Consider the following 72,089-nt stretch of genomic DNA (forward strand, 5'->3'; position numbering starts at 1 on the left):
CGAGAATATGGCAAGGAACTGCGTTGCGCCGCAAAAGTCGATACTGGACACCATAGACAATGTAGACGAGGAAATCAAAAAGGATGAGGAGTTAGTAGCTTCACAAGCCTTTATTTAACCCGAAGTATTTCTGGGTGAACTCTTATATATGACTTTAAAACGAGTTCCATACTATTGGTAATGGTAATAATATTGTCTATAGCTACGCCAACCACCCTTGCTAGATACTTGCCTTTCACGCCAAAGGTTGTGGGTTCGGTTCCCACTCAGGACAGACAATTGTGTGCATTAACATGTCTGTTTTTCCTGAGTCTGTGTGTAATTGTCTATACAATAGTATATCAGTTGTCTGGTTGCCATAGTACAAGCTCTGCTTAGTTTCGGTTCAGATATATATATATAGTTGAACGCAAATCACAGTAGTGTCGGCCGACAGGGTGGCCGTTTTCCCGGTGAGCTGCGTGCGCGGCGCCGGCCTCAACGCGCTGCACGCCTGCCTGCTGGCGCTGGCGCCGCGCCGCGACCTGCAGCGCCCCGAGGACGTGAGTGAACCATATGTTGCGCAGTTGACTAATATCCTTTTTATTAAATTATAAATGTTATAATATATGTCACTTTACAGGAGGCGTGCGAGTTTCAAATAGACGAAATTTTCCACGTAAGGGACTCGACGGGGCCCGTCGTGGGGGGACTGCTCGCGCGAGGGCGACTCTACGAGGGCGACGAACTTATCATAGGTGCGTTGCGTTCTGTTAGTTGTGAGATGAATAGAGCGACGTATATTTAACATCCCCCCCAGGACCTCTGGAGTCTGGCGAGTTCGCGGAGATATCCGTGCGCACGATATACCGCAACCGCGTCACGTGCGGCAGCGTGCGCGCGGGACAGTCGGCGTCGCTGGGCCTGGGTCGCTTCCCGCCGGGACTGCGGCAGGGCATGGTGCTGCTAGCGCGGCCGGGGGGCTACGCCGCGGGACTATCAGAACTAGTCCACTTGTCGCAAGCTTCGGAGAAGAATCGAAAGAACGCGAGGAGACAGATCAAGAATATCCTCCAGGACATCGCCAACGTGAAGAACAGCCTCACGAAGACATCGGACACGAAGTGCACGAACGTGTACGTGTCGGACGACGGGAGCAAGTACAGCGACGCGCACGTGTTGAGCGACACGCAGGACAAGTGCGTGTGTGACGACCTGGTGTTCCTCGAAGACCCAAACGACCCTAGACGCTGTATATACTTTCAGGTGAGCAGAAAACTCTACTCGTTTTTAAAAGATTAGCAAACCTTAGATATGCGATTCCACGCGATTCGCTACCAGCTCTGCTGTATTGTACACCACAAACACTTCTCGATCAATATATCTCTATATATAACACGACACTGTTACACTTAACTACTTATATACACTTTAGTTTTACTTACAAAGTTCCGATAACAACTTCACAGATAACCAAAACGGTAAATTTTTCGCGAATCCATAGTCAATACCACAGAATATTAAGATTTCGACCAAATTTCAAGGTCAAAGTTGCTTATATACTCTACTTGCTATTGGAATCGACTATAGACTTGTATATGTTTGCACAGCACATTGTGTGTGTGTGTTTTTTTATCCGTAACAGCACGTGAATGTCCTACTGCTGGGCTAAAGGCCTCCTCTCCCTTTTTTGAGGAGAAGGTTTGGAGCTTATTCCACCACGCTGCTCCAGTGCGGTTTGGTAAATACACATGTGGCAGAATTTCAGTGAAATTAGACACATGCAGGTTTCCTCACGATGTTTTCCTTCATCGTAAAGTACGAGATGAATTATAATCACAAATTAAGTACATGAAAATTCAGTGGTGCCTGAACCATCTTGGCTGTTTTTTTTATATGCTAGCAATATTTATTTATTTTTATTTATTTATTTTAAGGACCACTAGTAGCTACTACATGTTTTAATGACAAATGTAAAACAATTTAGTGAAAATAGCTAACATGTGAAGCTTTTTAAAGTAGCCACAACAATTACAATATTTGTTTTAAAAATACATTAACACATAATTATAGCAACATGAGTAGAAAGATTAAAAAAAAAAAAAAAAGCAGTCCAAATTGGTACAAATTAAAGATCATAAAAAAATAAACATGCACTTAATAAAATTAAAATTAATAACACAAATAGTTTGAAATTGATATAGGTACAAATTAAAATTAAATAATTCATTAAATTCATGCAAAGTTTCCGTTACAAAAAAATTACTAAAAATATACTAATTAATACAAAATAAAATTAAGATAACATTATTTATTATTTATTTATTTATTTATTATTTATTTGCATCTCTCAACAATTCTAGCGCCCGTTTACGATAAATCATGGCAGAGTCATTAAAAATATTTAGATCTTGACAAAAACCATTGTACAACCGTGATGATCTAGGCATTGGTGCATTACATCCTAATTTCGTTTTTGATATTCTGACATCAAAAGTGCCCAGAAAACTACGAACATTGCGCCTTGGAATACGATAGTATATCTTTTCAAGTAAGTAAGTACAGTCGATCTCGTTACGAATTATCTTAAATAGGAAAGAGAGATCTAATAATTGTCTGCGTACAGAGAGACTATCCATATTAAAGTCTTTCAAGAGATTGCTGTAATTTTTATTAGATTTATTGTATGAGGTTTTTTTGTTTCTGGATAGATGATATACAAATCGCTTCTGTATTCTCTCTATACGCGGACGATGTACATTGTAACAAGGATTCCACACAACACTACCGTACTCCAGTACACTACGCACGTAAGCGTTATAGATTATTTTTTTCGTGTTATTCGTGAAGTGTTTACCATTTCTAATTAAAAATCCTAACGTTTTGGAACTTTTCGTAATTATTTTATTGAAGTGCGGGACAAAAGTAAGCTTGTCATCAAAAATGACACCCAAATCACTTATTTCAAAAACTTCCTCCAACTTGATGTTATCAATGCTATATATTGTTTTGATTATATTGAGCTTTCGCGTAAATTTTATATGCTTGCACTTACTGACGTTTAATTCCATTTTATTATTTTTACACCAATTATATATAGCATTAATATCCGCCTGTAAGAGCTCTGAGTCAGCTAAGTTGTTTATTACTTTTGTTAATTTTAAATCGTCCGCAAATAAAAATACTCTACTATAATGTACCGTATCACAAATATCATTAATGAAGATATTAAAGAGCCAAGGTCCTAAGTGTGACCCTTGAGGAACCCCGGAGCAGGCTTTATATAGACTCGAGCTAAAACCTTTTAAGACAACAAATTGTTGTCTATTGTATAAATATGATTTGAACCACTCAAGCATATTACCATTGAATCCGTACTTGCTTAGTTTTAAGAGTAAAATATCGTGCGAAACTTTGTCGAAAGCCTTGGTTAAATCGGTATAAATTGCGTCAAATTGCTTGTGGTAATCAATAGCTGGCACAATGAATTCACTGTACGAAACAAGATTTGATGTTGTAGATCGACCCTTTATAAAGCCGTGCTGGTTATTATTAATCATTTGCTTAACATGACATTCTAGATATGGGTAAACTATTGCTTCAAATACTTTGGCAAAAGTGGAAAGTATGGAAATCGGTCTATAATTCTCAATGCACTCACTACCCTTGGACTTATATACCGGTACGATCCTAGCTATTTTCCACTTATCGGGAAAAACACCTGAGCGAAGTGATTCGTTGTATAATAAATATAAAGGGAAACTTAGTACCCATGCACATTTAGAAATAAATATAGGAGGGATATTATCATAACCTGTTCCTTTAGTTGTATCAAGTCTTTTTGAGTATTGATAAATCTGTCTTCGCGATATTACAAAATTAGTGAACGCTCCAAAGTCATGTTTACATTGATTATTATAAGATGGTAATGTATATGAACTTTGAGATTGTGTGTAAACAGAAGCGAAATACGAGGCAAATTCGTTACAAATTTCTGATCCCGATTTCATTACTTTTTGTTTGTAAGTCATTATGCCTGGGAGTGCGGTACTATTATCTTGTTTGCCCTTAAGGTATGACCAAAAATATTTAGGATTTCTACTAATATTTTCTTCAACAATCTTAATGTAATTATTGTAGCAAATTTTCGATAAATCTGCACAACGTTTGCTCAAAAGACGTAATGAAATTTCATCAAGTGGGTTTTTATATATTTTGTATTTATTTAAAAAAACTTGCTTCTCATTATATAAATTTATCATTTCCTTAGTGAACCATGGAGGATATTGTTTACCTTTTTGTTTCTTCTTTGGTACATATTTTTCGATCAATTTGTTCCAAATTTTATAAAATTTATCGATCATTAAGTTTATTGACTTACAATTACAAAATTCGCTTAACCAATTGATATTATCTAATTCTGAAATTATACTTACATAGTCAGCTTTAAAATAGTTCTTCTTTTCACCAATAACATTACTTTTTAAAGAAGTTCTTGATGAATAAGAAACTAATATATCTAAGGGAGGATGGTGGTGATCTGAAGGCACTATTGGCAAAATAGACTTACTAATTTTTATGTTATTATGATTACTGAATATTAAGTCTTATATTTTATTATTGTTATTACAAATGTTATTATGTTGAACTAAATTATTGAGAGATGCAAAATCAACTAGCAAATTTCCTAAGGAACTATTAGAAATAACATTATCATCAGTAGCGAACCAATTGATATTACTTAAATTAAAATCACCCACGAGCATAACATTTTGTCTATTCTCTGCAATTCTACTATTAAAATTTTTGATAAAATTAGATAGCATATTACGGCTAACGGGAGGAGGCAAATAAACTGCACATAATGCAATTGAGTTACACTCATCGTGACAATTTTCTCGTTCAATATTTATCCAAAGATCTTCACACTGACTTTCACAAAAACTGAGTCGCATTGATTTCAGTTTATTTGAGACCGCCACTAAAACTCCACCACCATCTTTTTTACAATGTAAAAGTGAACTATCACGATCTCTTCTGTATACTGTATAACGGTTGTCGAATACTTCATGGTTCTCTATTTTATTATTATTAATAATAATAATAATAATAATACTTTATTTCAGATTAAACAATCCATATTAAATTAAAATTAACATTAAATTCAAATAAAATTAAAAAAATAATAACAAATAAATTAAAATAAATAATTAAAATTAAAATTAAATAGATTAGTAACGAATGCTTAAACTATGTTAGTACTTAATCCTAGAATTAGACCCGCTTCACATGTACACCATTCCAGTGTTCCCAGAAGTGACTGTCCAATTTACAAGCCAATGTGCTGAGGAGGGTGTTGGTACTTTTCGAAGTTCTGCTCATAATGGAGGCGACACGCTTGCGTATTATAGAGAAAAAATCGTCCACGCGAGCATCAGCGAACATTGCCGACGCACTACAGTGTCGAGGTTTCCTCAACACCGCCCTCAACACATTGTTGTATTGGACGCGTAGGGCACTGTAGGCCCTCAGCGTATAGTTCGTCCACAGACTGCACGTGTAAAATGATTGGCAATATGCTCGAAACAGGGCCAGCTTTACAGGTGTCGTACACCGTGCAAATCTGCGAGCCAACATATTACCTCGGACCGACAGAGCCCTACGCTCACGTTCAATGTCACTGTTATCACTGAGGTTTTCATTAACTATGTGACCAAGGTATCTGAAATCAGTTACCTATTTCAGGGGTGTGCCATATAGTCTTATGTCAGGATTACAATTTATCGGCTTGTTCCTACCCCTGAAAATTATAAATTCACTTTTCTTCACATTGTAACTGAGTCCATTCACCCTGGCATAGTCCTCACAGATCTTTAGCAATTTTTTGAGACCACTGACTGAAGGGCTCAGCAGAACCACGTCGTCCGCGTAGCTGAAATTGTTCATAGCCACGCCATCGATGGAACATCCAACTCCGGCTCCACTCAGCCTCCGAATCAGTTGGTTCACATACAAATTGAAAAGCCTGGGCGATGTGAGGCCACCCTGTCTTACTCCGCACTTCAATTTGTATGAATCGCTTAGTGACTGTCCCCATCTCACCACGTTTGTTTGGTTTTCATACCAGTACTTAGGCAATGAGATTTGATTGGATCTTAAGCTAGTTTCGGTTTTGAGCTTTTGCCAAAGAATTTTATATGACACTCGATCAAAAGCTTTAGACAGGTCCAAAAAACAAGCGTATACCGGCGATTTCCTGTCAGTGTAGTACCTCACAGTCTGCTTGAGGCACAGTATTGCGGTCTCAGTTGATAATTCAGGCTTAAAGCCAAACTGCGCGTCGTGAATTTTGACTGAATTATTTAACTGTGCATCAAGAAGACTGTCCAGGACCTTTGCTGTGATTGTCGCCAGTGATATCGGCCTGTAATTTGACCCGTCTGCCATATCCCCTGTTCTGTTTTTAACTATGGGCACCACAACAGTCATCATCATTGCATCTGGTAGATAAACATGGCTACAACAAAGATTATAGAGTAACCTGAGAACTCTGGAAAGGTGAATACCGGCATACTTTAAATGATCGATGCTCGTCGAGGCCGTCGTGACCCGGCGATTTCCCACGTTTCATGCTGTTTAACGCTTTCATTATGTCATTTCTTGTGAAACAGACCGGACCCTCACCAGCGACACTAACACCCCCAGCATCGCTCTCATCCCCACAGTCACAAATTTCACATGGGTCCACGCTAAACTGGGCTTTAAACATATTAGCAATATTTTTAGAGCCACTCCTACCTCAGCCGGAAGGCTCGCCTTTGCATTCAGCCTGTTAGTTTGTTCCCAAAATTTACTGAAATGTTTAGCCTCATACGACGAGGCGAGGATATCCATTTTTATTGTTTCGGCATTGTCTTGGCACCACTTTAATTTGCTCTTAAAAACCTTACGTGATTCTCGCATCTCGTCGTATGTCCTCCACATGTCGGCCTTCCAGCTAATATCCACGACTGAAAGCAATTACGAGTTTTCAAATGAGCCATCCTAACGTGCTTATTCCATCCCATAACATATTCTTTCTTACTACGCTTTACAGTTTTGTGGCTGGATAATATTGCAGCCTCCTGCAATATACCTATAATATCACTATACAGTTTATCTATAATTACTTTATGCTCGGACTTATTACATACGTTATTGCAACAATCGATCATTTCTATTGGAAAATTAACTAAACTTAACCTATTGTTACATAATTCAGTATATAGTTTAATCTGGTCACTATCCCTATGACCCCATATTATTTTGTTAGTAGAGAGCGGGGTCGATTCTAGTTTTTTATGATTGGCTTGTGCATTATAGTTAAAACTACAATGGACTTCCAGAGGATAGTGATCAGACCATGACACATTATTTATAACATTGATACTTTGTATATGCCTTCTAGCTAGTTCCGTTACAATGCAGTGATCTAACCACCGCGAGGACCCATGACTGTCACTAACATATGTGTAAACATTGTTCTTATCAGCAAGCATTTCATAGTCAGCACATACATAAGACTGATCAGTACAAAATTGCATCATTTCATTAAAAAATAACTCTTTAGGATGCGCATTAAAGTCTCCTAATACAAAAACTATACTAATTCCACAATCCTCAACAATTGCATTAATTTCACTCAGGCACTCTGTGTATTCTATTAAATTATCTGCACAGTCTGTAGGCATGTAAACAGAAAAATATAGTATATTATACTCACGAAGTTTACATTTGATCGCGCACAGCCTCACGTTATTACATTTAACCACTGACACAGAAGAAAAAACACCCTTTCGCCATAAGAGCGCGACGCCACCATAGGGTCTGCCTAGCAGAATGCTGGCACTGGTGTCCACAGCCGACGTACCAGTAGATTCAAACTCGTCGTGAACAGTGCCGAGGTAGGTAAGGTCATGAGGTAGTAACCAAGTCTCCTGTAGTGCCACTACGTCGGCACTCAAGCAAAGTCTTCTCACACTGTCTATTGAACGCTTAAGAAATTTACAATTAAAGCTCACCACCTTTATTTTATGACTTTTTAAGTTATTCTTATCCATTTTGTTTGTTTAAATTTACTGAAGCCTTTTTTCCATGTCTAAAATATATATACTTTCTGAAATAAATATCTTCCGGCCATAAATTAGCGTTAGTAAATACGGCCAATTTACTTCGTGGTATATAAAATTTGAAAGATAGATAATTTCTTGAACCTTTCGTATGTACTTTCTCTGGCAATATTTTTATCTGTGTCTTTTCATATATATAATCCGCTATATCTTGCTCCGTGTTTTCTTTTGAAATATTGTAAATATATAACGGAATTTGAATGTCTGCCGCTTTTAATTTTGTAGTTGAACTCGAGACGGCAGTACCTCGCATCCCTTTAAAACGCAACGATTTACGCTTTGTAACTCGAATCCATTCGCCTTCACCGCCACTGTGAGTGTCCGCCACTCCGTCTTGCTCGCACATTATTACATCGTGTGACGTCACTAAACCATCTGCCGCTATCGGCACCGGTAACGGTGCCTCACGCACGTCGTTCCGTCGATGCGAATTATTGCCGCGGTGAGCCTCCACGTGTTGCATCAGCGGGGTGACAGAGATAGCTGTATCATTTACTATTGCCGGAGTGCATGCGTGCGTCGGCGATGGATGATCCGGAACCTGTTTTTGCACAGTCATTCTCTTTGTTGCAATATTCTCTAGTTCGTTCGTTGACCCCATCGATTCGCTAGCGTAATCGGGACTATCCCGCATGCAGAAACCACCTCTCTTTGTATTTACATACTGACCATTGTCCCTTGATACAACTTCTGATGCTTGTTTCTTTTCTTTTTCACTAAAATATTTTTCAAATACACTTTTTGTGATATATTCTTCCTTTTGATTTTCTATGGCCTGGACTTGACTTTGAAGCTTAACAATATCCTTTAGTAGTCGCGTTACATCTATATGATCAAACGTAACAGGCGGTAACTTTTGCAAGTCTTTTGCCACAAATATGGGGATATTTTCGGGATCTATACTCCTTAACACCCCAATTATATCATCAATATTTTTCTGTCTTCGGTCTTCACCTTTCCTTTTAACTAGCCGTTGCGGAATCGATTGAAACAATAAACACTTGGCTTTAAGAATTTCCTGTTCATCAAAGGATTGGCGGCATATAAGGGCCAAGCTTACATTGTTCATAACATCTAATTTGTTTTGAATGAAACTAAGCACCTCGTTTATCACAATGTTACAATTATTACACTTTAACGTATCCATACCGACGGAGGTCACTGACCCGTGACCGACCGCACGCGACCGCACTATAAATTTTTTTTTTTTTTTTTTATAGAATAGGAAGGAGGACGAGCATATGGGTCACCTGATGGTAAGTGGTCACCAAACGCCCTTAGACATTGGCATTGTGAGAAATGTCATCCATCGCTTATAGCCAATGCGCCACCAACTTGGGAACTAAGATTTTATGTCCCTTGTGCCTGTAATTACACTGGCTCACTCACCCTTCAAACCGGAACACAACAATATCAAGTATTGCTGTTTTGCGGTAGAATATCTGATGAGTGGGTGGTACCTACCCAGACGAGCTTGCACAAAGCCCTACCACCAGTCTTAAGCCACGTTTCTGTTAATATAATAACATCATAATTTGTACACGATAAATTGCAGATGAAGTCATGTGTTTTAGTACGGAGACCTCGGACGTTCTGGTAGTATATATTAAGACCGTTGAATTTTATAACATGAAACACTAAAATGATCTATGAGTTTAGAGAGCAAAGCAATTTACTGGATATTATTCAAAACAGTATGATTTTTTACATAAATACATTCTGAATGTTCTGTCTTTCTCATAAATACCTTGCCCTGTCTAACCCACACAAATCTGTATTTTTTTTCTTTAGATTTTATTCGAGCTGCTGCATGTAAAGACTTAATAGCCGGTGACAAGTGTTCCATAACATATATTGGCTGCTTATCTGCTGCAATACCTATGTGACTTGTGTTCAGTTTATCGTCAGGATGCGATTTATTGTAATTGATGACACATGCTAGCATCGTGTCTCTCATTCGTGGTGTGGATAGCTTTACAATCACAGATCTGGGTCTTTTGTCGCTGTTGTTCAATTTTGCAACTCTAGTACAGTGATGTATATCAGACTCCTTTAGATCACATGATATTGCTTTACTCAGTTGCATTACTGCACTAATTAAATTTTCATTTTTATGCTCAGGAATCATTTGTATTTCAATGTTATTTGATCGATTATACTGCTCCATAGTATGTATTCGTTTTTGCAAATCAGATGTTACATTTTTTAGTGCATTTTTCTCTCTTTCCATTTCCGCAAATTTATCGTCGTAACTTGCAATTATTTTTTTAGTAGATTCGTATTCTTCGCTCAAAAAAGTCATCGAGTTTTCAATAGTAGATATTTGCTCTTTTATAGGTTTAAGATTTTCTTGAATCATTTTGTTTAACATGTTAGTGATATCTTCCAATAGTAAATTTTTTTAAAGGCCTGAAACTAATTACGAATGATTTGTTCAACGTCTTGTTTAGTAAGTTGTTCTGATGCAGGCGACCACTTTTCAGACTGTTTGCTTTTTTGCCGATTTGTCACATTGTAAGATTCTGGAGAAGTATTATTTCTTGTTGTTATTATTTTTTTCTGTGGAATCATTCTTACTTAGTAACGACTATAACAGCAACTTCTTAAGAGAAAAATAAATAAATTGAAATAGGTCACTGTATATTTTTTAAAGTATTTCTTTGTTTTAAAATAAATTACTAGAACTTTAAGTGTTTCTTAAAATCGTTTTATAAAGCATTTATTTTTATTAATACACTACTTTCTTAACTTATTTTGCTCGTAAAATAAGTCACTGCCCTCAGTAAAAGTACCTATATTATATAATTATCGTTTCACCCTTTTGCGTATTAAACTTATTCAAACAATAATGTTTTTATATAGATCACACACTGTCTTTGTTATTTACACATATCTACGTTTTATGATTTCAAAACACAGTCCTTATATTTTTAAAACAATTTTTTTTTACGGAGCTATATAGTTCTGTGCGCTTACGCCGCCTTTTTGGGTCTGGCACAGAAGTCTTCTCTCCAAGCTACTGGCATATGGTCTACCTGCTCAGCTATGCACCTGGATTGCCAGCTTCCTACACAAGCGTAGCCTTCGTGTTTTAGTAGATGGTTGCGCTTCACAATTCTATGTAGTGAATGCTGGGGTCCCCCAGGGATCTGTGCTATCTCCCACACTCTTTCTTTTGCATATCAATGATATGCTCTCCCTTGGGAACATACATTGCTATGCAGATGATAGTACAGTGCATGGTGGATACCACGGACGCGCAGTGGCTGGGCGGGCGGAAACTGAGGAGAGGCGGGAGAATCTTGTCATTGAACTCGATAGGACGTTAGAGCTCATTGCCAAATGGGGTTCTGATAATCTTGTTGAATTTAATGCCAAGAAAACACAGGTATGCGCTCTCACAGTGAAAAAGTCACCATTTTACCCTCATCCCTCACTCTGTGGCATACCGCTGATGATACAAAGCAAAATCGCCATGCTGGGGATGGACGTTCGCTGCGACCTTAGTCCAAGGGCATATAATTACATCGAGGCTATGATAAAAAAAGCTTCACGAAAACTCGGAGTTCTGAACAAGGTGCGGCGTTTTTTCACGCCAAAACAACTGTGCCTGTTATACAAAACACAGGTACGATCTTCCGTTGAATATTGCTCGCACCTTTGGGATGGCTCCGCTAAGTACCTACTGGAGGCCTTGGACCGGTTGCAGTGACATGCAGTACGCATTATTGGCGACGTAAAGGTAACAAACACCCTTGAACCTTTACAATTGTGTCGCGAGATAGCAGCACTGAGCGCTTTCTATCGACTGTATCACGGCGAGTGCTCTGAGGAATTATTCTCTCTAATTCCTGCTTCCCCCTTCCTTCTTAAGTCCACGCGAGCTGGTTCTCGATGTCACCGCCTAACTGTGACATCAATTCCTAACTGTGACATCAATTCCTAACTGTGACAATCAATGTATTTACATAAGAAAAGTAGTATATGTAGTATATCAGTTGTCTTGTTTCCATAGCACGAGTTTTGTACAAGCTTAATTTGGGATCAGATGGCCGTGTGTGAAAAATGTCCCAGGATGTTTTTATTATTAGTTTCAAAGATTTAGAATTAGGATTACGTTGTTAATGTACCAGGAGAACATAAACAGTGAGTCGGTCTCACCGAACGATTAGATTAAAAGAGTCAATTAGTTTCAGTTAGGATTACAGTATTAATGTACCAGGAGATCATAAACAGTGAGTCGGTCTCACCGAGCGATTAGATTAAAAGAGTCAATTAGTTTCAGTTAGGATTACAGTGTTAATGTACCAGGAGATCATAAACAGTGAGTCGGTCTCACCGAACGATTAGATTAAAAGAGTCAATTAGTTCCAGTTAGGATTACAGTGTTAATGTACAAGGAGATCATAAACAGTGAGTCGGTCTCACCGAACGATTAGATTAAAAGAGTCAATTAGTTTCAGTTAGGATTACAGTGTTAATGTACCAGGAGATCATAAACAGTGAGTCGGTCTCACCGAACGATTAGATTAAAAGAGTCAATTAGTTCCAGTTAGGATTACAGTGTTAATGTACAAGGAGATCATAAGCAGTGAGTCGGTCTCACCGAACGATTAGATTAAAAGAGTCAATTAGTTTCAGTTAGGATTACAGTGTTAATGTACCAGGAGATCATAAACAGTGCGTCGGTCTTACCGAACGATTAGATTAAAAGAGTCAATTAGTTTCAGTTAGGATTACAGTGTTTGCATTTGTTTGCATGAACATGTCTGTTTGTCCTGAGTCTGGGTGTAATTTTCTGTATAAATATGTATTTACATAAGAAAAGTAGTATATGTAGTATATCAGTTGTCTGGTTTCCATAGCACGAGTTTTGTACAAGCTAATTTGGGATCAGATGGCCGTGTGTGAAAAATGTCCCAGGATGTTTTTATTATTAGTTTCAAGGATTTATTTATTTATTTATTTATTTAGTGTACAGGAAACAAACAGTGAAATAATTACAATAAAATAAAAAATATAAAACAATTCATAAACCAAAACAGTTTCCATTTATAAATTAATCATAAGTAATTACAAAACAAGACATTTTTTATATTTAATAGGTGCATGAAATTATATAATTCATTTATATAATTTAATTTAATATAAATTTAATTTTTAAATCAAGAAAACATAATTTAATAATAAATAATCAATTTATAATTAATTAATTAAAAATGCATGAGTAAATTAAGGCTCTTGAGAGTATAATATTTCTTTTACTTGCAGTTTGAATTTTTTAAGGGAGAGATGAAATATATCACATTCAATAAATGTTTTATTGTACTGTTTAGACGATCTATTAATAAATGCATTTGCTGCATATTTAGTCTTTGTCAATGGAAAATCAAAAATAGATTTATTGCGACTACCAGGGCGAGGACACTTGATATTTATTTTAGAAAGGAGATAAGGGGAATCAAATATGTTGTGGATCAATTTATATAAAAACACCATATCACGTTCAAGTCGTCTCTGTTCAGTTGTCGGTATCTTTTCTATTTGATTCAAATTATTTATAGACGAAAATTTTAAATATTTTAAAAACTTTTCCTGAATATTTTCGATGAATTCTATATATTTACTATACCGTGGATTCCAGACAGTGCAAGCGTATTCTAGAATAGGTCTCACAAATGATTTATATAAAAGAGCAAAAGTTGAAACACGCTTAAACTCTCTGGAAATCCTCAGCACAAATCCTAGCATACGAAACGCTTTAGAAGTTATGGAATTTATGTGTTCATCGAAAAGAAGTTTAGAATCGAGTGTTATTCCAAGATCTTTGACCACTGATACACGTTTTATATCATCTTCCTTAAATCGGTAGTTGTAAATGATCACTTTTCTTTTTCTGGTATATGTTATACAATTACATTTCTTTATATTCAAAAACAACGAATTGGTAGTACAATAATCGCTAAGTAAGTTCAAATCTTTTTGCAGACTAATACAATCATCAACACTCTTAATAATTTTATAAGTTTTTGTATCATCAGCATATAATAGAAATTTAGAAGATGCAAATACCGAAACAACATCATTTATATATATATTAAAAAACAGTGGTCCAAGATGTGAGCCTTGAGGGACTCCAGATGGAACGGGTAGAAAAGATGAGCAATATCCTTTCACAGTAACGGCTTGACTTCTATTCCATAAATATGACTTGATCCATCTAAGGAGGTCACCATGTACACCGATGAACTCCATTTTTGCTATTAAGATAGAATGAGAGATTTTGTCAAACGCTTTGGAGTAATCGGTGTACACAACGTCCACCTGATATCCTTTGTCCATTGCAGTCAAAACATAGTCAGTGAATTCACACAAATTAGTTTCAGTTGATTTCTTGTTAATAAATCCATGCTGCTGGTCAATAATTATGGGACGTATGCTTGGAAAGATTTTGTCATAAATTATACGTTCAAAAAGTTTTGGAATTGAACTTAATTTCGAAATAGGACGATAATTTTTGATATCATGTCTATCTCCATTTTTAAAAATAAACACAACATAAGACTGTTTCCAAATTGAAGGCATAGTACATGTATGAAGGGAAATACAAAACAATAAATGTAAAGGAATAGATATAGTCATATAGCATTTACTTAGAAAAAGAGGTGGTATACCGTCGGGTCCGCTACCTTTTTTAATATTTAAGGTTTTCAAATACTTACGAACATCAGCAAGTGAAATATCAACAGATGACAAATTAATTGTATTAGCATATCCACTATTATTTTGACTGTTACAGGAAAAATTGTTAAGATGTGTACTATGTTCAAAGGATGTATAGAAATATTCATTAAATAGATTGCTTATTTGCTGACCGTCACTTGTTGAGATATCGTTATAATATAGCCGCTCAGGTATGTCATTTGTATTCTGTTTGGTCTTGACAAATGTCCAAAAACACTTAGAGTTTCTCAAAATATTATTTTCCGCAAAATCAAGATAGTTATCGTAGCATGTCTTTTCAACCCTTTTTTGTCTATCACGAAGTAATTTAAAAGTACTGTAATCACTGTAATTATCATACATTTTCCATTTTTTGTGATATTTTAGTTTTTCTTTAATAATTTTAATAAGTGCAGGAGAATACCACGCTGGATACTTACTAAGATCAACAACCACTTTAGAAGGAATATTCTTTGTAATTATATCATTGATTATGTAATAGAATTTCTCAAAGGATGTGTCAATATCATAGTAATCAGAAATAACCGACCAATCAATGTTAGCCAATAATTCATTAATTATTTTATAGTCAGCTTTATGAAAAAGTTTAACAATACGAGGAGGGCTACTAATGTTAATATCTATTAACATAATATCCAACGTGGGATGGTGTAAATCTTCCTTTACTAAAGGTGTTTCACAGCGCATAACCCTACAATTTGAGTTACTGAAGACAAGGTCTAATTGGCGATTATTGATGTTTGAGACTAAGTTATATTGGGAAAAGTTATTTAAGGACATGAAGGAAGACATTGCATTGACCATTGAGTTTCCAATATTCTCACAGAGCTCAGCGGATGTGGACGAAGGAGACCAAATAGCACTGGGAACATTAAAATCACCAACTATTAAAAATATATCTTTCGGATTCAATATCATTAATTCAGAGATACGTTCATAAAAGTTCAACTGATCTTGAAATTGTGAACCCGACTGAGGAAAATAACAACAAAAAAATCTACAATTAACGGGCTTACCTTTTGTCCTTAAAGCTACGCATAATGAAAAAACGTCACAGGAAACAATATCGTTTGACGGCAAAAAGACAGGGTCTTTAACAACGAGTCCGTTACGCACCGCAATCAGGACACCGCCTCCCATTTTATCGTTACGTTCATTGTAGTTACGATCACATCTATAGACCGAGTAGCGACTATCAAAAATTTCTGAATCAAAAATTCCAGGTAATAACCACGTTTCAGTAAGACAAATTATGTCATGTTCACAATTTAATATATTCGAAAAAAACTCAGAAGTTTTTGTTCTAAGACCTCGCACGTTTTGGTACAAAATCGCTATTTTGGATACCATTGCGAAATAAGTAATTTATAAATCATATAAGACTTAAGAATTATACTAAATACATTTAAACTGACCATTTCATCTAAATTAATTATAATAATTCTCCTTTCTAAAATTATACAAATAGAATAAACCTTAAACAGATTTAGCAGTTTCATCTCTCTCTCAAAGCCTAATAAAATTACAATCAAATAGAAAAGCCAACATAATTTTAGTAAATTTATAAAGAAGCCACCAAACGTACTTATATATAATATGTTGGATAAATTAATTGCGCGTATTACAATTTTTTTAAATCACATTCGTTAAGTATATGAATAACTGGGCTAGTGTCAGTTTTTCTAGCCATAATAGAACAGTTTTTTACCCAAATATACGTATATTTTTTATCGCGAGCTATTTCTTTTGTTTTACGAAGAAGCGCCTTATTAGCACTTGTTAGATGATCGTTAAAGTAAACACGATTAGTATTTCCCACGTAGCCAAGGTCGCAAGCCCTGATATTCTTCTTTGCTCGTAATCTAGCAAGGAAATCATCCTTCTTCCATCTAGACAAAAATCGAATAATTACGGGTCTTGGTTTTTTAGAATCATTGTTTTTAGGGGCCACGCGGGTTATAAAATCGATGTCCGAATGACTGTAAGCTGAGTGATCCACCAGTTCCGATAACTTATTCATTGTTGTCATTAAATTTTCGTTTTTGGATTCGGGAAGGCCAATAATCTCAACATTAGAACGCCTGGACCATTGTTCCTTATTATTAATTTCATTTTGGAGGTTTATCATAGATAATTGGCAGTTTTTTACATCGGAATATAATGCACCACACTTTTTTATCCCATTCTCGGCTGTTTCTAGTCTCTTAAGAATCGCATCATGAGTATCACTTAAAAATTTCACAGAGTTTTGGAGTGACAAAATTTCCTTTTTAACATCCTCAAGGATATTTTGAAATCCAGAAAAAGCCTCTTTAAACTCAGATTTAATAATATTTCGAATTTCATCTCTTGATATTTGTAGCGCAGTGAGATTTACCTTATGTGTATTTTTTTCAGAAGACGTACTCTTCTCAGTTTTTTGCTTGGACCGCTTTGTGACATTGCGAATTGGGTAGAAATAGAATTATTTGAGGTACACGATGAACACCGCCAGGAGAGTCTAAGATCATCGTCCGGTTTTAGTTCTTGATCTTTTAGCTGTAGCATACAAGCTACATGGAATTCCCTATCGCAAGATGTACATACAATAGGATCTTCAGCATCTTTTATTGATTTGCTACAGCAGGCGAACTCCATATTATTACTTCGTAACCAAAAAAAAAAAAAAAGTAACGATGCGCACAAGTGAGATTTGAACCTGTATCGACTGCGTATGCGGTGCGTTCGAAACCTCTGTTCCAACAACTGTTTAAGTTGACCGGGCAAAAATAGTTATCAGTTTTGTACGTTGTTTATGTGTGGTCAATGACCTATCGGTTGCGGTATGTTTTTTCAATATGAAGCTCATTAACGTCTTGACGCACGAAGTAGATCACGATGCACTTGTCCAACGTTAAACATATGTATAATATATATAATATATTATACATATATATATAACACTTTTATATTTGCAAAGTTATTGTTGAAAACTATTATATTTTGGCACTGAAATTGTTATAAGTTTACTTATTCTTTTAAACGAAGATATACTACGTATTTATATCTTAATTTTCGAGAAAACTGTTAGCAAAATCACTGATTTTTACAACAATATTAAAGCACCAATAGTCAATACGTCTTGTCGCTATGTAACAAACAGTGCAAATTTAGAATTAGGATTACGTTGTTAATGTACCAGGAGAACATAAACAGTGAGTCGGTCTCACCGAACGATTAGATTAAAAGAGTCAATTAGTTCCAGTTAGGATTACAGTGTTAATGTACCAGGAGATCATAAACAGTGAGTCGGTCTCACCGAATGATTAGATTAAAAGAGTCAATTAGTTTCAGTTAGGATTAGAGTGTTAATGTACCAGGAGATCATAAACAGTGTGTCGGTCTCACCGAACGATTAGATTAAAAGAGTCAATTAGTTCCAGTTAGGATTACAGTGTTAATGTACCAGGAGATCATAAACAGTGAGTCGGTCTCACCGAACGATTAGATTAAAAGAGTCAATTAGTTCCAGTTAGGATTACAGTGTTAATGTACCAGGAGATCATAAACAGTGAGTCGGTCTCACCGAATGATTAGATTAAAAGAGTCAATTAGTTTCAGTTAGGATTAGAGTGTTAATGTACCAGGAGATCATAAACAGTGTGTCGGTCTCACCGAACGATTAGATTAAAAGAGTCAATTAGTTTCAGTTAGGATTAGAGTGTTAATGTACCAGGAGATCATAAACAGTGTGTCGGTCTCACCGAACGATTAGATTAAAAGAGTCAATTAGTTCCAGTTAGGATTACAGTGTTAATGTACCAGGAGATCATAAACAGTGAGTCGGTCTCACCGAACGATTAGATTAAAAGAATCAATTAGTTTCAGTTAGGATTACAGTGTTAATGTACCACGAGATCATAAACAGTGAGTCGGTCTCACCGAACGATTAGATTAAAAGAGTCAATTAGTTTCAGTTAGGATTACAGTGTTAATGTACCAGGAGATCATAAACAGTGAGTCGGTCTCACCGAACGCGGATGGCATTAATCGAAATAAAATCAATGTTAAATATATTCGATTTGGCCCTCAGAACATCCGACGCCGACTATTCCGGCGACGAGTGCTACGGGAGTCTACCCCTGCAGCCTCGTTTCGGGAACGTCGAGTACAAACTGCAGCTGGTCTCGCCGTGCGAGCAACGCTTCCAGCACCTGGTGACGCAAGTGAATAATAAATAATATTAAATATATAACATTATATATAACTTAGGTAGCTAACTGGGTAGGTATCATCCACTCATCAGATATTCTACCGCAAAACAGCAGTACTTGGTATTGTTGTGTTCCGGTTTGAAGGGTGAGTGAGACAGTATAATTACAGGCACAAGGGACATAACGTCTCAGTTCCCAAGGTTGGTGGCGCATTTGCGATGTAAGCGATGGTTAACATTTCTTACAATGCCTATGTCTATGGGCGTTAGTGACCACTCACCATCAGGTGGCCCATATGCTCGTCCGCCTTCCTATTCTATAAAAAAATATATTTATAAGGCTTCGTATCCAGAAGTTTTTGATTCGATTATCATGTAGAGATCCTATACGTGTGTACTCGTAATAAGGAGATGACGCCTTATCCCAGCTGTGGGTAAAAATGCTGTTTCATTTTTAAACAAATTAAATGATACCTACTCAGTCGCGACAAAAACCGACTTTGTTAATATTATATTGTAATATCATTTATTTTATCCTCAGATAAATATTTTATGGTCAAGAAACTTAGTTGTAATTACAATGGCAGTATAAAATTTGATCTTGAAATTGTAATGACTTCATTGGTTGATGGTATGTTAGCTGTTTGTAGTGCGCAATACAATAATTTTTCTTTTCTACAGTTGAACTCGATAACGGTAGAGGGTTCGCTCGCCTGAACATGTTCAGGCATTTGCACGAAGTGAAAAGTGGTAGGACGTCCTTGCTCAGCCACGAGATACTCGGCTTCGATGCTCAGGTGCGCTAATGATTATTTTGACATTTATTTAAATTAAGAACAATCCCCCACCCACTTGCAAAGCCCGGGCAAACACCACTGCACTTTGATGTGCTTAATTAATGGGCACATTGTCAGGAGATCTGCTTTTATGGGATGAAGTATTGCTATGTATATCCATCAACCCGCATTGAAGCAGCAAGCTAGAGCTCCAAATCACAAGTGGAGGGGAGGCCTTAGCCCAGCAGAGGCGTTATTTTTTTTATAATAAGTAAATAGAAAAGAAAAGTAAAAGTAAGTTGTACACTAGAAGTGAGATTTGGAAGCATGTAAAGACATTGTTTGCGCCTGAACTCTCTCTAATTTTCACCCTGGGATTATGTAAATGTCTAAGTCCCACTGCTGGGCTAATCCCTCTTCTCCCTTTGATGAGGAGCTTATTCCAATACGCTGTTCCAATTTAGAGGTGCTAATCTGGGTTTTAACACGCTATCATTGGTAACGATTTACACATTCTATTCACTACCATCTCGGTTCTCAATAGGATTAAGAGTGTGTGGGAATAGAAACTGTCTGTGCTTGCACGCACACACAAGTACCATTATTAGTCCCGTGCAGTTGTCTAAACCGTTCGTATCCGTAACAGCCTGTGAATGTCCCACTGCTGGGCTAAAGCCTCCTCTCCCTTTTTTTAAGAAGGTTTGGAGCTTATTCCAGCACGCTGCACCAATGCGGGTTGGTGGAATACACCTACTACTTGTGTATTCCTAAAACCTGTATGTGTCTAATTTCAGTGAAATTAGACACATGCAGGTTTCCTCACGATGTTTTCCTTCACCGTCAAGCAGAGATGAATTATAATCACAAATTAAGCACATGAAAATTCAGTGGTGCTTGCCCGGGTTTGAACTCACGATCATTGGTTAAGATTCAGGCGTTCTTACCACTGGGCCATTTCGGCTACAAGTTGTTTAAACATCTTTATCTAGTTTTCATACTCATTTTTCAATTATATTAATCTTTGTAAAAGCTTCCGTTATTCTATTATCCAGTTGTATGGTGGCGTATGTTACACCCCGTTAACGATAGATGGCGCTCATTCGAATTGTCACATTCCTGAATCGCGCTGTCTAGATATTCGCTACGGAGTATATATAGTGTAGAAGTGATTGTTTTTGTAATCTAATAAATTGTAGTTTCATTTACCTAATCCCAGGTATCAGTGTTGCAGAACTATCGATAGTTTGACCTCTAAAACTATTATCGACAGTACTTCCGAAAGTATCGTCTTGTGTCAATATTGTCGATATTATCGATAGTTACTATAGCTCTCTGTTCACAATACTATTGGTAACTCATTTGCCTGCCTCGTTAGTCTAGTGGCTTCATATAAGACCGCAGACCCCGGAGGTCCTGAGTTCAATTCCCAGATCGGGACAATAAAAATTTATTGGTTTTTCTGTTAGAAAATTCTCAGTAGCAGCCCGGAGTCTGGAAGTTGGAAGTGTGTACACTCCCGTGCCTCGGAAAGCACGTAAAACCGTTGGTCCTGCGCCTGAACTCTTTCCGGTCGTGTCGGGTCGCCGTCCCATCGGATTATGAGAGTTTGGGAGTAGAGAGTGCACCTGTGTTTGCGCACACACTTGTGCACTATAATATCTCCTGCGTAGTTGGCTAATCTCTCTTCAGATTGGCCGCCGTCGTTGAAATCGGTCTGGAGGACATTATTATTATTAATACTATTGATAACAGCAATCCATAGAAATTCATTCGATAGTAACGATTTAATAAAACTTCATTAATAATAGTGTTGTTACTGGGCCTACTACATTACTTATCTTGAGAAAGCAATAATATAATAATAATAATAATAATAATAATATTGGACATTATTCACACGCGGTCATCTGATCCCAAATTAAGCAGAGCTTGTGTTATGGAAACCAGACAACTGATATAATACATGTACTACTTTTCTTTTGTAAATACATACTTATATAGATAATTACACCCAGACTCAGGACAAACAGACATGTTCATGCACACAAATGTCTGTCCTGGGTGGGAATCGAACCCACGACCTTTGGCATGAAAGGCAAGTATCTAGCAAGGGTGGTTGGCGTAGCTATAGACAATACTATTACCATTACCAATAGTATGGAACTCGTTTTAAGGTCATACATAAGAGTTCACCCAGAAACACTTCGGGTTAAATAAAGGCTTGTGAAGCTACTCACTCCTCATCCTTTTTGATTTCCTTGTCTACATTATCTATGGTGTCCAGTATCGACTTTTGCGGCGCGACGCAGTTCCTTGCCATATTCTCGTCAGTTATTAACAGCGGTTTCTGTAATAATACCAATATATATCATGCATTAACATGTCTGTTTTACCTGAGTCTGTGTGTAATTGTCTATACAATAGTATATCAGTTGTCTGGTTGCCATAGTACAAGCTCTGCTTAGTTTCGGATCAGATATATATATATATATATATATATAGTTGAACGCAAATCACGGTAGTGTCGGCCGGCAGGGTGGCCGTGTTCCCGGTGAGCTGCGCGCGCGGCGCCGGCCTCAACGCGCTGCACGCGTGCCTGCTGGCGCTGGCGCCGCGCCGTGACCTGCAGCGCTCCGAGGACGTGAGTGAACCATATGTTGCGCACTTGACTAGTATCAATCAATCAATCAATCAACAGCCAATCGTTGTCCACTGCTGAACATAGGCCTCTCCCAAGGTGCGCCAAAGCTCCCTGTCCTCCGCCTTCCGCATCCAGTTGGTGCCCGCCACCTTCTTAAGGTCGTCGGTCCACCTGGCTGGAGGGCGCCCTACGCTGCGCTTGCCGATTCGCGGTCTCCACTCTAGGATTCGTCTGCTCCAACGGCCATCGGTCCTACGACATACGTGACCAGCCCACTGCCACTTCAGCCTGCTAATTTTGCAAGCTATGTCGGTGACTCTGGTTCTTTTCCGGATAATCTCATTTCTGATCTTATCCTTCAAAGATACTCCGAGCATAGCTCGCTCCATAGCACGCTGAGCGACTTTGAATTTGTGGACTAGTCCCGCAGTTAGTGTCCACGTTTCGGCACCGTATGTCATGGCAGGTAAGACGCATTGGTTGAAGACTTTCGTCTTCAAACATTGCGGTATAGACGACTTGAGGACTTGACGAAGGTTGCCAAATGCTGCCCATCCCAAGCGAATTCTTCGATCGGCTTCCTTCTCGAAGTTGTTCCTACCGACTTGTATTATCTGTCCTAGGTAGGTATATTCACTAACAACTTCGAGAGGTTTCCCCTCGACGTATATCGGTCCCGGCACGACATGCCTATTGAACATGACCTTGGTCTTGTCCAAGTTCATACCGAGACCGACACACCGGGAAGACTCGCCTAGGCTACGCAGCATTTCGGTGAGTTGTTCCAGCGACTCTGCTATGATGACGATATCGTCGGCAAATCGAAGGTGTGAGATGTACTCGCCGTTTACATTGACTCCATACCTAGTCCAATCCAGCGTTTTGAAAACGTCTTCCAACGCGTTGCTGAACAGTTTCGGGGATATTACATCCCCCTGTCTCACCCCTCTGCGCAGTTGGATCGCCTTCGTCTTACAGTCCTGGATGTGGACAGTCATTGTAGCGGCGTTGTACAGACATCTCAGTGCCTCGATATATCTCCAATCGATATGACATCTCTGCAATGAGTCGAGCACTGCCCAGGTTTCGATGGAGTCGAAGGCTTTCTCGTAGTCCACAAATGCCATACACAGCGGCTGATTGTACTCTTCGGTCTTCTGCACAATCTGCCGAACAGTATGGATGTGGTCCACGGTGCTGTAGCCTGATCGAAAGCCGGCTTGCTCTGGGGGCTGGAACTCGTCAAGTCGTCTGGCGAGACGGTTCGTGACGACTCTTGAGAACAGCTTATACACGTGACTCAGGAGGGAGATTGGTCTGTAGTTTTTCAAGAGGGTTTTATCACCTTTCTTGAAAAACAGTACCACCTCACTCCCGCTCCACGTTTCCGGGGTCTTGCCATGTTGGATGACGGAATTAAAGAGGCTTGCTAGCTCTTTCAGGACCGGAGTCCCGCCTGCTTTAAGCAACTCTGTTGTGATTCCGTCATCTTCCGGAGCTTTGTTGTTTTTAAGCTGTTCTAGAGCCGCCCTAATCTCTCCTTGGTCAACGACCGGGAGCTCCTCGGAGTAATGGCGCATAAGAGGGGCGCGCTGGTCATCAATACTGATTCCCACGGGTTTATCCGATCTTGAAGAGAACAACTGCCCATAAAACCTCTCTACTTCTCCGATAATCTCAGGCCTAGAGGTAACGACCCCACCATTTTCAGTTTTAAGTTTTGTCAGACGCGGCCTCCCAAACTTGCGAGCGAACACTTTCGATCCCCGATTTTGCTCAATCGCAGCCTTGATGGCACGGGTATTGGAGCGTCGGAGATCGCGTCGCGACTAGTATCCTTTTTATTAAATTATAAATGTTATAATTTATGTCACTTTACAGGAGGCGTGCGAGTTTCAAATAGACGAAATTTTCCACGTAGGGGACTCGACGGGGCCCGTCGTGGGGGGACTGCTCGCGCGAGGACGACTCTACGAGGGCGACGAACTTGTCATAGGTGCGTTGCGTTCTGTTAGTTGTGAGATGAATAGAGCGACGTACATTTAACACCCCCCCCCTGCAGAACCTCTGGAGTCCGGCGAGTTCTCGGAGATATCCGTGCTCACGATATACCGCAACCGGGTCCCGTGCGGCAGCGTGCGCGCGGGACAGTCGGCGTCGCTGGGCCTGGGTCGCTTCCCGCCGGGACTGCGGCAGGGCATGGTGCTGCTAGCGCGGCCGGGGGGCTACGCCACGGGACACGAGCGGCCCACCTTCGGAGGCTGTCCGCGCGGGACTTGCAGAGGACGACAGGTGGGTCGCTAATTCAAACCTTATTACTAAATAAAAACTTACATGTATTTAAGACAGAATATATATACGCGGCCAGTAGTGCTATTCTAGAATCTTAGATTCATCACTCTCCGTTGAAATGTTGACATGATGATGATGAGTGAGAGAATGTTCTTACAGAGTAGCTATACTGGTTGTAGCTTTATATTTAAAATTATATTATACAAACGATTTAAAAAGGCTTTTTTGAATAACGTTTCTACCGCCAAATAGCAATACTTAGTATTATTGTGTGCTAGTTTGAAAGATGAGTTAGACAGTGTAACTATAGGCACAAGAGACTTAATATCTTAGTTCCCAAGGTTGATGGCGCATTTCGATGTTAGGGGTGGTTAATAGACTGTGACAAAGTCTATGGGAAGTGACGACCACTTACCATAAGGTGGTCATTTGCCAGCGTACCTATACGAAATTAAAAAAGTGATATATTTTTTTATTTTCAAAATTCATTGTTACAGATATCAGAACTAGTCCACTCGTCGCAAGCTTCCGAGAAGAATCGAAAGAACGCAAGGAGACAGAACAAGAATATCCTCCAGGACATCGCCAACGTGAAGACCAGCCTCACGAAGACATCGGACACGAAGTGCACGAACGTGTACGTGTCGGACGACGGGAGCAAGTACAGCGACGCGCACGTGTCGAGCGACACGCAGGACAAGTGCGTGTGTGACGACCTGGTGTTCCTCGAAGACCCAAACGACCCTAGACGCTGTATATACTTTCAGGTGAGCAGAAAACTCTACTCGTTTTTAAAAGATTAGCAAACCTTAGATATGCGATTCCACGCGATTCGCTACCAGCTCTGCTGTATTGTACACCACAAACACTTCTCGATCAATATATCTCTATATATAACACGACACTGTTACACTTAACTACTTATATACACTTTAGTTTTACTTACAAAGTTCCGATAACAACTTCACAGATAACCAAAACGGTAAATTTTTCGCGAATCCATAGTCAATACCACAGAATATTAAGATTTCGACCAAATTTCAAGGTCAAAGTTGCTTATATACTCTACTTGCTATTGGAATCGACTATAGACTTGTATATGTTTGCACAGCACATTGTGTGTGTGTTTTTTTTTATCCGTAACAGCACGTGAATGTCCTACTGCTGGGCTAAAGGCCTCCTCTCCCTTTTTTGAGGAGAAGGTTTGGAGTTTATTCCACCACGCTGCTCCAGTGCGGTTTGGTAAATACACATGTGGCAGAATTTCAGTGAAATTAGACACATGCAGGTTTCCTCACGATGTTTTCCTTCATCGTAAAGTACGAGATGAATTATAATCACAAATTAAGTACATGAAAATTCAGTGGTGCCTGAACCATCTTGGCTGTTTTTTTTATATGCTAGCAATATTAGCACAGACTGTGCAATATAATATGTAATGCGGTCATGAATTAAATTTGATTGAATGTAACAGGCATCCGTGCATGTCCTGAGACATTCCACGGCCATCTACCCAGGGTTCCAGTACTCTGTGCATGTCGGGAACGTGCGTTAGACGGCCATTATCGAGGTAACGAATACATACATCAAACTCACTTTGCGGAATGGAATTAAATAGTTTAATTTTGGTATAATTTGTGGTGTTGCGTAAAATACTTAAGTATGATAATGATATTTATTTTTTTATGTTATATTCCTGTTCAGCGGTAGAATATCTGATGAGTGGGTGGTACCTACCCAGGCGGGTTTGCACAATGTCCTTACCACCAGTTACCACACACACTTATAATATATTCTGCCGCCAAACAGCAATAGCATTATTGTTGGTGAGTAAAACAGTGTAACTACAGGCACGAGGGACACAAAAAACGACAAACGATGATGGTATTTTTATGTTACATAAAAACAGTGTTGCCAACCTCTTAGAAGCATCCTCCTGACGGATGAATTGAAACAAATACAAAATACATTTATAATATGATGTTAAAAAAAAGCAAATCAAGTACTGCAAGTAGCATTAGTAAACTTGAAATATACTCAATTAAATGAAGCTGAAGAGTTAATCCCCGGAGAGAATTTCTTTAAAAAAATGTTCCTCCTAAAAAATGTCTGACCTGAAAATATCCTATTTGATTTCATCTGACATAGCCCTATTTAGGGGAAAAACCCCCAAGTTGGCAACACTGTATAAAAAAAAAGTGGACCATCCATATAAACTTTCATATATTTAACACTAGCGGACAAATTTTTAATAAACCATCATATGTGATCGAGCAAATTTTCACTCATAACTCATTGTTATTCAGTCAGTTAATTAATCAGTGTCAGAGTTTTTAGTACGTATATAACATACATGCAAAACGTCTATGCTTATGTATAAATAATATTGCAATATATAAAGGCTTATATATATATATATATATATATATATATGAAAATATAATATGGAACTAATGGCTTCTTATGTATGTACACACATACATCCAATTTCTAGTTAATATTAAATAATTATATGACTAGATTTATGGAATAACGTACATACACAATGGATTGTTGGTGTTGGTGGCACATTGACAATATAAATGATGGTTAATATTTCTTAAAACGCCAATGACGCGGTGGAGAATTACCACCAAAATTTCATTTGAAATTAAAAAAGAGAAACAGAAATCGCAACAGTAAAAGGTTATGTCTTTATATTTGAAAATATGTACATTCAAAAACATTAATTTAATAAACTTGAGCGTCTCCAAAATCTTTGCATCCGATTCATATTTGGTCTTCGTAAATATGATCACGTTTCTGAATTTCGTAAAAAGCTCAAGTGGCTCCCAATCCGGCTTCGCAGGAATACTCACATCCTTCAACTTCTGTACTGTATTCTGTTCAATCCGTCTTCTCCTTCATATCTAAAAGAACGTTTTCAATTTCTTAGTTCTTCACATAGCCATAATCTTCGTTCTGAAGAGAATTTGATTTTAAAAATACCACCTCATACAACATCTTTTTATAGTGACTCATTTACAGTCCATTCAATTCGTCTTTGGAACTCTCTTCCACTAGAAGCAAGACGTGCACCAACTATTACTTCTTTTAAAAAAATGATAAAAGAGCACTATCTTGCTTCATGAAGAAATACTGCAATTAAATATTTTATTTATTATGTAAGTATCTATAGTATGTAAATGTATATATTTATAATGTGTATGTATATTATATTATTATATAATTATATATTTATGGAATATTTATTTATGTATCGTATATATACATATATATATTGTATCTATTTTTTTTTTTTTATGTATTAAATAATTGCACACCCCTACCATCCTATCTCTCTCCTCTACCAAAGGTTGCCTGGAAGAGATCGCTGTTTTAGCGATAAGGCCGCCTATTGTACATTTTTCTTTTCTTTGTTTTGTTTTACTCCTATTATTTTTGTCTATATTGGTGTGCAATAAAGAGTATATAAATAAAATAAATTCTTAGTTATACCATGTTTGCCTATCTACCCTTCCGTGACGCCACGGTGACACGACTATGATAATATTATCGTATGTTAAATTGTTATAATAATAACTTATTTAGAAGTTAGTTGACTTAAAATTTCAAATAAACTGAGATTTAAATTAAATATTCTTATTTAAAATCAAAATAGCACTGTGGGACCTACATTACCTACCACACGCAGTGTCCATACAAAACATCAAGCATATGACCGTCGCGAGCCGAAGGCGCGCGGTTACCAAAACGTAGGAGCACATACGCCGAGTTTTGTATGGACACAGATAGGCGCGTATTTATATTGTGCCCCCCGCGGCGACGGTGCGCCCCTCACCTCTCGTACAATTCGTAAGAAATAATTATTGTTCTTACATACTCACTCGCTATTGGTAGAAAAGCCAATGTTTTGATTTGTACATAATTTTCTTAAAGAATTTTATTCTTGTTATAGCCCTTCCGATTGGTAAACCGGTAATTAAATTGTAACTCACATTATAATCCAATTTCATTGGTTATAATGTGAAACTTTTTATTGGAGACGAATTTCTGTAAATATTGTTTATTGGTTATTAATAATTTTCATTTTTGTATATATATCTGTGTAAATTTCAAATAAAATCATTCCACCTGAAGCATCAACAAGTTTATTACGATACTCAAGAAACCTCCGAAATAGTTAGGGAAGCAAGAGCCCTACAGTGGTGACCTACCGACGTTGAGAAAATGGATCAAGATACTGCTGCTCAAGACCCCAAACCTCTGGCCGAGGTAGACCTGGCAGCCATCTCCGTACAGTCACGGATACTACCATTCTGGAGGGACCTTCCACGAGCCTGGTTCATACAATTTGAAGCTGTCGTCGACCCCTTGAAGACGTCCGATGATCAGAAGTTCCGTTACGTCCTGCAACAGCTGCAAGCCACGGACCTGCAACACGTCACCGACATTCTATACGACACGCCGGCTACTGATTAATACATCACATTGAAGAACCGACTACTCGCCGTATATGAAAAATCAGACGTAAAGAACTTCCAGAAGCTCGTCAGCGGTCTACAGCTGGGTGACCAGAAACCCTCTCAATTACTTCGCAAGATGCGAGAACTAAGCGCCGGTATGATTACGAACGAAGGGCTCCGTATCGAGTGGCTTAACCATTTACCTACTCAGATACGCGTTGTTCTATCCGTAAATACCGAGTCATCACTCGACACACTCGCCGCCATGGCCGACAAGATGGCGGAATACTCCGAGCCCGCGATGATCGCCGCTGTATCGACCGCAACAACAACTACGAACGACGCCGTATCAACACAAATAGCAATGTTATCGAAGCAGCTAGAAAAATTGTCGCTACAAATCAACGAAATACGCGGCCGCTCCACACATCGTCAATACCGTCGCTATCGCTCCCAGTCAAGGCCACGATCCAATTCAAACTCAACAAGAAACAAATCATCTGTGAAGCCCGGCGATGCCACGTGGGAATGTAAATACCATTACCGATTCGGCGATAAAGCGAAGCGTTGCGAATCGCCGTGTTGCCGAAGAAACAAAGCTTTAAACTAGCTCCGACATCGACTACGGCGGACCTCGATGTCCCTACTGCCAGCAACCGCCTATGTATCTACGATCGCAACACTCGAGAACGTTTCCTCGTGGATACCGGCGCCGATATATCCGTATTATCAGCATCAAATTATAGAAGCAATACAAAAATCGAAAACGCCTGCAGATTATTTGCCGCAAACAACACACCTATCAAGACGTATGGCGAAAAAACGTTAAGATTGGATTTTGGTTTACGACGAAACTTTCTATGGACATTCATCATCATCGCAAGGTACATATAATGGTACAGGTAATCGGCACAAACCAAGCCTATTACCACGTACTGAAGCAATATCCAGATGTACTTCGACCCATGTCACTCAAACAACCTTCGAAGCATAACGTCGTCCACCATATCGAGACAACTGGCCCGCCACTCTACGCCCGTCCGCGTCCGCTTCCACCGGATAAGTATAAAGCTGCAAAGACTGAGTTCGAGAATATGCTGGAAATGGGCATCTGCAAACCGTCAAATAGTCCCTGGGCGAGCCCGCTACACGTTGTGAAGAAGAAGGACGGCGGCTTACGAGTTTGCGGTGACTACAGACGTCTAAATGCGATCACACTACCCGACCGCTATCCGATACCTTGCATACAAGACTTCACATATCAACTTCATAACAAGACAATATTCTCGAAGATCGACTTAAAAATGGCTTACTACTGGATACCAATTGCTGAGGAAGACGCACAGAAAACCGCGATTATAACTCCATTCGGTTTGTTTGAATTCAACTGCATGACCTTTGGACTACGTAACGCGAGCCAGACATTCCAGCGATTTATGCACGAAGTACTCCGAGGCGTCGAAAACTGCTTCTGTTTCGTCGATGACATCTTATTATATTCCGAAAACGAAGAAAAACACATTGAATTATTACATCAAGTATTACAGCGATTAGAAAAATTTGGCGTCACACTGAAAATAGAAAAATGCGAATTCGGAAAAAGCAAAATTAATTTTCTCGGTTACGAAGTCTCAGCGGACGGAATCAAACCGACTGAAGATCGCATCGAAGCCATTTCAAAATATCCGAAACCGAAAACCATCGTCGAGTTACGTCGCTTCCTAGGCATGTTGAATTTCTATCGAGACTGCCTACCACATCAAGCCGAACTTCAACACGAACTCAACAAATATTTGCACAACCGTAAGAAAAACGACAAAACCCCGATCGAGTGGACACCGGAAGCCGACATAGCCTTTGAAAATTGCCGTCAAAGCATTTTAAAAGCTTCAACTTTGACTCATCCGCTACCCAGTACACAACTCAGCATCATGACTGACGCTTCAGATCACAGTCTCGGCGCCATACTACAACAGAAAGTAAACAACGAATGGAAACCGCTCGCATACTTCTCAAAAGCAATGAGTGCTACACAACGCCGCTACAGTGTATACGATCGCGAATTACTAGCGATCTATACAGCTGTAAAACACTTCCGACGACTCATCGAGGGATGCGAAGTGACTGTGTACACCGATCACAAGCCACTTGCCTACGCACTACATCGCCAAGCAAATAGTACCGACACTCCGAGAAGAGAACGACAATTACATTTCATTAGTCAATTCTGCTCAAATATCAAACACATACAAGGGGAAGAAAACACAGTCGCCGACGCTCTCTCACGCATAGAAGACATTCAATGCCCGACGATCATCGATTTCAATCAATTAGCCATCGATCAACATAACGACGAAGAACTAAAATCATTACGAAGACAACCTAACTTGAAATTCGCCGACGTCGCGATGCCTGGGATACAGCAGCCAATTACATGCGAGCTGTCTACCGCGACGCCGCGACCGTACCTACCGAGCATTTATCGCTACGCAGCATTCAAAGCGCAACACGATCTATGCCACCCGAGCGTGCGGACATCAAGAAAACAAATAAGTTCGAAATACTTTTGGCCGAACATGAACACAGACATCGGTACATGGACTAAGGCGTGTATTAATTGTCAACGAGCAAAAATACATCGACACGTCGTCACACCCTTAGGCGAGTTCCCGCCGTCACAGCGCTTCGAACATATACACATCGACATAGTCGGACCGCTAAGACCGTCGAAGGATTGTCGATATCTAGTGACTATGATCGATCGCTGTACGAAGTGGCCCGAAGCAGTACCGATACAAGATATAACAGCTGAAAACGTCGCAGAAGCCTTATACGAACAATGGATCGCACGTTTCGGTTGCCCGCTGCGTATATCAACGGATCAAGGACGTCAGTTCGAATCCGAGCTATTCAATTCTCTCATGAAAAGATTCGGAATTACAAGAATTCGAACTACTGCATACCACCCGCAATCGAATGGCCAAATTGAGCGATGGCACCGAACCCTGAAAGCTGCACTGATAGCGCGCGAAGCTACAATTCAATGGACGGACGAGTTACCCACCGTGCTACTCGGTTTACGCACGGCGTTACGCAGCGATAACAACTTTAGTCCGGCAATTATGACCTACGGTACTACTCTGCGCATACCCGCGGATTTCTTCGTACCTACACAGTCGACTCACTGTTTATGATCTCCTGGTACATTAACACTCTAATCCTAATTATACATCTCTGAAACTAATTGACTCTTTTAATCTAATCGTTCGGTGAGACCGACTCACTGTTTATGATTTCCTGGTACATTAACACTGTAATCCTAACTGGAACTATCGTAATATAATCGTTCGGTGAGACCGACACACTGTTTATGTTTATCTCCTGGTACATTATCACTGTAATCATAACTGGAACTAATTGACTCTTTTAATTTAATCGTCCGGTGAGACCGACTCACTGTTTATGATCTCCTGGTACATTAACACTGTAATCCTAACTGGAACTAATTGACTCTTTTAATTTAATCGTCCGGTGAGACCGACTCACTGTTTATGATCTCCTGGTACATTAACACTGTAATCATAACTGAAACTAATTGACTCTTTTAATCTAATCGTTCGGTGAGACCGACTCACTGTTTATGATCTCCTGGTACATTAACACTGTAATCCTAACTGAAACTAATTGACTCTTTTAATCTAATCGTTCGGTGAGACCGACTCACTGTTTATGATCTCCTGGTACATTAACACTGTAATCCTAACTGAAACTAATTGACTCTTTTAATCTAATCGTTCGGTGAGACCGTCTCACTGTTTATGTTCTCCTGGTACATTAACAACGTAATCCTAATTCTAAATATTTGAAACTAATAATAATAATATCCTGGGACATTTTTCACACACGGCCATCTGATCCCAAATTAAGCTTGTACAAAACTCGTGCTATGGAAACCAGACAACTGATATACTACTGTTATAAATCAAACAATTATTAAAATAAAAAAAGATTTATTTGGCCTTCGGCCTCAAGTACATACACAATTTATGACTTTAAACAAACATAAAATAATTAGTAATATAATTAAATCGGTAATTATTCGGGCAGAGCTTCCGCACACTTCAAAAGTTAACGTAATAATGAGCTCTTATCGCCAACATCTCGTCTTATATAGGCAGGTGTGGTGTTGCTGAATTAAAATATTAGTCTTCCTCCAACACGGCCTCTCCTGACGGGGCTGCGTCCCTTAAGCCCTCAGATGAACTTGTGGATGGACCGGTAACACCCACAACATCCGATAACTGCTCAGCATTGTCATCATTGGTTTCTGAGGAAATAAACACACAAAAATCCATCATCAGTCACGTCTGTTCTATTACTCAACAAGGAATATATTTGTATATTTGTCAACTACACAAGTCAGTTTGAATAGACTACATAGGTTTTACACAGGTCTGGTCCCACGCAACCGAATACCTCGCACAAACTCGTGTGTACGAACAGGTTTTATATCAGTCTATAGTAGGTCACCCCAGATACCTATACATCATGGATTTACACAGGTCTGTTGTCAGCTGCGCAACCGACTCACCCCAGAAACCATTGTGGTCAACCCAATACCGCGCGCACAGGTTTTACATGGGTCTTTTCCACTAGCACGTCTCACATTTACATGCTACAATAAATAAATAAAGTCAAGACAAATAACAACTCATGCACAACAAGTAAATACCTTCAAAAAATGCAGCACAAGTTTCAGGTGTCCATTCACCCTTCCATAAAACCATATATGTTGCAGCTACCCGAGTAGTTTTGCCATAGGCACCAGCCAACAATTGGACTTCGTATCTATCATTAGGGAGCGCCTTCGTTACTTTATAAGGGCCTCTCATACCAATATCAAGTTTCCCGGTGCTTTGAGAATTCTTGATCACGTAAATCAAGTCATTTACTTGATACATTTTAGGAGGTTTTCTATTTTTATTAACATAAGCATCTTGTTTGTTTCTATTATCGCGAATAAGCTCTTCAGCTCGTTGCCTTTTTAATTCGCGAGTCGCGTCGCGATTTGGATTTGAACCTTCGTAGGTTATGTCTTTAATCAAGCTATTTATTAACAGAGTAGTCGAATCGCTGCCAATGAGAAGATTAAGTGCCGGGTATTGGGTTGTCTTATGTTTAGTGATATTTAATACTAGTTGTAATTTCCACAATACTTTTGACCAATCATTTTTATTATAATTTACTTCAACCCTTATCATATTAAGTACTGTGCGGCAGTAACGTTCAACTTGGCCGTTTTCTTGGTGCATTTCGGGAGTAATAAAATGCACTTCGACACCGTAACCAGATATCCAGTTAATAAATTCGTAATTATCAAACATATGACTTCTATCGCACACTAGCTTTTTAAAAGTACCGAACAGCGATATAATTTGAGTTATTACACGCTTTACCTCACTACTATCTTGGCGTGTTAACGCGAACAGTAAACAATATTTTGTATATGCGTCAATTATAATGAGTACGTGTTTATGACCATCGCTATCTCTCAGCGGCCCGAGTACGTCGGCGTGATCACGTCAAATGGTACCGAATCTTTTTGCCACGAAGATATAGGTTGTAAAGGTGCTCGGGGAGTTTGTTTATGAGAAATGCAAATAACGCAGTGTGTGACATATTTCGCGACAAATCGTCTTAGACCGGGGAACCAAAAGTGCCGTAGGATCAGATCAATCGTCTTGTCTATACCGATGTGTTCATGCTCATCGTGGAAAACGCGTAACAAGCTTAATCTAAATGCTTTTGGTACATAACACAAGAATCGCGCTTGCTCACCCGTGACGTCGTATTTATAATACAAGAGGTCATTACGTTTTACATAACGCGTGTTATCTAATTCACCGTTATTTAATTTCTCTAACAAAGAAATGGTTTCCTCGTCACCTGCTTGTGCCACTTGAGCCCAATTTTGGGGCTTTCGAATGATATCGACAACATTGACCGGGTTTCTGCTTAAATAATCGACATGTGACATAAGTATGCCCTTACGATATTCTAGCGAGAAATCAAAATCCTGCATATACATCCACCACCTTGCAACTCTGGGTTGGAGATCCTTTTTGCGTTGCGTCATTTTTAGCGCATTACAATCTGTGATTATTTTAAAAGTTTTGCCAATTAAATATTGTCTAAAATGTTGCAATGATTTTACTACGGCAAGGGTCTCCAACTCATAGCTGTTGTATTTAATTTACTAAAATATACGACAACCCGTCTTTATGTATTTGCATAAGAATACCGCCATAGCCAATTGAACTGGCATCAGTATGTAATTCGGTCTTTAGTCAGGGTCGAATATAGCTAGAATTGGTTCATTTGTTAAATAAGAAATTATTTCCTGACGTGCGTTTTCATGTTCGTCGGTCCAGTCAAAAATTATTCCCTTCCTAGTTAGGGCTGCAATGCGCGCGGTCTTAATCGCGTGATTAGATATGTATCTACGAAAATACCCAGCGAGGCCTAGGAATTGCCGCACCTGTTTGACATTATTCGGAGGTGGTGATTTAACTAACGCGTCAATTTTATAAGTGCTCGGCCTAACCTGACCATCGCGTATAATCCTACCGAGATATTCGATTTCATTGGTTAGAAAAGTGCATTTCTTTAAGTTGATAGAAAATCCTGCCTCTGTCAAAGTTTTAATTACCGAATCTAATAAAATAAGGTTTTCGTTAATGCTTTGTGTCAATATAAGTACGTCATCGATATAGACTACAACCTGTCCGGCCTCAATAAAGGATTTTAGCGTCTTAGCAATAGTTTTCTGATAAAAAATCGGTGCATTTGCTAATCCGTAGGGGACCTTACAATATTCGTAGTGGCCTTCCGGGGTAACAAATGCCGTCTTATGAATAGACTCCTCAGCAACTCTAAGTCGGTGAAACCCAGATACCATATCTAAGGAACTAAACCAGCAAGCTTTACCTAATCGGTCTATGTAGTCATTAATCAACGGTAGGGGATGTCTAGTTTTATCAGTAATCCGATTCAGTGCACGGTAGTCCACCACCATTCTATCAGAACCATCTTTCTTTTTCACCAATAGAATTGGGCTAGCGTACTCCGAGTCAGATTCACGAATTATACTTTTATTAAGCAAATCTTTAACTATTTCGCGAACTTTTAATTTTTCATCGTGTGATAATTTATAGGGTCTATAATACACGGGTACATTAGTTGTCAGTTTAATATGCATTTCACTATTCTTTACAGTTGTGATCGCGGTACCACTTAAAAAGAATTTTGAATACTTGGCTAGAATCTTTAATAATCGTTCCCTATCTTTTCCAGACACAGACGTATTTACTTGTTCGGATAAACAAATTGAATTTACTGGCAAAATATTGCTTTCAATAGGTTCACTACGAATTATACGCTGACAATCACCGGTATCATCGACGATATAAAAATCAATTTCTATTGTTAAGTCACTGAATTCAACGGGCAACGTTACATATGATTCTGATTTCACTTCCATATCACCTAAGCCACGTAATAATTGATTTGTAGGTCTTAATTGACACGAAAAATGTTTAACAATATTTTTCGACATTAGAGAGACACATGAACCACTATCGATCAAAACATCTAACGGGATTCCCGAGATAACAGCAGTTGTTACGTCACGATTTTTATAACTACCCACAAGTTCGCGACAAAAATTAACACCATTATTGTTTCGTGAACTCGACCGTTCTTTGGCAAAACACATATTCTCGGAATGACCTACTTTTTTACAAAATGTACACTTCAACACATCAACACGAGACGTTGCCGGTAGCGCGATTGCTCTTTCGTTGTTATTATTATTTGTAGTTGTATTCAATCGTTTACTACAATCTACACTTTTATGGCCAAATTGCTTACAATTATAACATTTAATTGATTTTGAATCGTTTGAACTGTATTTGCGTTTTAAAAGGTTGCGATTTAAATTATTATTATTAGAGAATTTATCAAACCGACTATAGTTAGTAGATATTTTTCTATTTGAATTGTTAGAAGGTTTAACAAAGCTAGACAAAAACTCCACTATAGAATCGGGCGATAATTTAGCGTTAATAGCCATAGCGCGGATTTGTGGGTCTACGATTCCACGTATAATAATGGCAGTAAGTAGCTCGTTGCTTAGACCTTTAACTATGCGTAACCTTAAAAGCGATCTACGAGCATATTCGGCGTATGTGGAGTATTTGTCGGACTCTGTTCGCATAACGTCATAAAGAATATTCGCGACATCGACAGAGCGTGGGCATAAGGCTTTTAATTCTAGTTTGAAATTGGACCATGTGCGAATATCACTTGTCCATTGGCTAAGCCAGGTACGAGATTCCCCTTTCAGACAATGTCCGATGCGAGCAAGGCATTCTTTGTCGCCCCATTGGTTCAAAATACGCGCTCTTTCTACCTCATCACACCACGTGTCATGAAGTCATGAACACTCGGATCAAAATCAGAGACAAAATATCGATTGGATCTGACCTGAGCACACCTGATAGCGGTCAAGAGCCGCTCGGCAGCATTCGTCACCACATCTTCGGACTGCGATAACCCCGTCTGGCTGGTTTGCGGAGTCGGTGGCGGCGTAACCACGTGGTCGCGTGGCGGAGTCGGCGTCCCAGGCGTCGATGCGACTGCTGGTGTGGCGCTTTGCAGCGCGACAGCGCGACTAGTGCCAGCACTGACTGATGCACTGGCTTGCGTCTCCACAGACGCACGAGACTGCTCCTCCAAAGCGCGCAGTCTGGTCAGGATCTCTTCCATTGAGTTGGGTGGAGTTTGTCCTCGACGTCTTCGTTTGTTACGTTTATCGTTGTTCGACATTACACTGATGGAAGCATTGCCCGAATATTTAAATTACTAAACCGCGTGGGAGGGTAGAATTAAGTTTCATCTATAGCACCAGAAATGTGTTTGCGGCTATAACAGCCTTTGAATCCCACTTCTGATGTTATAAATCAAACAATTATTAAAATAAAAAAAGATTTATTTGGCCTTCGGCCTCAAGTACATACACAATTTATGACTTTAAACAAACATAAAATAATTATTAATTTAATTAAATCGGTAATTATTCGGGCAGAGCTTCCGCACACTTCAAAAGTTAACGTAATAATGAGCTCTTATCGCCAACATCTCGTCTTATATAGGCAGGTGTGGTGTTGCTGAATTAAAATATTAGTCTTCCTCCAACACTACATATACTACTTTTCTTATGTAAATACATATTTATACAGAAAATTACACCCAGACTCAGGACAAACAGACATGTTCATGCACACAAATGCAAACACTGTAATCCTTATTGAAACTAATTGACTCTTTTAATCTAATCGTTCGGTGAGACCGACTTACTGTTTATGATCTTTTAATCTAATCGTTCGGTGAGACCGACTTACTGTTTATGATCTTTTAATCTAATCGTTCGGTGAGACCGATTCGCTTTTTATGATCTCCTAGTACGTTAACACTGTAATCCTAATTGGAACTAATTGACTCTTTTAATCTAATCGTTCGGTGAGACCGACACACTGTTTATGATCTCCTGGTACATTAACACTGTAATCCTAACTGAAACTAATTGACTCTTTTAATCTAATCGTTCGATGAGACCGACTCACTGTTTATGATCTCCTGGTACATTAACACTGTAATCATAACTGGAACTAATTGACTCTTTTAATCTAATCGTTCGGTGAGACCGTCTCACTGTTTATGATCTCCTGGTACATTAACACTGTAATCCTAACTGAAACTAATTGACTCTTTTAATCTAATCGTTCGGTGAGACCGACTCACTGTTTATGATCTCCTGGTACATTAACACTGTAATCCTTACTGAAACTAATTGACTCTTTTAATCTAATCGTTGGGTGAAACCGTCTCACTGTTTATGTTCTCCTGGTACATTAACAACGTAATCCTAATTCTAAATCTTTGAAACTAATAATAATAACATCCTGGGACATTTTTCACACACGGCCATCTGATCCCAAATTAAGCTTGTACAAAACTCGTGCTATGGAAACCAGACAACTGATATACTACATATACTACTTTTCTTATGTAAATACATATTTATACAGAAAATTACACCCAGACTCAGGACAAACAGACATGTTCATGCACACAAATGCAAACACTGTAATCCTTATTGCAACTAATTGACTCTTTTAATCTAATCGTTCGGTGAGACCGACTTACTGTTTATGATCTTTTAATCTAATTGTTCGGTGAGACCGACTCACTGTTTATGATCTCCTGGTACATTAACATTGTAATCCTAACTGGAACTAATTGACTCTTTTAATCTAATCGTTCGGTAAGACCGACACACTGTTTATGATCTCCTGGTACATTAACACTGTAATTTATTTATTTATTTATTAGGGAAACATACAGCATATCGTATATTACAACTTAATATAATAATCATATTTTAACACTTATGCCAGTTAAGTTTCCACTACTGTTTTAACAGGGAAGTGGACTAATTTTGATGTTACATAACTATTTATGACAAAGTAAAATTTTAACGTAAATATGGTTATGGTTAATTACTAATAAGTATTTTTCACAAGATTATAAAATTTACTTAAACTATTTTTAAACAGATCAATGTGTTTATATTTTCTATTATGACTATTACAAGATCTTAGAATAAAAGAATTTTTGAAATAATTAGTTTTATAAATGGGTATTGAAAAAGTATCCTGAGAGCGAGCGTTAAAACGAGGACACTTAAATAAAATCTCACTGAGCAGATATGGAGAATCAATTAAATTATTTAATATTTTGTAAAGAAACATTTGGTCTCTTTGTTCTCTACGTTCTTCAAGTGGCATAAAAACAGAGTCAGGAAAAGTAAATTTGTATCGCAACCTCCTGATAAATTTGTTTTGTATATTTTCAATTAAGTTGACATATTTTGCATATTGTGGATTCCAAACAGTTGACGCATACTCTAAATGTGATCTAACGAAAGCATTGTACAAAATTACAAAGGTATGAATATTTTTAAAATCTGCCCCTTGCCGAAAGATAAATCCAAGCATTTTATACGACTTCATCACTATTTCCTCAATATGCTTATCGAATATAAGTTTGTTGTCTAGTTGTACCCCAAGGTCTCTCACCTCGGTTACCCTTTTTAATTTAGTATTAAATATGGAATAGTCAAAAATTATTTGTTCTTTTTTTTTCGAAAATGTAATTACACAGCACTTGTCAACATTAAGCTGCAAATTATTAGCAATGCAATATTGTCCTAATTTATTTAAATCCTCTTGTAAATGAAAACAGTCTTGATTATTTTTTATTATCTTAAAAATTTTAGTGTCATCAGCGTATAATAAAACTTGAGAATTTTTGAAACAATTAGTTACGTCATTAATAAAAATGTTAAAAAGTAAAGGGCCAAGGTGAGAACCTTGTGGTACACCCGATGTTACAGGAATAAAACTAGACGTATATCCTTTAATAGCAACGGCTTGAGATCTTTCGCGGAGATAAGATGTAAGCCAACGTAGAAGGTCACCATGTATACCGATGTTGTTAAGTTTTTGTAATAACAAATTGTGCGATATCTTATCAAATGCTTTCGAGTAATCAGTGTATACGACATCTACCTGAAAACCAACTTCCATATCACTCAATACTGTTTGCAAGAACTCACACAGATTGGACTCAGTGGATCGCTTATTAATAAAACCATGTTGGTTACAGGTAAGTAGAGGCCTTAATAATGGAAATATCGTATCATAGACAATCTTTTCAAAAAGTTTTGGAATAACTGACAATTTAGAAATACCACGATAGTTTTTTATATCGTTTTTATTTCCAGACTTATAAATCGGCGTAATTAAAGATTTTTTCCAAATAGTTGGTAATAATCCGTTGTCCGATGATTTTTTGAAAAGCATTGTTAAAGGCACACATAACACTTTACTGCAGTTTTTTAAGAAAATGGGATGTATTCCATCTGGACCATAACCCTTGGATGTATCTATGTTCGATAAATTTCGTTCTACTTTTTTGTCAACAATCTCGATAGAGCTGATGATAGTCTGATGTGCGCCAGTAGAATAGTGATCCATTGTTTGATTTCCACTATTATCCTCAAAAACTGAATGAAAATAAGAATTAAACATATTTGCTATATCGTGTCCGTTGTATCCAACCTGAGAGTTAAAATACATTACATTAGGTACAGATGTATGACCTTTTTTAGTCTTTATATAGGACCAAAACTGTTTTGAGCTAAAACGAATATTATTCTCTGCTCGTTCCAGAAACTCATTATAATACGTTCCTTCTAAGTTTTTTGATTGTAGTCGTAATTCAGAGAACTTGTTATAATCGTTTTGTTGGCCATAAATTTTCCATTTTTTGTGGAATTTTAATTTTTTATTAATTAATTTTATCAAGGGTCGCGTAAACCAGCGTGGATATTTATTGATCTCATTTATACACTTAGACGGGACAAATGTCTCTATAATGTGATTTACGATAAGATAGAACGTATCAACTGCCTGACTAATATCTTTGTTTTTAAATTCGTGTTGCCAGTTGACTTTAGCTAATTCAAAATTAATTTTATCATAATCAGCGCTGTGAAAGCGACGTACAACACGAATAGCTGGATTTAAATTTCGCTCAATGCTATTCATATCAACTTTAATACAAAGGGAAGGATGATGTTCATCTTCAGGTTCTGATAAAGGGTCCACACGAGATATGTTACAATTCAGATTGGAAAGTACTAATCCTAACTTTTTTTTTTTTTATATGTCCGGTATGGCAAATGACTCTACTCCACCTAATGGTAAGTGGTAGTAGAGTCCAAACGCGACGACGGCCAGTACAGTCGGGAAGAATGTTCTGAACTAGCCGTCACCACCTTGCCGGCCCGCAAGATGCCTCTTCACGCCTCGTTTGAAGGAACCCGGGTTGTAAGAGGAGGGGAACACGTGAGCTGGTAAGGAATTCCATTTTTTGGTAGTGCGATAAAGAAAGGAGTTGCCAAATTTCTTTGTGCGCGATCGAATTGATGTCACAGTTAGGCGGTGACATCGAGAACCAGCTCGCGTGGACTTAAGAAGGAAGGGGGAAGCAGGAATTAGAGAGAATAATTCCTCAGAGCACTCGCCGTGATACAGTCGATAGAAAGCGCTCAGTGCTGCTATCTCGCGACGCAATTGTAAAGGTTCAAGGGTGTTTGTGACCTTTACGTCGCTAATAATGCGTACTGCATGTCGCTGCAACCGGTCCAAGGCCTCCAGTAGGTACTTAGCGGAGTCATCCCAAAGGTGCGAGTAATATTCAACGCAAGATCGTACCTGTGTTTTGTATAACAGGCACAGTTGTTGTGGCGTGAAAAAACGCCGCACCTTGTTTAGAACTCCGAGTTTTCGTGAAGCTTTTTTTATAATAGCCTCGATGTAATTATATGCCCTTGGACTAAGGTCGCAGCGAACGTCCATCCCCAGCATGGCGATTTTGCTTTGTATCATCAGCGGTATGCCACAGAGGGAGGGATGAGGGTAAAATGGTGACTTTTTCGCTGTGAGAGCGCATACCTGTGTTTTCTTGGCATTAAACTCAACAAGATTATCAGAACCCCATTTGGCAATGAGCTCTAACGTCCTATCGAGTTCAATGACAAGATTCTCCCGCCTCTCCTCAGTTTCCGCCCGCCCAGCCACTGCGCGTCCGTGGTATCCACCATGCACTGTACTATCATCTGCATAGCAATGTATGTTCCCAAGGGAGAGCATATCATTGATATGCAAAAGAAAGAGTGTGGGAGATAGCACAGATCCCTGGGGGACCCCAGCATTCACTACATAGAATTGTGAAGCGCAACCATCTACTAAAACACGAAGGCTACGCTTGTGTAGGAAGCTGGCAATCCAGGTGCATAGCTGAACAGGCAGACCATATGCCAGTAGCTTGGAGAGAAGACTTCTGTGCCAGACCCTGTCGAAAGCCTTGGAGAAATCGAGGCTGACAGCCAACGATTCTCCATGCTTGTCGATAGCTTCACCCCAGAGGTGTGTTACGTACGCTAGAAGATCACCTGTGGACCGTTTTGGTCGAAACCCGTACTGACGATCATTAATTAGACAGTGATCTTCTAGGTAATGGATCAGTTGGTTGTTTAGAATCCGTTCAATCACCTTACAAAGTACTGAGGTGATAGCTATTGGTCGATAATTTGCCGGGTCAGACCGATCCCCTTTTTTGGGAACCGCTTGCACATTAGCTCTTCTCCAAGCCTCCGGCACACATCCCAAAGAAAGAGAAAGTTGGAACAGGCGCGTTATTACAGGAGACAGCTCCGCCGCGCACTTCTTCAGCACAATGGCTGGTATTCCATCAGGACCGCTAGCTTTCCGTATATCAAGTGATTGCAGCTCCGCACGCACATCACGTTGCCTGATTTTGATGTCAGGCATCGTGTGGCCACATGAAGGTATTGTTGGTGGCTGCGCACTACAATCATCGATCACAGAGTTGTCGGCAAAGAGTTTAGCCAGGAGGTCGGCTTTTTCCTGCGCACTGTGAGCTAGCGATCCGTCCGGATTTCTGAGCGGTGGCAGCGAAGGTTGGCAGAAATTGTTTTGCTTAGGCTTGGTCAGACGCCAGAAGCTACGGGAGCCCCTAGGATGCGAAATAAGGTCATGACTAATCTGTACAATGTACTGTGCATCCGCTCTCGTGTATGCCTTCCTACAGGACTTGGAATTTTTATTGTAGTTTGCTTTCAGTGAGTCAATGTTAGATGCCCCGCTAATGCAGCCGTTGATCCACGTGCGATATGCCGCCTGCTTAGATGATACAGCGTCGGCACATTCACGAGTGAACCAACGGTTACGCGTACCCCTATTGATGAGATCTGAGCTAGGAATGTAGTATTCCATTCCTAACATGATCTCATCAGCAACAGCAGCGGCACTAGCTGTCGGGTCATTCCCACTGAAGCAACGTTCCTTCCAAGGGACTGACGCATAGTAATCCTGACATTCCACAACCTGATATTGTATGTATTTACAAAAGAAAAGTAGTATATGTAGTATATCAGTTGTCAGGTTTCCAAAGCACGAGTTTTGTACAAGCTTAATTTGGGATCAGATGGCCGTGTGTGAAAAATGTCCCAGGATATTATTATTATTAGTTTCAAAGATTTAGAATTAGGATTACGATGTTAATGTACCCGGAGAACATAAACAGTGAGACGGTTTCACCGAACGATTAGATTAAAAAAGTCAATTAGTTTCAGTTAGGATTACAGTGTTAATGTAACAGAAGATCATAAACAGTGAGTCGGTCTCAGCGAACGATTAGATTAAAAGAGTCAATTAGTTTCAGTTAGGATTACAGTGTTAATGTACCAGGAAATCATAAACAGTGAGTCGGTCCCACCGAACGCGGATGGCATTAATCGAAATAAGATCAATGTTAAATATATTCGATTTGACCCTCAGAACATCCGACGCCGACGATTCCGGCGACCAGTGCTACGGGAGTCTACCCCCGGAGCCTCGTTTCGATAACGTCGAGTACAAACTGCAGCTGGTCTCGCCGTGCGAGCGACGCTTCCAGCACCTGGTGACGCAAGTGAATAATAAATAATATTAAATATATAACATTATATATAACTTAGGTAGCTAACTGGGTAGGTATCACCCACTCATCAGATATTCTACCGCAAAACAGCAGTACTTGGTATTGTTGTGTTCCGGTTTGAAGGGTGAGTGAGACAGTATAATTACAGGCACAAGGGACATAACGTCTCAGTTCCCAAGGTTGGTGGCGCATTTGCGATGTAAGCCATGGTTAACATTTCTTACAATGCCTATGTCTATGGGCGTTAGTGACCACTCACCATCAGGTGGCCCATATGCTCGTCCGCCTTCCTATTCTATAAAAAAATATATTTATAAGGCTTCGTATCCAGAAGTTTTTGATTCGATTATCATGTAGAGATCCTATACGTGTGTACTCGTAATAAGGAGATGACGCCTTATCCCAGCTGTGGGTAAAAATGCTGTTTCATTTTTAAACAAATTAAATGATACCTACTCAGTCGCGACAAAAACCGACTTTGTTAATATTATATTGTAATATCATTTATTTTATCCTCAGATAAATATTTTATGGTCAAGAAACTTAGTTGTAATTACAATGGCAGTATAAAATTTGATCTTGAAATTGTAATGACTTCATTGGTTGATGGTATGTTAGCTGTTTGTAGTGCGCAATACAATAATTTTTCTTTTCTACAGTTGAACTCGATAACGGTAGAGGGTTCGCTCGCCTGAACATGTTCAGGCATTTGCACGAAGTGAAAAGTGGTAGGACGTCCTTGCTCAGCCACGAGATACTCGGCTTCGATGCTCAGGTGCGCTAATGATTATTTTGACATTTATTTAAATTAAGAACAATCCCCCACCCACTTGCAAAGCCCGGGCAAACACCACTGCACTTTGATGTGCTTAATTAATGGGCACATTGTCAGGAGATCTGCTTTTATGGGATGAAGTATTGCTATGTATATCCATCAACCCGCATTGAAGCAGCAAGCTAGAGCTCCAAATCACAAGTGGAGGGGAGGCCTTAGCCCAGCAGAGGTGTTATTTTTTTATAATAAGTAAATAGAAAAAAAAAGTAAAAGTAAGTTGTACACTAGAAGTGAGATTTGGAAGCGTGTAAAGACATTGTTTGCGCCTGAACTCTCTAATTTTCACCCTGGGATTATGTAAATGTCTATGTCCCACTGCTTGGCTAATCCCTCTTCTCCCTTTGATGAGGAGCTTATTCCAATACGCTGTTCCAATTTAGTGGTGCTAATCTGGGTTTTAACACGCTATCATTGGTAACGATTTACACATTCTATTCACTACCATCTCGGTTCTCAATAGGATTAAGAGTGTGTGGGAATAGAGACTGTCTGTGCTTGCACGCACACACAAGTACCATTATTAGTCCCGTGCAGTTGTCTAAACCGTTCGTATCCGTAACAGCCTGTGAATGTCCCACTGCTGGGCTAAAGGCGGGTTGGTGGAATACACATGTGGCAGAATTTCAGTGAAATTAGACACATGCAGGTTTCCTCACGGTGTTTTCCTTCACCGTCAAGCAGAGATGAATTATAATCACAAATTAAGCACATGAAAATTCAGTGGTGCTTGCCCGGGTTTGAACTCACGATTATCGGTTAAGATTCACGCGTTCTTACCACTGGGCCATCTCGGCTACAAGTTGTCTAAACATCTGTATCTAGTTTTCATACTCATTTTTCAATTATATTAATCTTTGTAAAAGCTTCCGTTATTCTATTATCCAGTTGTATGATGGCGTATGTTACACCCCGTTAACGATAGATGGCGCTCATTTCTGCTCATCCTGAATCGAAGTGTAGAAGTGATTGTTTTTGTAATCTAATAAATTGTAGTTTCATTTACCTAATCCCAGGTATCAGTGTTGCAGAACTATCAATAGTTTGACCTCGAAAACTATTATCGACAGTACTTCCGAAAGTATCGTCTTGTGTCAATATTGTCGATATTATCGATAGTTACTATAGCTCTCTGTTCACAATACTATTGATAACTCGTTTGCCTGCCTCGTTGGTCTAGTGGCTTGATATAAGACCGCAGACCCCGGAGGTCCTGGGTTCAGGACGGGCCAATAAAAAGTTATTGGGTTTTTCTGTCAGAAAATTCTCAGTAGCAGCCCGGAGTCTGGAAGTTGGAAGTGTGTACACTCCCGTGCCTCGGAAAGAACGTAAAGTCGTTGGTCCTGCGCCTGAACTCTTTCCGGTCGTTTCGGATCGCCGTCCCATCGGATTATGAGAGTTAGGGAACAGAGAGTACACCTGTGTTTGCGCACACACTTGTGCACTATAATATCTCCTGCGTAGTTGGCTAATCTCTCTTGAGATTGGCCGCCGTTGCCGAAATCGGTCTGGAGGACATTATTATTATTAATACTATTGATAACAGCAATCCATAGGTATTCATTCGATAGTAACGATTTAATAAAACTTCATTAATAATAGTGTTTTTACTGGGCCTACTACATTACTTATCTTGAGAAAGCAATAATAATATAATAATAAAAATGATAACCCCACCGACGTATCTTTACATTGCCGACGTGGTGGGGCTTGTGCGCTTCAATGATTCTTAGGGCTATGCCTATAGATCTACTCATGTTGGATTGGCCTAAGATGAGAAAACAGACCAAGAGAGATACAACCCAAGCCAAGGTGGAACAGCGTACGCCGAGGGCTCCATGGCTAAGGGGGTGCTTAGTCGTTAGTATGCGAACTTTAGAGACAAGGGGACCTCTAATTTAATTTACCCTTATCACAGTGAATGCAGGGCTCTGCTGTGATTGACTTTTATGTCCCTAGCTACTCGTGGGAATAATATGATAACTAGGTCTAAAACTAAAAAATATATACAGGCGAACGTGCCATCGTTAGAAGAAGAGTCCACGCAGACTTCTAATTCATACTCTAAATCTTTATTCCCATCAATACCCTCTTCATCAACAATTTTGTATGCATCTTCACCAAATTCATCATCAACCGGTGCTCAACTGGCGGATGTTGCACAGGAGATAAATTTTGTCAGTGAACCTGTGCCCACCACCAGTGGCGTAAAAAAACGTAAAAAATGGAGTATGGAAATGAATAAGTTCATCCTACGTATCTACCTATATCTTACAAATTTAGAATCAGACACAAATTCATATCTTTCTTCATTACATATAAAATTTATAGATAAATATCCACATATGGAAGTAAGCAGACAGAGAATTGGTGACTAACGTAGAGCTATTAAACAAAAGAAATTTTTATCACAAGAAACCATTGATCAGATTTACGATGAAGTTAAAACAGAATTGCAAGTAATCCAAACTCAGATACAACAAAACGCCACAAATCTTAAAACATCCCTTAACACACTAACAGGAAAACGTATGAAATGGACAAATGAATGCAAGGAAGCAATTATTAGGATTTATTTCAAAATAACACAATTAGAGACTAATAAGACCGCTTATAGAAAACGTTTGTATGAAGAGTTTATAAACTTATACCCAGAGTTTACACACATTACAGAGCAAAGATTAGCGGATCAACGAAGGGCAATAATAAATAATAAATATGTTAAACAAGATAGATTAACACTGATTAAACAACAAGTAGCAGATGAATTACATTATACACACACACTAACGGAAGACACAGATAATGAACATTTACAAACAACAGAACAAAGTAATATTACACACTACGATGCATTCAAATCTAATTCAGAAACAAACTCACAAGCTAGGAAAATGCAAAACACTACAGTTACATGCACTGATTCCGTTACATCAACCCCTATCGATGAACAAAACATAGAAAGTATCACCCACGATCATGATATGACTTTAGAAGAAAACACTGAAATAGAGAACACATTCGTTCATGCTCTAGAACATTTTTGTGATACTGAACCAACTAGCAGACCATACATTCCTAAACAAAGGACTTCTAAAATGTTTTCATTAATAATGAAATACATAGATACGATGATACTGACAAAATTTGTAAACACTGATACTGATTTTATCACTCTACAGACAATAATTTACTGTGCAGCATGGACAGCAGCTAAATGTAATGGGGCAAGAATGACATTCTTAACACAAAACAACCATCAAAACAAATCATACAGAAAACCTAGCTGGCAAAGAAGATTAGAAAATAAAATAAGGAAGTTGCGAGTCAATATAGGCAGGTTAACACAATTTATTAGAGGAAATAGAAACCGAAAAGTAGTAGCTGCAGTAGAACTCATAAAGACACAATATCAATCACACGCACAATATGAAAATACAAACACGCATATAGAACACTTCTTAGATACCTTAAAACAGAAACTCAATGCAGCAGCTAGTAGACTTAAGAGATATTTGACGTGTACTGCCCGTAAAATAGAAAACAAAACATTTGCTAACAATGAAAAAATCTTCTATAGAATTTATTATCTAACTGCAAAGATAATGAGCAAAATCTAGAAATACCTCCCCCTGAAATATTTCGACAATTCTGACAACTAAGACATGGGAAAACCCCATAGAACATAATGAACATGCAGACTGGGTTAACGAAATAACTACACATATTCCAGAGATGGAGTTCAACTTCATACCAATAGAAACATTTATAGATGTCATCAAACGAATGCACAATTGGAAATCCCCAGGCTCAGACAATATTCACAACTATTGGTACAAGAAATTTAGTAGCATACACTCATACATACATAAGTACTTAAATACATTCATTCAATCACCACATTTACTACCGAAATATATAACACTTGGAATCACATACTTAGTACCTAAAGATAAACATGATACCACAAATCCAGATAAATACCGACCAATAACTTGCTTACAAACCATATATAAAATTTTATCAGCTTGCATAAGTGAAGAAATATACAAACATTTAACTAAACATAATATATTAGCCGAACAGCAAAAGGGGTGTAGAAAAAATAGCCAAGGTTGTAAGGAGCAGCTTACTTTTGATGCAATCATTTTAAATAGTGCGGTAAAATCAAAAACAGATATCCATACTATGTTTATTGATTATCAAAAAGCCTTTGATTCAGTCCCGCATAGCTGGTTATTGTATGTCTTAAAATTGTATAAAATAAACCCTACCCTCATATCGTTTCTTAAAAATTCGATGCAAAACTGGCAAACTGTATTAAAAATAAAACAATCGTCCATGAAATCTCTAACTACTGAACCAATTCGTATCCAACGAGGAGTTTTTCAAGGAGACGCTCTGAGCTTCCTCTGGTTTTGCTTGGCCTTAAATCTCTTTCACTCTTGTTAAATAAAACCAATACAGGATTCACACTTTACGGTAATAACACCCAATATAACTTATCACAACTCATGTACATGGACGATATAAAACTCTACTCCACTGACAAAAACACGCTGCTTGAGTTAGCAAGCATTACGGAACAGTTCTCAAAAGATATTCATATGAAATTCGGAGTTGACAAGTGCAAAATTCTGTCAATCTCGAAAGGAAAAATCCTTAATAATAGCTACACACTCGAAACTGGTGAACAAATTGAACCAATGGATGAACTAAGCACAAATAAATACCTTGGTTTTAAACAATCTAGGCAAATACTACAAACTACGACAAAACAAGAACTGCTTACAAAATTCTCGCACCGATTAAATCTCGTATTAAAGACACACCTTAACTCTAAAAACACAATAAAAGCTATTAACACATTTGCCATACCCTTACTTACGTACTCTTTCGGAATAATACAATGGTCAAAAAGTGACATAAAAAAATTGCAGCGTACTATAAACACTCACTTCTCTAAATATAGGAAACATCATCCAAAATCTTGTATTCAAAGGCTCACACTACCACGTAAAGAAGGAGGAAGGGGATTATGAGTGGCGAGTGCACAATGCGTCTAAACGTAGCACAAACATCACCTGATCAACTACGTCATGGATCAGGTGATGTTGCAGTGGTCTGATGTATGTCGTCACACGTATGGATACGCCCCTTCGGCAATATGGTCGCATGCGCATCTATTGTCCTCGCAGCGACGTCACACGCTTGACCACACCCCCAGCAAGATGGCCGCATGCATCGCTTTTGTTTTCGCCTAGGAGGTCCCAAAAGTGGCAAGCACGCGTGGTGGTCATCGTGAGAGGGGAATGCCTATATAAGCGCTGTTGTTGTTGTTTATTTTTAATAAATTAATTATTTCAACTATTTTTACTGTGCGCTCTAATGTAAACATTGTTGACTTGTCACAATAAATAACTCTTAAAGTCTGCCGGAGTTTTTAATTGGTGGTTAAGCTGCGATCCTCCTCACTGGTGACCCCGACGTTTGAAGCACGAAGAAGAAGAAGACCTTTCAAGATGTCAATGCCGGACGCTCCATTATCACGTGACGCCACAGCTGTTACCGCCCTTCCGGCCACTGGAGAAACGATGCGAGTTAGAGTGAGAGTACCTGTATTCAACCCAGATGATCCAGAATTATGGTTCGCACAGCTCGAAGGCCAATTCACCCTGTCCGGCATCCGAGAAGACTCCACGAAGTTCTATTACGTACTAGCGCAACTGGAACCACAGCACACGGCGGAAATAAGGGACCTGGTCGTAGCTCCACCTTCCACCGGCAGGTACGACAAATTAAAAGCCAAATTAATACGGAGGCTGTCAGCTTCACAAGAGCGTAAAATAAAACAACTGCTAATGCACGAGGAACTCGGTGATAGAAAGCCCACACAATTTTTACGGCATCTACAACACCTAGCTGGGCCAACTGTTCCAACCGATTTTATCCGTACCATCTGGTCAAGTCGACTCCCAACGCATTTGCAGACGTGTATAGCAGCGCAGCATACGAAGATGAGCCTTGAAGACATGGCAGAGCTTGCCGACCGTATCAACGAAATCGTTCCAGCAACATTGCAAGTGTCCGAGCAAGTAGCCGTGCCAGTAGCCGGTCGAGTAGCCGGGCAAGTAGCCAGTGCATCTAGTTCCACTCTAGGAGTACCAAGTACTAGTTTCGAAAGCCTGAATCAGACCGTAGCTGAGCTGAGCAAGCAGATGGAGATACTTAGCATGCAACTTAACCGAAGACAGCCACGATCCCGCTCACGATTCGCCATAGACAGATCGCGACGACATTCCCGCGCACGTTCCCGCTCACAAACAAATAACTACCCGTACTGTTGGTACCATCATAGATTCGGCGAGCGCGCACGCAAATGTATTCAACCGTGTAGCTACAAGAAGATGGGAAACTCTCAAGGCAGCCAGTAGTGGCGGTAGACGACTGCCTTATAATTTCGGGCCGCCTGTTCATCACGGATCGCAAGACCAAAGTGCAATATTTAGTTGACACCGGTTCAGACCTCTGTGTCTTTCCAAGATCCGCTGTTCGGGAACCTAGAAACAAAATGGGATACGAATTGTTCGCTGCAAATGGGACTATCATTTACACATATGGCTTCCTCCCCTTAACGCTGGATCTAGGACTTAGGCGCGCTTTCACGTGGCGTTTCGTCGTAGCAGACGTCTCAAAGCCCATCATCGGCGTCGACTTTTTAAGTTACTACAACCTGCTAGTCGACTGTCGCAACCAGCGCCTCGTTGACGGTGTTACCACACTTGCTGTTGCACTCCCGAAACAACGTTCTACGGAAACAATTTCCTCAGTCCGTACGACTTTAGAGGATACATCTTATCATCGCCTGCTTAGAGAATTCCCAGAAATCACTCGCCCTGCTGGAAAGCCGCACATCACCAAACACTCTACGGTGCACCATATCCGTACCACCGATGGACCACCGGTATCTAGCCGCCCGCGACGGTTAGACCCGGAAAGACTAAAAATTGCTAAGCAAGAGTTCGATGAGATGTTACAGAGTGGCACAGCAAGAAGATCTGACAGCCCATGGTCATCACCGTTACATTTAACTAAGAAGAAAAACGACGGGTGGCGACCGTGCGGCGATTACAGAGCCCTAAACGCCCGTACAATTCCCGATAAGTACCCTATCAGGCACTTGAATGATTTTACGTGCCAGTTGACAGGCAGTACGGTCTTTTCAACCATAGACCTGGTTAAAGCTTATCATCAGATACCAGTATACGAAGACGACATTCCGAAAACCGCTATCGCCACTCCTTTCGGGCTTTACGAATTCCCGTTCATGACGTTCGGTCTTCGTAACGCCGCACAGACCTTTCAAAGATTCATGGACGAGGTACTGCGGGGCTTAGATTTTTGTTATGGGTACCTGGATGACATTCTAGTCTTCAGCAGCAGCAGTACCCTTCATCAAGAGCATCTCAAGTTGTTGTTCCAAAGACTAGCAGAATATGGAGTTCTAATAAATACCAACAAATGTACTTTCGGCAAAACGCAAGTTCAGTTCCTGGGCCACAACGTGTCAGCAGCAGGAATACAGCCGTTAGAATTGAAGGTTGAAGCCATTCAGAACTTCCCGGTACCCAAGACGCTAAAAGAATTACGAAGATTTTTAGGTATGATCAATTTTTATCGCCGTTTTATACCTAATGCTGCAAAAGTTCAGGCACCGCTCAACCAACTCCTCGTTGGGCCTAAAACGAAGGGATCGCAGCCTATTAACATGACGCCTGCCCTATTAGAGTCTTTCGAACTGTCTAAAAAGCAACTTTCAGAAGCTACGCTTTTGGTCCACCCAGATCCTCAAGCAGAACTGTCCATACAGACGGACGCTTCAGATACAGCAATAGGTGCTGTGCTGCAACAGTTCAAGAACAATGAATGGCAACCCTTAGCATTCTTTTCGAGGAAGCTAAGTCCATCACAGAAAAAGTACAGCCCATATGACCGAGAGTTATTGGCAGTGTATGACGCAATTAGACATTTCAGATTTATGGTGGAAGCTCGGACATTTTGTATCATCACGGACCATAAACCACTTACGTTTGTCTTTGCTAATCACCGAGAGAACAGTTCGCCACGCCAGTTTCGCTACTTGGACTTTATAAGCCAATTCACCACAGACTTCAGATATGTAGCTGGTAAAGAAAATATTGTTGCAGATGCCCTTTCGCGTATCGAGGCAGTTTCTATACCCTTAGATTACCACTCCCTGGTCAAAGCACAAGAGGCAGACAGCGAGCTACAGGACCTGCTGAAAAATGGGTCTGCGCTTAGGTTGAAGAAAATACGATTAGAGTCAGAGCCAGCTCTTCTGGTATACTGCGATGTCTCTCAAAGTAATCCTCGACCATTCATCACACCTTCATATCGCAAGCAGGTATTCGATTCGCTCCACAATTTAAGCCATCCAGGAGCCAAGCCTACGGTCAAGTTAGTTACAGAGCGCTACATTTGGCCTGGTATCCGCAAAGACTGTCGACAATGGGTAAAGGAGTGTCAACAATGTCAGCAAAGCAAAGTGACCAGACACCGCACGTTTTCGACACATCCACTTGGATTTGATAGGTCCTTTACCTTTATGTTTAGGTTACAGGTACTGCCTAACCATCGTGGACCGCTACACAAGGTGGCCAGAAGTCTACCCACTACAAGACATCACCGCCGAAAGCTGCATTGCTGCCCTTTCCAGTGGTTGGATATCACGGTTCGGGTGCCCCGAACACATCACCACTGACCGTGGCCGGCAGTTTGAGTCGGGCGCTTTCAAAGAACTGGTCAAGCTCATCGGTGCCAACCATCATACCACAACGGCATATCATCCGACAGCTAATGGTATGGTAGAAAGACTACACCGTCAATTAAAAGCCGCAATTGCCTGTCATTCTACTCCGAACTGGGTAGAAGTGTTACCTTGGGTATTACTAGGTATACGCAGCGCATTCAAGGATGACATTAAAGCTTCAACGGCCGAACTTGTCTACGGGGAACCACTGCGGTTACCTGGACAGTTCTTCTCATCAGCACCCCCAACCATCGAGGACATCACCGAATTCATTGGTAGAATCCAAACACATGTCAATAAATTAAGGCCACAACCATCATCTTGGCACACAAGTTCTAATCAAACTTTTTACATACCAAAAGACCTTAGGCTTACCTCGCACGTATTTATCCGGCAGGGTCCCCATCGGAAACCCCTTCAAGCACCTTATTCAGGTCCATACAGGGTGCTGCGACGCGAGGAGAAAACCTTTGACATCGACGTACTAGGCAAAACGCAGCGAATCAGCATAGACAGACTGAAACCAGCTTACATACTCGCTGAGGACCAGACAGACCAGAACATTAAAGTTCAGGAGAAGTCTGATGCCATCCCTGCCAGTAAAACCAGGAGTGGTAGAGTGGTCAGATTCCCAAACTACTATCGCCCGTAGTCACGGTCTCGGCGGGGGAGTAGTGTGGCGAGTGCACAATGCGTCTAAACGCAGCACAAACATCACCTGATCAACTACGTCATGGATCAGGTGATGTTGCAGTGGTCTGATGTATGTCGTCACACGTATGGATACGCCCCTTCGGCAATATGGTCGCATGCGCATCTATTGTCCTCGCAGCGACGTCACACGCTTGACCACACCCCCAGCAAGATGGCCGCATGCATCGCTTTTGTTTTCGCCTAGGAGGAGGTCCCAAAAGTGGCAAGCACGCGTGGTGGTCATCGTGAGAGGGGAATGCCTATATAAGCGCTGTTGTTGTTGTTTATTTTTAATAAATTAATTATTTCAACTATTTTTACTGTGCGCTCTAATGTAAACATTGTTGACTTGTCACAATAAATAACTCTTAAAGTCTGCCGGAGTTTTTAATTGGTGGTTAAGCTGCGATCCTCCTCAATAGACATACACAATTTACACAATAAGCAGATATTCTCACTCAGACCATACTTCCATGATAAATCCGAACACTCACCTCTACATAGACACGCAACAGAAATATACAAAAAGCTTACACCATTAAACCTACATGACAAAAACACTCAAGTAAACGAACATATCATAAGTACACAACAACAAATGTTGGCATGGACTGAAAAAACACTGCATGGGAGGCACCGAGCTTATTTGAACCAACCCCACGTCGACAAAGAGAAGTCGAACGAATGGCTCAAACGAGGTGAACTGTTCCCTGAGACCGAAGGTTTTATGCTCGCCATTCAAGACCAAATAATAGCAACTCGTAACTATAGGAAGTACATAATGAAGGATAATAATCAACCTACTGACTTATGTAGACAATGTAACGCAGCCTCTGAAACTATTCAGCACATAACGGGGGCTTGCAAATCTCTCGCACAGACCGATTATAAGCATCGACATGATCAAGTGGCTGCAATCATACACCAAAATTTAGCATACAAATATAAACTTATAACAGAAATTAATCCATATTACAAATATAAACCGGAAAGTGTATTAGACACTAGAAACCACAAAATCTACTGGGATAGAACAATAATAACTGACAAAACTATCTGTTATAATAGACCAGATATTACCGTTCATGATAAAATCAATAGAATCGTTTATCTTATCGATATAGCCGTTCCTAATTCACATAACATACAAACCACAATATCTGAAAAGTTAAGTAAATATCAAGATCTCGCCATAGAAATTAAAACGCAATGGAAAGCACAAACAGTACACATAGTCCCAATAGTCCTATCATCCACAGGTATCGTGCCAAAATCCTTGACACGAAGTCTGAACACCTTACAAATGCCAGCGTATATCCTCCATATACTTCAAAAAGCCATAATCATTAACACCTGCCGTTTCAACCGAAAGTTTATATCATCATCCACTTTATCATCAACGTTTATAATATAAGCAACACTCCTTAACGCTTGGCTGCAGCCCGCGTTTTCGGTTTAAACTCTTCGAAAGAAGAGAAACTTTAAAAGTTAAATAGAAATAATAATAATAATAATATTGGACATTATTCACACACGGTCATCTGATCCCAAATCAAGCAGAGCTTGTGTTATGGAAACCAGACAACTGATATACTACATATACTACTTTTCTTTTGTAAATACATACTTATATAGATAATTACACCCAGACTCAGGACAAACAGACATGTTCATGCACACAAATGTCTGTCCTGGATGGGAATCGAACCCACGACCTTTGGCATGAAAGGCAAGTAACTACCAACCACGCCAACCGGTTCGTCAAAAAATCAATACGTCAATACTATCGAAAAATCATTGATTATCGATAGTCCAAAACTATCGATTTTATCGATAATGGACTATCGACATGCAACACTACCCGGTATTACTTATACCTAAAATGAAAGTCATATAATGTATTACATTCATATAATCAGGGTAATGTCGTCAACTACGGTTGTTCCGAGCTGATGACAGCGGAGCGCATCGGAGAGAGGAGCGCCAAGCTGGTGTCTTTCCTGGACCTGGCGGGCCATAGCAAGTACCAACGCACCACGCTCCACGGGCTCACGGGTTACTCCCCGCACTACGCCATGCTCGTTGTAAGTATGTTTATTTATTACAAGTTCCCATACGTGCGGGGGGGGGGTTCAGATTTTAGGTATCCTAAGTCTTTTTCTATAGCCCTGATAACGTGTTTTCAAATTATTATTAGGTAAGGATTTTTTTGGAGTCCTGACATATCAAACCAAAAGTTAATTTTCATTTTATTGAATAAATATCTTATATTAATAATACATTTTTACAAACAGCTCAAAATCAAAATAATTTATTCAGGTAATAATATATAAACCTAACACCGGCTCAAACTGTAGATCCTACTAAAAATAATCGGCAAAAAACTAAACTCTTTTGCTACAATTAAACTATGTAAGAGTTTAAACACAATTTTTTATCATATTTATAAACCCTTATCGAGCAATACGTCTTATTAATGAAAGTTTTTTAAGAGAGAGAGTTGGTTCCTCCTAACTGGCCTTGGCCAGTCTGGGTACGGGCCGCAGGGTTGCCCCCTAACCTGTCGTGTCTTTAATTTTTTGCCCGAGGGGCCAGGGTAACAGCGACCCAGTGGCTGTAAGTTTTTTAAATCAGCTACAAGATAATATTATAGATGGCACTGTAGTCATATTATCAACTTGTACTATAAAGTTTTTTTTTATTTCTAGATTTCGGCAACAGCCGGTATAACTCGCATCACAGAAGAACACATCGGTCTTCTGCTGGCTTTGGACATGCCATTCTTCGCAGTCATCAACAAGTGTGAACTGGTTAGCAACATCAATGCTGTTGTAGCGAGGCTGGCTCAATTGTTGGAACCCGCTAATAAGGTCAGTAATTTTATTTTAAATAGCATCTATAAAGACTAGCTTATAAACTAGGTTATTATTTCTTACATCAATGCTTTTGGGTGATGGTGACCACTTACCATCAGGTGGCCCAATTGCCCGTCCACACACATATAACATAAAGAGAAGCCGGGGGGGGGGAAAGTTTAACAGATAAATAGATATATTTACTTTCCCATTTATAATATTAGTTTATATTGTAATTCGAAACATGCAGGTTTCCTCGCGATGTTCTTCAAGGAGCACGAGATGATAAATCAGGGATGCTGTATAATATATAGATTTATTTAAATTTAAAGTAATGGTATATATTGGTATTATTACAGAAACCGCTGTTAATAACTGACGAGAATATGGCAAGGAACTGCGTTGCGCCGCAAAAGTCGATACTGGACACCATAGACAATGTAGACGAGGAAATCAAAAAGGATCAGGAGTGAGTAGCTTCACAAGCCTTTATTTAACCCGAAGTGTTTCTGGGTGAACTCTTATATATGACTTTAAAACGAGTTCCATACTATTGGTAATGGTAATAATATTGCCTATAGCTACGCCAACCACCCTTGCTAGATACTTGCCTTGCTAGATACTGAGTCTGTGTGTAATTGTCTATACAATAGTATATCAGTTGTCTGGTTGCCATAGTACAAGCTCTGCTTAGTTTCGGATCAGATATATATATATATATATATAGTTGAACGCAAATCACAGTAGTGTCGGCCGGCAGGGTGGCCGTGTTCCCGGTGAGCTGCGTGTGCGGCGCCGGCCTCAACGCGCTGCACGCGTGCCTGCTGGCGCTGGCGCCGCGCCGCGTCCTGCAGCGCCCCGAGGACGTGAGTGAACCATATGTTGCGCAGTTGACTAGTATCCTTTTTATTAAATTATAAATGTTATAATTTATGTCACTTTACAGGAGGCGTGCGAGTTTCAAATAGACGAAATTTTCCACGTAGGGGACTCGACGGGGCCCGTTGTGGGGGACTGCTCGCGCGAGGGCGACTCTACGAGGGCGACGAACTTATCATAGGTGCGTTGCGTTCTGTTAGTTGTGAGATGAATAGAGCGACGTATATTTTACACCCCCTCCCCCAGGACCTCTGGAGTCCGGCGAGTTCGCGGAGATATCCGTGCGCACGATATACCGCAACCGCGTCACTTGCGGCAGCGTGCGCGCGGGACAGTCGGCGTCGCTGGGCCTGGGTCGCTTCCCGCCGGGACTGCGGCAGGGCATGGTGCTGCTAGCGCGGCCGGGGGGCTACGACGCGGGACTATCAGAACTAGTCTACTCGTCGCAAGCTTCGGAGAAGAATCGAAAGAACGCGAGGAGACAGAACAAAAATATCCTCCAGGACATCGCCAACATGAAGAACAGCCTCACGAAGACATCGGACACGAAGTGCACGAACGTGTACGTGTCGGACGACGGGAGCAAGTACAGCGACGCGCACGTGACGAGCGACACGCAGGGCAAGTGCGTGTGTGACGACCTGGTGTTCCTCGAAGACCCAAACGACCCTAGACGCTGTATATACTTTGAGGTGAGCAGAAAACTCTACTCGTTTTTAAAAGATTAGCAAACCTTAGATATGCGATTCCACGCGATTCGCTACCAGCTCTGCTGTATTGTACACCACAAACACTTCTCGATCAATATATCTCTATATATAACACGACACTGTTACACTTAACTACTTATATACACTTTAGTTTTACTTACAAAGTTCCGATAACAACTTCACAGATAACCAAAACGGTAAATTTTTCGCGAATCCATAGTCAATACCACAGAATATTAAGATTTCGACCAAATTTCAAGGTCAAAGTTGCTTATATACTCTACTTGCTATTGGAATCGACTATAGACTTGTATATGTTTCCACAGCACATTGTGTGTGTGTGTGTTTTTTTATCCGTAACAGCACGTGAATGTCCTACTGCTGGGCTAAAGGCCTCCTCTCCCTTTTTTGAGGAGAAGGTTTGGAGCTTATTCCACCACGCTGCTCCAGTGCGGTTTGGTAAATACACATGTGGCAGAATTTCAGTGAAATTAGACACATGCAGGTTTCCTCACGATGTTTTCCTTCATCGTAAAGTACGAGATGAATTATAATCACAAATTAAGTACATGAAAATTCAGTGGTGCCTGAACCATCTTGGCTGTTTTTTTTATATGCTAGCAATATTTATTTATTTTAAGGACCACTAGTAGCTACTACATGTTTTAATGACAAATGTAAAACAATTTAGTGAAAATAGCTAACATGTGAAGCTTTTTAAAGTAGCCACAACAATTACAATATTTGTTTTAAAAATACATTAACACATAATTATAGCAACATGAGTAGAAAGATTAAAAAAAAAAAAAAAAGCAGTCCAAATTGGTACAAATTAAAGATCATAAAAAAATAAACATGCACTTAATAAAATTAAAATTAATAACACAAATAGTTTGAAATTGATATAGGTACAAATTAAAATTAAATAATTCATTAAATTCATGCAAAGTTTCCGTTACAAAAAAATTACTAAAAATATACTAATTAATACAAAATAAAATTAAGATAACATTATTTATTATTTATTTATTTATTTATTATTTATTTGCATCTCTCAACAATTCTAGCGCCCGTTTACGATAAATCATGGCAGAGTCATTAAAAATATTTAGATCTTGACAAAAACCATTGTACAACCGTGATGATCTAGGCATTGGTGCATTACATCCTAATTTCGTTTTTGATATTCTGACATCAAAAGTGCCCAGAAAACTACGAACATTGCGCCTTGGAATACGATAGTATATCTTTTCAAGTAAGTAAGTACAGTCGATCTCGTTACGAATTATCTTAAATAGGAAAGAGAGATCTAATAATTGTCTGCGTACAGAGAGACTATCCATATTAAAGTCTTTCAAGAGATTGCTGTAATTTTTATTAGATTTATTGTATGAGGTTTTTTTGTTTCTGGATAGATGATATACAAATCGCTTCTGTATTCTCTCTATACGCGGACGATGTACATTGTAACAAGGATTCCACACAACACTACCGTACTCCAGTACACTACGCACGTAAGCGTTATAGATTATTTTTTTCGTGTTATTCGTGAAGTGTTTACCATTTCTAATTAAAAATCCTAACGTTTTGGAACTTTTCGTAATTATTTTATTGAAGTGCGGGACAAAAGTAAGCTTGTCATCAAAAATGACACCCAAATCACTTATTTCAAAAACTTCCTCCAACTTGATGTTATCAATGCTATATATTGTTTTGATTATATTGAGCTTTCGCGTAAATTTTATATGCTTGCACTTACTGACGTTTAATTCCATTTTATTATTTTTACACCAATTATATATAGCATTAATATCCGCCTGTAAGAGCTCTGAGTCAGCTAAGTTGTTTATTACTTTTGTTAATTTTAAATCGTCCGCAAATAAAAATACTCTACTATAATGTACCGTATCACAAATATCATTAATGAAGATATTAAAGAGCCAAGGTCCTAAGTGTGACCCTTGAGGAACCCCGGAGCAGGCTTTATATAGACTCGAGCTAAAACCTTTTAAGACAACAAATTGTTGTCTATTGTATAAATATGATTTGAACCACTCAAGCATATTACCATTGAATCCGTACTTGCTTAGTTTTAAGAGTAAAATATCGTGCGAAACTTTGTCGAAAGCCTTGGTTAAATCCGTATAAATTGCGTCAAATTGCTTGTGGTAATCAATAGCTGGCACAATGAATTCACTGTACGAAACAAGATTTGATGTTGTAGATCGACCCTTTATAAAGCCGTGCTGGTTATTATTAATCATTTGCTTAACATGACATTCTAGATATGGGTAAACTATTGCTTCAAATACTTTGGCAAAAGTGGAAAGTATGGAAATCGGTCTATAATTCTCAATGCACTCACTACCCTTGGACTTATATACCGGTACGATCCTAGCTATTTTCCACTTATCGGGAAAAACACCTGAGCGAAGTGATTCGTTGTATAATAAATATAAAGGGAAACTTAGTACCCATTCACATTTAGAAATAAATATAGGAGGGATATTATCATAACCTGTCCCTTTAGTTGTATCAAGTCTTTTTGAGTATTGATAAATCTGTCTTCGCGATATTACAAAATTAGTGAACGCTCCAAAGTCATGTTTACATTGATTATTATAAGATGGTAATGTATATGAACTTTGAGATTGTGTGTAAACAGAAGCGAAATACGAGGCAAATTCGTTACAAATTTCTGATCCCGATTTCATTACTTTTTGTTTGTAAGTCATTATGCCTGGGAGTGCGGTACTATTATCTTGTTTGCCCTTAAGGTATGACCAAAAATATTTAGGATTTCTACTAATATTTTCTTCAACAATCTTAATGTAATTATTGTAGCAAATTTTCGATAAATCTGCACAACGTTTGCTCAAAAGACGTAATGAAATTTCATCAAGTGGGTTTTTATATATTTTGTATTTATTTAAAAAAACTTGTTTCTCGTTATATAAATTTATCATTTCCTTAGTGAACCATGGAGGATATTGTTTACCTTTTTGTTTCTTCTTTGGTACATATTTTTCGATCAATTTGTTCCAAATTTTATAAAATTTATCGATCATTAAGTTTATTGACTTACAATTACAAAATTCGCTTAACCAATTGATATTATCTAATTCTGAAATTATACTTACATAGTCAGCTTTAAAATAGTTCTTCTTTTCACCAATAACATTACTTTTTAAAGAAGTTCTTGATGAATAAGAAACTAATATATCTAAGGGAGGATGGTGGTGATCTGGAGGCACTATTGGCAAAATAGACTTACTAATTTTTATGTTATTATGATTACTGAATATTAAGTCTTATATTTTATTATTGTTATTACAAATGTTATTATGTTGAACTAAATTATTGAGAGATGCAAAATCAACTAGCAAATTTCCTAAGGAACTATTAGAAATAACATTATCATCAGTAGCGAACCAATTGATATTACTTAAATTAAAATCACCCACGAGCATAACATTTTGTCTATTCTCTGCAATTCTACTATTAAAATTTTTGATAAAATTAGATAGCATATTACGGCTAACGGGAGGAGGCAAATAAACTGCACATAATGCAATTGAGTTACACTCATCGTGACAATTTTCTCGTTCAATATTTATCCAAAGATCTTCACACTGACTTTCACAAAAACTGAGTCGCATAGATTTCAGTTTATTTGAGACCGCCACTAAAACTCCACCACCATCTTTTTTACAATGTAAAAGTGAACTATCACGATCTCTTCTGTATACTGTATAACGGTTGTCGAATACTTCATGGTTCTCTATTTTATTATTATTAATAATAATAATAATAATAATACTTTATTTCAGATTAAACAATCCATATTAAATTAAAATTAACATTAAATTCAAATAAAATTAAAAAAATAATAACAAATAAATTAAAATAAATAATTAAAATTAAAATTAAATAGATTAGTAACGAATGCTTAAACTATGTTAGTACTTAATCCTAGAATTAGACCCGCTTCACATGTACACCATTCCAGTGTTCCCAGAAGTGACTGTCCAATTTACAAGCCAATGTGCTGAGGAGGGTGTTGGTACTTTTCGAAATTCTGCTCATAATGGAGGCGACACGCTTGCGTATTATAGAGAAAAAATCGTCCACGCGAGCATCAGCGAACATTGCCGACGCACTACAGTGTCGAGGTTTCCTCAACACCGCCCTCAACACATTGTTGTATTGGACGCGTAGGGCACTGTAGGCCCTCAGCGTATAGTTCGTCCACAGACTGCACGTGTAAAATGATTGGCAATATGCTCGAAACAGGGCCAGCTTTACAGGTGTCGTACACCGTGCAAATCTGCGAGCCAACATATTACCTCGGACCGACAGAGCCCTACGCTCACGTTCAATGTCACTGTTATCACTGAGGTTTTCATTAACTATGTGACCAAGGTATCTGAAATCAGTTACCTATTTCAGGGGTGTGCCATATAGTCTTATGTCAGGATTACAATTTATCGGCTTGTTCCTACCCCTGAAAATTATAAATTCACTTTTCTTCACATTGTAACTGAGTCCATTCACCCTGGCATAGTCCTCACAGATCTTTAGCAATTTTTTGAGACCACTGACTGAAGGGCTCAGCAGAACCATGTCGTCCGCGTAGCTGAAATTGTTCATAGCCACGCCATCGATGGAACATCCAACTCCGGCTCCACTCAGCCTCCGAATCAGTTGGTTCACATACAAATTGAAAAGCCTGGGCGATGTGAGGCCACCCTGTCTTACTCCGCACTTCAATTTGTATGAATCGCTTAGTGACTGTCCCCATCTCACCACGTTCGTTTGGTTTTCATACCAGTACTTAGGCAATGAGATTTGATTGGATCTTAAGCTAGTTTCGGTTTTGAGCTTTTGCCAAAGAATTTTATATGACACTCGATCAAAAGCTTTAGACAGGTCCAAAAAACAAGCGTATACCGGCGATTTCCTGTCAGTGTAGTACCTCACAGTCTGCTTGAGGCACAGTATTGCGGTCTCAGTTGATAATTCAGGCTTAAAGCCAAACTGCGCGTCGTGAATTTTGACTGAATTATTAAACTGTGCATCAAGAAGACTGTCCAGGACCTTTGCTGTGATTGTCGCCAGTGATATCGGCCTGTAATTTGACCCGTCTGCCATATCCCCTGTTCTGTTTTTAACTATGGGCACCACAACAGTCATCATCATTGCATCTGGTAGATAAACATGGCTACAACAAAGATTATAGAGTAACCTGAGAACTCTGGAAAGGTGAATACCGGCATACTTTAAATGATCGATGCTGAGGCCGTCGTGACCCGGCGATTTCCCACGTTTCATGCTGTTTAACGCTTTCATTATGTCATTTCTTGTGAAACAGACCGGACCCTCACCAGCGACACTAACACCCCCAGCATCGCTCTCATCCCCACAGTCACAAATTTCACATGGGTCCACGCTAAACTGGGCTTTAAACATATTAGCAATATTTTTAGAGCCACTGGTACCTCCTACCTCAGCCGGAAGGCTCGCCTTTGCATTCAGCCTGTTAGTTTGTTCCCAAAATTTACTGAAATGTTTAGCCTCATACGACGAGGCGAGGATATCCATTTTTATTGTTTCGGCATTGTCTTGGCACCACTTTAATTTGCTCTTAAAAACCTTACGTGATTCTCGCATCTCGTCGTATGTCCTCCACATGTCGGCCTTCCAGCTAATATCCACGACTGAAAGCAATTACGAGTTTTCAAATGAGCCATCCTAACGTGCTTATTCCATCCCATAACATATTCTTTCTTACTACGCTTTACAGTTTTGTGGCTGGATAATATTGCAGCCTCCTGCAATATACCTATAATATCACTATACAGTTTATCTATAATTACTTTATGCTCGGACTTATTACATACGTTATTGCAACAATCGATCATTTCTATTGGAAAATTAACTAAACTTAACCTATTGTTACATAATTCAGTATATAGTTTAATCTGGTCACTATCCCTATGACCCCATATTATTTTGTTAGTAGAGAGCGGGGTCGATTCTAGTTTTTTATGATTAGCTTGTGCATTATAGTTAAAACTACAATGGACTTCCAGAGGATAGTGATCAGGCCATGACACATTATTTATAACATTGATACTTTGTATATGCCTTCTAGCTAGTTCCGTTACAATGCAGTGATCTAACCACCGCGAGGACCCATGACTGTTACTAACATATGTGTAAACATTGTTCTTATTAGCAAGCATTTCATAGTCGGCACATACATAAGACTGATCAGTACAAAATTGCATCATTTCATTAAAAAATAACTCTTTAGGATGCGCATTAAAGTCTCCTAATACAAAAACTATACTAATTCCACAATCCTCAACAATTGCATTAATTTCACTCAGGCACTCTGTGTATTCTATTAAATTATCTGCACAGTCTGTAGGCATGTAAACAGAAAAATATAGTATATTATACTCACGAAGTTTACATTTGATCGCGCACAGCCTCACGTTATTACATTTAACCACTGACACAGAAGAAAAAACACCCTTTCGCCATAAGAGCGCGACGCCACCATAGGGTCTGCCTAGCAGAATGCTGGCACTGGTGTCCACAGCCGACGTACCAGTAGATTCAAACTCGTCGTGAACAGTGCCGAGGTAGGTAAGGTCATGAGGTAGTAACCAAGTCTCCTGTAGTGCCACTACGTCGGCACTCAAGCAAAGTCTTCTCACACTGTCTATTGAACGCTTAAGAAATTTACAATTAAAGCTCACCACCTTTATTTTATGACTTTTTAAGTTATTCTTATCCATTTTGTTTGTTTAAATTTACTGAAGCCTTTTTTCCATGTCTAAAATATATATACTTTCTGAAATAAATATCTTCCGGCCATAAATTAGCGTTAGTAAATACGGCCAATTTACTTCGTGGTATATAAAATTTGAAAGATAGATAATTTCTTGAACCTTTCGTATGTACTTTCTCTGGCAATATTTTTATCTGTGTCTTTTCATATATATAATCCGCTATATCTTGCTCCGTGTTTTCTTTTGAAATATTGTAAATATATAACGGAATTTGAATGTCTGCCGCTTTTAATTTTGTAGTTGAACTCGAGACGGCAGTACCTCGCATCCCTTTAAAACGCAACGATTTACGCTTTGTAACTCGAATCCATTCGCCTTCACCGCCACTGTGAGTGTCCGCCACTCCGTCTTGCTCGCACATTATTACATCGTGTGACGTCACTAAACCATCTGCCGCTATCGGCACCGGTAACGGTGCCTCACGCACGTCGTTCCGTCGATGCGAATTATTGCCGCGGTGAGCCTCCACGTGTTGCATCAGCGGGGTGACAGAGATAGCTGTATCATTTACTATTGCCGGAGTGCATGCGTGCGTCGGCGATGGATGATCCGGAACCTGTTTTTGCACAGTCATTCTCTTTGTTGCAATATTCTCTAGTTCGTTCGTTGACCCCATCGATTCGCTAGCGTAATCGGGACTATCCCGCATGCAGAAACCACCTCTCTTTGTATTTACATACTGACCATTGTCCCTTGATACAACTTCTGATGCTTGTTTCTTTTCTTTTTCACTAAAATATTTTTCAAATACACTTTTTGTGATATATTCTTCCTTTTGATTTTCTATGGCCTGGACTTGACTTTGAAGCTTAACAATATCCTTTAGTAGTCGCGTTACATCTATATGATCAAACGTAACAGGCGGTAACTTTTGCAAGTCTTTTGCCACAAATATGGGGATATTTTCGGGATCTATACTCCTTAACACCCCAATTATATCATCAATATTTTTCTGTCTTCGGTCTGTTACATTAACACTGTAATCCTAACTGAAACTAATTGACTTTTTTAATCTAATCGTTCGGTGAAACCGTCTCACTGTTTATGTTCTCCTGGTACATTAACAACGTAATCCTAATTCTAAATGTTTGAAACTAATAATAATAATATCCTGGGACATTTTTCACACACGGCCATCCCAAATTAAGCTTGTACAAAACTCGTGCTATGGAAACCTGACAACTGATATACTACATATACAACTTTTCTTTTGTAAATACATACTTATAGGTTACATTTTCTGTATAAAGGAATCGGAATTGATCTCTATCTGATAAGGAAAAGGAATTGATGTCCAGATCGTCGTCGTCCTCTTCACCGATGCCCGCATCGGCGCTGATGGTCGGCGACAGTAGGGACTCACGAGGTAACGGACGCCCCTCAGGTGGTCTGGCATGCAGCGGTGCTATACCGTGGAGGTGTACGCTCGCACTGCTATATCTGCCTTAGCAAATAGCGAGCGAGCGAGCTTGTGGACAAACTCCTCCACGGTGGGTGTCCTGGTGTCTCTATGGATGACATCATTTCTGACGTACTTTGGAGCTCCTACAATCAAGCGTAGGCATCGGTTCTGTTGGATCTGAATCCTCCGTTTCTGGTACGCTGAGCAGAGTGCGTATCAGGCGGGGGCCGCATACGTCAGGCGCGAGCGGACGTAGGCACCGTAGACCCTCAGTCTGGTCTTCAACGGAAGCCGCGACGTAAAGAGGGTGTGCAGCTTAGACCGGGCAGCCGCAGCATGACTCACCACCTTGTTAACGGTGGGTATCATGCGCAGCCTGCGGTCCAAGTGACACCCCAAGTAGCAGACTGAGGTCTGCCATCCCACTTCCTGGCCTCGGAAGGTGAGCCGACGCATCGGCTTATCAGCACCGACAAGCAGAGCGGCCGTCTTACCAACGTTGACAGCCATCCTCCACTTGTCTAGCCAATCCGGTATCAGATCCAACACGCGTTGCATCCTGTTTATGGCGACGATCTGGTGGTAGGACGTTCCCCTCTGGCGCATGCTTACACAAACTCCATCGAGTGCCGCTACGTGGCGCTGGCGTTCCGGAAACGATTCCATAACGTAGTCTCGAACGTATACCACTAGATGGCGTTGACCGAAATAATTCACCCGGTTGCGACACGGCCATCCTGCTTGCACACGCCCACGTGTGATTGTTAACCTGCCGACAAAACATACCACAGGAAAACCTTGTTCTGCTCGGCCACTTCTGACATTACATACACATCGGATAAATAAAGAAACTCTTAGATCACTACAGTTTAATTTCTATTAACAACTCAACTTCAACTCTACTTTAAAACAATATCGAACAATAGGAATTCAAAATAATCAAAATTACAATTACAGTCAAGATCACCACGCCAGGCCAGATACCACAGTCATTTTATTCCACATTAACACTATACTGCAACATTATCTTTAAAGTTTACAAAACTCTACGAGTAAAAACCTCTAGCGCCACGGCTCTAGCCGACTGGCAATCACATTGCCCTGCCGCATCCACCGCGTGGATCGAAAACTTGCATGTGTCCATGTGTATCACCCCGTGACTACACACCATTGTGGTCTCTCTTAGACCCCGACCTCCGCCTGAGTTAAACGCGCACCGCGCACCCACGGTCTACTTGAGTTGCCTCAAGAGTTACCGACTTCTACCGGGCTACGACTACGTAATAACTACAGGTACGGTCGAACGCAATACGGCCGCTAGCACCCCTTACTCGTCTACACACATTAAGCTTACTCGTCAATACCGTTACAGCTGTCATCAACATCAACATCAACTGGTAAATGACCTGCTGGCATTTTTCTTAATCGTCTAAATCGAAATCGTCGGTATATTGATGAAATGTATTGTTCCCATAGGTGTTTTTTTCCTGATATATCTAATCTAATATGGGAATATTATTTTCATCCGTAAGTTGGTGAGTCGTCTTTTTGTGTCCTACCAAAGATTTTATTTCCTTATGCAGGTTAAATGCATCATGTTTAGCATAAAGGTCCTCCACAAAATCACACTTGCACTGATACCAAGCATCTCTAGCATAACGAACTTCACGCCGAATTTTCTTATCAATCTCAGTATACTTGCTATTGTCGGAATTCTTGTAGATTCTCCTTTCTTCGATAAGATCATATATTTTTTCTGTCATCCCACTCTTCTTAGGAATCCAATCTCTTTTCAAGTGTGTCTTATTGATGTTTAATATTTTGTTCTTCATTGAACACCACTCTTCCTCCACCGTACGCATTATTCCAGGTTTCTCATCTGCTGCCCACTCGTTTATTTCTTTCGCCACTTTATCTTGGATGTTAAGTTCTTTAAGTTTCCTCACGTCTATTGCGTGGTACTGTGTTCTCTTCTTTAGTTGTTTGAGTCTACATGATATTAACATGGTTCGGTTTGATTTTGGTACTAAGTTAACAGGTGTATTAATGTATTTTGTGTTTATGATTACTCCCACTCCATACTTGTTGGAGCTATCCTCGGAACCAGAGTAATACATGGTGTAATTATTATCTATTTGGTGTTTACCTTTGCCTATCCATCTAATCTCACTTAGTCCCATGATGTTAATCTTCATTCGTTGCATTTCTTTGCAGACATTGTAGACTTTTTCAGGACTCTTCAAGCTTCTGACGTTCCACGTTCCTATCTTCATTTGTTGTTTTTTCCACCTGGAGATTCTTAGCACCCCTGTCCCATCTAAGGGACGCCAGGAACTCGGGGCCATTTCTTTCTTAGACGTTTCCATAAAGCTGACGATAACTAGGGAATAATAGTGCAGTGGTTTCCCCTTGCCTTCTGCACCAGACATTTTAGAGGTTACTCAACCTCAAAGTTACCTCAAGGTCGCTGTTTCCCTTTTTCCAATCATGGTGCGTATGGTTATACCGCCATTGATCGGTCGCCAGAGCCTCGTCTGTTATCTAGCAGGGAGCACCACGTGCAGGTGAGGTTGGCAATTGGGTCGGTTTAGATGGTAGTTCCGTTCCCCCCTTACCCCCCTTTCTTATAAAATAATATAACATTTATAAACATATTTTATAGTAAACATACAAAAAGATTTTTTTTAATTTAACTTTTTCTAATCTGTTATGACTAATAAAAACATTAAAATGCCTTATCGGTTATCTGTTGTGATTATTTTGATAATGAAATTTGTCATTCATGTTATGTTATTGTATTCAAAAGGAATGTTACTTATCTGTTCCCAAGTCACTTTCTGTGTGTTTTTTTTTAAATATATATATCGAGCAGGCATAGTGAAATACATATAACACTACCTTAAACAATAATGACTGTTTCAAACCTAAACAAGCACCAGTGAATTTTCATGTGATTAGTTTGCGTTTAAAAATATCGTGAGACAGCCTGCATTTATAATTATCAAATTTCACTGAAATTCTGCTAAACAATCCACGGTGTATTATCCAAAATGGTAGAACAGACCTTAACCAGCCAGCTTACTCGTACTTCCTAAAAATAACATAAAATAATTTTGAATTACATTGCTTGTTCGACTCTGTTACATATAATGACATTTTCGGAACATCCAGAATAAATACAGAAATTGGCAATATACCACTTCAATAAAAAAAAATAACCAATGTCAGAAATGAAAATATGGTGTGTTGCCAAAACAATTTATAAAGCTTTTATTTTACAATAATACTATAATTATGAAATCGATTTTCAATATTTATTTGTTAAAATAAAACTTCAAAATATACAAGCGCTGTCCCGCAGTTTTATTCGCATTCTATCCAATTGAAGTTAAACAAAATGACGCCCTGAATTCGAGCCTTTTACGAGACCAATTTGTTTATAAAAAAAGGAATGTGAATAAAACCTCGGGCGGAACTAATTTGAAGCCTAGCAGTAGTATTTATATTATATGACGAGCCGTTTGGCGTGGTTGGTAGGTACCTGCCTTACACGCCGAAGGTTGTGGGTTCGATTCCCACCCAGGACAGACATTTGTGTGCATGAACATGTCTGTTTGTCCTGAGTCTGGGTGTAATTATCTATATAAGTATGTATTTACAAAAGAAAAGTAGTATACATATGTAGTATATCAGTTGTCTGGTTTCCTTGGCCCAAGCTCTGCTTAATTTGGGATCAGATGGCCGTGTGTGAATAAAGTCCCAGGATATTATTATTATTATTATACATAGAGCTATACAATAATTATTAGTTGGCGGTTCTGTGGTCGCGTTATCGTATGTCTATTGTATGAGCAAATAAATATTCGCTTTCAAATTGAGTTCCAATTTTAAATTAAGGCTTAGTTTGTTTTAATTTTTGTTATTTTCAACGTTAGGTAGTAATTATTAATATAAAACAATATACTTATATTTAATTTCGTGTCGTATCGTCTAGGTAGAATCCACACGTGAGTCCGATGAAATTATGCCACTTCACTGTATCAGATTATATAGACTTTAGATAAAACAGTTCAGTGCCTT

At 39.2% G+C, this 72,089-nt stretch overlaps 3 protein-coding genes across 3 annotated transcripts; all 3 read left to right on the top strand.

Moving 5' to 3' along the window:
* Positions 1-29,394: 29,394 nt before the first annotated feature.
* LOC126779870 (uncharacterized) lies at positions 29,395-29,868 on the top strand. The gene has a single exon (XM_050503990.1). It carries the CDS (start codon positions 29,395-29,397, stop codon positions 29,866-29,868), a length of 474 nt encoding a protein of 157 aa, XP_050359947.1.
* Positions 29,869-51,302: 21,434 nt separating this feature from the next.
* LOC126779871 (uncharacterized) lies at positions 51,303-52,214 on the top strand. The gene has a single exon (XM_050503991.1). The coding sequence runs from the start codon at positions 51,303-51,305 to the stop codon at positions 52,212-52,214; it is 912 nt and encodes a 303-aa protein (XP_050359948.1).
* Positions 52,215-52,351: 137 nt separating this feature from the next.
* On the top strand, positions 52,352-55,262 carry LOC126779872 (uncharacterized). Its single transcript, XM_050503992.1, has 3 exons — positions 52,352-53,741; positions 53,949-54,332; positions 54,415-55,262. The coding sequence occupies exons 1-3, from the start codon at positions 52,352-52,354 to the stop codon at positions 55,260-55,262; spliced, it is 2,622 nt and encodes an 873-aa protein (XP_050359949.1).
* The last annotated feature ends 16,827 nt before the right edge of the window (positions 55,263-72,089 follow it).

The sequence above is a fragment of the Nymphalis io genome, chromosome 30, assembly GCF_905147045.1.
Source record: "Nymphalis io chromosome 30, ilAglIoxx1.1, whole genome shotgun sequence".
Taxonomy (NCBI): Eukaryota; Metazoa; Arthropoda; class Insecta; order Lepidoptera; family Nymphalidae; genus Nymphalis; species Nymphalis io.

What these genes read in the sequence shown, in the direction of transcription:
- LOC126779870 (XM_050503990.1), top strand. Translation starts at nt 29,395, where the DNA reads ATGCGAGAACTAAGCGCCGGTATGATTACGAACGAAGGGCTCCGTATC.
- LOC126779871 (XM_050503991.1), top strand. Translation starts at nt 51,303, where the DNA reads ATGTCAATGCCGGACGCTCCATTATCACGTGACGCCACAGCTGTTACC.
- LOC126779872 (XM_050503992.1), top strand. Translation starts at nt 52,352, where the DNA reads ATGGGATACGAATTGTTCGCTGCAAATGGGACTATCATTTACACATAT. An exon ending in ATTCTTTTCGAGGAAGCTAA is followed by an intron (nt 53,742 to 53,948) that starts GTCCATCACAGA and finishes AATTCACCACAG; the next exon opens with ACTTCAGATATGTAGCTGGT. An exon ending in GGTAAAGGAGTGTCAACAAT is followed by an intron (nt 54,333 to 54,414) that starts GTCAGCAAAGCA and finishes CTTTATGTTTAG; the next exon opens with GTTACAGGTACTGCCTAACC.